This window comes from Pyxicephalus adspersus, chromosome 7 (assembly GCF_032062135.1).
Source record: "Pyxicephalus adspersus chromosome 7, UCB_Pads_2.0, whole genome shotgun sequence".
NCBI lineage: Eukaryota > Metazoa > Chordata > Amphibia > Anura > Pyxicephalidae > Pyxicephalus > Pyxicephalus adspersus.
The window spans coordinates 52,454,047-52,517,058 of record NC_092864.1 but is presented as its reverse complement, the minus strand read 5'-3'; the positions used below and the strand labels follow the sequence as shown (position 1 = coordinate 52,517,058).

At 37.8% G+C, this 63,012-nt stretch overlaps 3 protein-coding genes across 6 annotated transcripts in view; 1 reads left to right on the top strand and 2 right to left on the bottom strand.

Moving 5' to 3' along the window:
* Window positions 1–33,548: 33,548 nt before the first annotated feature.
* NUP35 (nucleoporin 35) lies at window positions 33,549–46,238 on the bottom strand. 2 transcript variants are annotated; one of them, XM_072418430.1, is made up of 9 exons: window positions 46,115–46,238; window positions 42,730–42,885; window positions 40,483–40,610; window positions 40,141–40,201; window positions 36,614–36,755; window positions 35,833–35,902; window positions 35,617–35,745; window positions 34,674–34,835; window positions 33,549–34,384 (listed from the first exon to the last, which is right to left on the bottom strand). In XM_072418430.1, exons 1-9 carry the CDS (start codon window positions 46,179–46,181, stop codon window positions 34,307–34,309), a joined length of 993 nt encoding a protein of 330 aa, XP_072274531.1. In that variant the 5' UTR covers window positions 46,182–46,238; the 3' UTR covers window positions 33,549–34,306. The 2 variants fall into 2 exon arrangements, with proteins under 2 accessions (XP_072274531.1, XP_072274532.1); XM_072418431.1 differs by lacking the exon at window positions 46,115–46,238 and adding an exon at window positions 45,766–45,844.
* Window positions 46,239–47,935: 1,697 nt separating this feature from the next.
* DUSP19 (dual specificity phosphatase 19) lies at window positions 47,936–58,858 on the bottom strand. Its single transcript, XM_072418429.1, has 4 exons — window positions 56,368–58,858; window positions 54,350–54,396; window positions 51,057–51,209; window positions 47,936–49,403 (listed from the first exon to the last, which is right to left on the bottom strand). Exons 1-4 carry the CDS (start codon window positions 56,591–56,593, stop codon window positions 49,179–49,181), a joined length of 651 nt encoding a protein of 216 aa, XP_072274530.1. The 5' UTR covers window positions 56,594–58,858; the 3' UTR covers window positions 47,936–49,178.
* A 3,612-nt stretch (window positions 58,859–62,470) lies between these two features.
* The window catches only part of NCKAP1 (NCK associated protein 1), a 73,413-nt gene continuing 72,871 nt past the window's right edge, over window positions 62,471–63,012 (top strand). For 2 of the 3 annotated variants that reach the window (XM_072418427.1, XM_072418425.1), the window contains exon 1: window positions 62,471–62,783. In XM_072418427.1, coding sequence (XP_072274528.1) covers window positions 62,676–62,783 — 108 coding nt within the window. In that variant the 5' untranslated portion in view covers window positions 62,471–62,675. The remainder of the gene's footprint in view (window positions 62,784–63,012) is intronic. The other variant, XM_072418426.1, reaches the window with a different exon arrangement.

Here is a 63,012-nt window from a genome sequence, read left to right as displayed (position 1 = left end):
GGAAAATGAAGGGCACAAAAGATCATGGCTTTGTGGATATCTGCACAGACACAGGCAGTCAAAACTACACAATAGGTTTTTGAATTTGTAAAGTGCAGTTCCAAAGTTAAGATCTATAATTTACACTATTATTTAATTTGTAAAAATTTCCTACATGCAATTTATCAACACATGCCACCTCCCAACGTGAATAAACACTTTAGTATTTCAAGCAATATATGTATATATGGGACTTTAAAGGCATATAGATTCAACAATTCTCAATGCTCACATTCATTTTTATGTACATTATTTGATTTTGGTATATGTAATGAATTTGATGTGACAAAAAAAAATATATATATTCTAATAGTCTTTAATAAAAACACAACGGCATATATATAAACATGCATGCTCTCTTTAGCATGCTACTAACGGAGACATACTATCCTCGACGCGTTTCGTGGAATGCGTCCACTTCTTCAGGAGGAGAGAACAGACTATAATAAAAACAAACAATACATGGCCTATTGTAAATATATCAATACATAATTGCAATATGAATTCACATCATCCAATAATTTATTACTCAGATACCGTACATTGAACCATGAAACCAGGGTTGACACAAACAATGTGAGGGATAAACACATAATTTAACTGCAGATCCACCTACAAAGTAATTACGAAGGTATGTATATATCTCTACATATGTAATTATCGGATCGCATATATATACAATACTTGTGTGCATAACAAAATGTGATACATATAGCACTATCACAAATGATGCGTCTATAATTTACACTAATAAGCATGCTTGCTTTGAGAAATTGGGTTTATTTGGGCTTTAATTAAACCCACCAGCCTCTACATAGAAGAGTGGAATAACATTTGGTTGGATTTACTCTTCAAGCCTACATATTGGACAACTGAGCTGCATGTAATACAATTGGGTTAGGAAAATCTCCTTCACCCAACAGCCCATAGGAGTTGTACTGCACATAGTGTACAGGATGTTTAAATATAATTAAAAAAACATGCAGTGTATCTCTGCAAATGCACAATTTCCCATATATTGGGCTTTCCAAATAGGAATATAGGAAATATCCTACAACCTTACCAAAAAGATGCTTTTGTGCTGAACAATAACTTTATTCTAGCTGTGGACTAATACATTGAGAAAAGGAAAGCAGTGTTTCCTAGCAATTACATTTCACAATGGTTTATACCAGAGAATTGACTTAAGCTATCCTCAGATGGCCGTGAGTTTTTGGTGCAGTTACTGCTTCCCCATATCAGTGGCTGTGTCAGTGAATATGCTACATGTAGTGTCTACTCACAACAGCTTATTAGAAAATAAATAAGGCTGACAGTAAGCAGTACTGTCAAATGTGTAAATGATGATGAAACAGCATTGTGGTGCCAGTGGCTGGCCAGACGCTGATCCAGCTGCAAGTCCGAACCTTCCCCTAAGTTTGCATTAACAAAGTTTAAAAAGTACAAGTCAGTAATTTTTAACTTTCAGCTTCTATTCCTAACTATTCACAGTCACAAATATTTAATGAATGGTTGCAATTGGCACTTATTTGTTCAGAAAGCTAAAGCAAAATTGAAGAATCCTATACACAACCATGCTGGAGTACATGGTGGCACCGGAGCAACAGCTTGGCTGTTCATTAGCCAGTAATTGTGCTCCACTGTGACTATGGTAAGTAAATATCTACTACCATCATACATGCTCTAGTCAGATAAAAAGAAAAACATAAATTAGGCAATTGATACTAAAGGTTCAAACAGGTATGGAAGGTCAGTGAGGAGTCGATAGATGATTTCGGAACCCAAGGCAAAGCCCCTGAGCATGTTCTGTTCTTGAATAAACTTAAAGTTAAACTTTTAATTTTTTGTGAGAACATACTTCCTGAGGTTCAAGAGTAGAAAACAAAAAATAAACATTGCAAGTTTATAAAAAAAACCTACACGTTGAAACAATATAGAGTTATAAACTCCTCCAATATAGAGAATAAACTCCCCTGTTTGATTGCATTTGTTGTTTTGATTGTATAATGAACAAAAATGTGCTTGCTCCCCTATGTAAGCGCCTAAATCCACATTGACTCATGTGCTCCTGATGTGGAGGATCATATAGTGACCAGAGCACTTTTTAAATGTTAAACTTTTCTGATGTAACATTTTTCAGTTCCAAACAAACTTTTCCTTAAAATATAAAATAAAAAAAAAGATTCCTTAATATATGTAAAAATACAAATATAAAAAAACGTTTTCTTTAAAATATAAATAAAAAATATAAAAGAATAAAAAATTCTATAAAAATGTAAAAACAATTTGTTGACAGGTGATTACACGGTTACAAGGATGCTTTTTTTGTTTTAATACAAGGCTTACAGCAAGCAGACCGTTCTCCTGTTGTGTTTATCAATCTCTGTGGTTATCAAAGCATTACTAATTGCTTTACATGGAAAATAAGCAAGCCCTCAACTTATATCAACAAATTGTGGTGTACTGCTCCTGCAAGCAGAAAATGAAGCCATGGTAAATGAATATATTGGAGCTGTCATAATCACAGGATTATTATGTATTTAATGTATATCTATTGCAAATGTTGAGCTTAGCCCCAGTTCATTCTTAGACTACAATTGTTTTTTAATGTTATGGGTGGCCTCATTAGGCAATGGAAGCTTCAGGAGAGAGAAGGAGCGGGAATGTAATTTTAGCTGCCTATATCTCTATTGATCTTTTTATCATGCAGTTTTCACTGCAGGTAAAATCTGCTTATGCATGCTTAATTTTATGACCAGTTTGAATAACACGAGTTCCTAGCAGTTATTTTAAGCATCGCATGCAGCATTATATTAAATGATATTATGAATTTATCTATGGTTACTGTGCAAGTTCCTTCCAGCTGCTGTGTGGAGTATTTATTGTACATTTGGGAATGATTGCAGGCAAAACATTTGTGGCATTTGTACTATCTGTTTTAAAGTTGAATGGAGGATTTATATACATTTATGCAGCCATGAATGCAGACAGCACCATAGGTGTGCCCACATGTCAATTTTTTTATGCAGGTTACATTGCAAGAGCGACCTTCTATCTGAAAAGTGTTTGACAGCTTGGTACCCCTTTGGGTGCTTTTTGTGACAAGGGCTGGTCTTAAAATGAGGCTTGCAAACAGAATGCAGACTTCAATCACAAATACATTGTCACAATGGTATTTATGAGTTTATGTCAGAATTTTCTGGGGTATCACATGATTAGTGTGTTGAGCTGATAAGCTTTGTGGGGAAACAATGTTCTTTTGGGGAGTGAAGTGTAGCAGGGATGGTGAGGCTTTCTGATTATTCTACTAGAGAGCCTAAGAGTTAAGAGTTAACCTAACACCTAAGAGTTAATCTTTTTTAGCAAGTCAAATACAAAAACATGGAATACTGAATACACGTATTGTGGATGTACAGGTGGATTTGTGTATACTGTCTGGTCTGTGCCATTGTGATCATCTTGTGTTCTCCTTCCTACACTTGTTGGGGTCGGAGTGACCTGATAAGAAAGGTATGGCTGTTATGCCTCGATAGGTCATGAGAAAGAAAGGAGCAGGTAATATACAAAATATAATCTCAGATTATTTTCACATTATAATGTAACAAGGAGGTTTGGTCAAAATGAACTAGCAATGGTCATGTAACAATTTGTTAGGTTGTGTTATGTGTATAATTGTTAACTCCAGATATCAAAGAATTGAGTGCTGACGCTGACATTCTAGATACCCCGAGGAAATGCCATCTTCTCCCTGCCAGACTCTTCCCAGTTAGATGATATGAAAATGGGCCCTCCCTGGGGTAACGGAGTCATGCGATCTTGCTGATGGAACAGTTGCTGTTTTGGACCATTGTACACATCCAATAAATATAAGTACTAACTATTAATTAAGCAATGCCTCAGTGTTTTGTGTTATTCTTTAACCCTTCCTGACACTTGCAGTCCCACAAATACTTTCGATTTGTTACATGAGGTTTGCTATTAGAAAATGAGATTAAAAAACACAAGGATCACCATTAGTCATGAGATTACACAGAGTTTCCCACAGTGCACACCTGGACTAATAGAATGTAATAACACAAATTCTGGAGAGATACCTTCCAAGAGTTTTCTGCACATTCAAATTCTGTCCCAGCAATCAGCTGTCCTTATTTCTCAATGATCTTCTATTGAGAAGTAAGAAGTAAAGATCTGGGCCCAAAAGCATTTTACCAGGATGGGGGCAAAACATATTTGCTGCCTGTGACTGAATGCTAGGTGCCTTATACGCTCTTCTTGCTAACACCCTCTTCATGACATTGGAGCGGCTAAAGTACCCATTACCCTTCAGGATTTGGCACCAGTGCTTTGGGAGTGGGCTTCTTTATATTTGGATCGAAAGCTTCCTTGAATTACTCTCCAGAGATCTAGCTGCATGCTCACTGCCCCCTTACTATGCTATCAGCTCATTGTAATGGAGTGATTTTTAGTTACTTAATTTATTTTTATTAGTTTATTTATTTAATTTAGTTTGTTTATTTAATTATTATTAATATTATTTGTTATTGTCACTATAACCAACCCATATTGACATCAGTATCAGCTGTGGAACCAGTGTTCTGTATATGCTATTTTTCTTTATTTCTCTTTTTCCTATACTTTTTCAGCCCTTCTACCTTTGTCACTATGTGCGTCTATTAGCTAGTATCGCAGCCCAGGCATTAGGTGATGACTGGATGGTGCCTGAACAATATTGTATTTGTCACTTGAAACAGAAAGAAGGTTCATTTTTAAGGTAATGAGTAATCTGATCTGATTATTATATTACAAATTTTACATTTATACAATATAATGCATGCACTTAGCAAAAAAAAAAATATATATATATCTGGTTCTAGATTTACTTTAAATAATATACATCTAGAACTTCTGGATCGAGCGATCCTATGATAGCACCTTTCCAGCCACTCGGTGACTAACACCACATCGCTGATTCTTAAAGGCCCAGCCTCTTCACATGTGACGGCTGGCTGCAGTTAGCGGTATCAGTACCACCCTTTATTTTCTATGGAGCTACCGCGGGAAGACGGAACACGTAGCATCTTCCCAGAGGCAGTGCTAGGCCTTACATGAGAAAGTGGTAAACACACCGCAACCTCATGGCCAAAGTTATCTGCTTTCTTCATAGAACTACAAGTCCCAGCAACTATCAGCTGATATAAGTAATGTTGCTTTCTTTGGAACATTTTTTAAAAACTAAATGAAAGGAACATGCGAGTATTTAGTTGGATGCTTACGAAGAGTTGATTATAATGTTGAGCACGTATTTTCCTTTCAACGGCATCCACTTTCAAATAAAGACATCAGTAATTTTACATGATTACAGTATAATTATTCAAATGGATTTAATTGTATGCTCAGAACTAATTTCCATATTTGTTGTTATCATTAAAAGAAATTGTTACAGATAATGCACCTAAAAAAAAAAATACTTAATTGAAAAAAGTAATTCTCAAACAATAACAGATAACATAATAACAATAACCCAATATAAAAGCTGTGTTGGTGGCATGACTATAATAACCTTATACTTCTGCCACAGAATCAAGACACTGTAATTGCCATTACAGCTATAGCACATTGATGTGTGTACGGGCATGCCTTATTATATTAAATTATTGTATTTAGGTTCTTCATTTATTTCCTTATGTAAACAAGCTCACTATGAGCTGCTATGCTCTCTTTTAGAAGCTTACAATGTATGTATAAAGCCAAGCACTTAGAAGCTTCCATAGCTTTTATTTAAATAGGCAAAGAGCAATGTGCAAATTAGAAAGATCCATAGAAATCAGAAAGTTTCACTAATCTGACCAATGCACAGCTAAAAGTGATTGGTAATTAGAGAGTATCTAATCCTTTTTGGTTTTTTTACAAGTTTAAAAAGTTTGGTTTTACATATTTCTTTTCATGATCTTTCAAATTGTTTTTTTAAATACATACATAAAGCAAGGTTCTTCCATAATATTTTGGTTTCAGCCCATGTAGGGCTTTCTAAAAAGAAAACCCAGCACTAGCTCTGCACTTCCTTGTTGCAGATAAAAAAATAAACTTTGATGGGTATATATATTTTTAGCTATAAAGGGTATGTTATGTTACTCAGGCATATTGAAAAGACAGACTATTCACAACTTACACCATGTCAGAGAAGGGATGGGTGCTTCTGTTGCTTTATGAATATCATCTCCTTGCATGAGGAGTCCAAGCTTCATCAAATATTTACTATATCATACAGAAAGCCAATTGATAAGACAAATACAGTATCTAGGTGTACATTATTTAGCCAGTTTTCATGCTGATTTCTTTCAAACAGAAGACAACATATTCTTAGATTTCTTTGAATTATACCACCAACAGAGAGCCTGGAGCATATTTTAGCATTCCTATTACTCCTTATCTAAAGGAGCTTATTACATAGCTTTTTGTTATGTGATATGCCAGGCAAATAGTAAAATTTAAAGTTGAAATATGAGGGGGTGCTGAGCAGTTCCTGGCTTTGCCCCCTTCCAGATGAAATAGAAAAATGAGTGTGGGGGCATATGACAGCCTAATATCTTAGTATGTAACTGTGCAAATATCAGGTCTTTGCAATTCTTAAAACTGTTTTTTCTTTTAGTGAGAAGCTGTGATGGCAGAGGCATAAGCAAGTTTCACATCGTTGGAGTTACGGACCGTCATGAAGATTTTGTTTCTCCAGGGAAAGTCAGTAAAGGACATTCACACTGAGATATCACAAACACTGGGGGAGAAGTGTCCTTCCTACAGCACTGTCAAAACCTGAATATCTAGTTTTAGGACTGGGCATTTCAGCGTTGAAGATGAGCCCCGCAGTGGGCGCCCCCAACCTCAACTGACCCGCCAACCTGCAATGCTGTCCATAAACTGATTACGGAGGACCGGCGAATATCGGCAAAAAATATAGCCCAGATACTTGACATCTCACAGGAACGTGTTGGGTTTATCACCACTATCCTAAACGTGCGCAAACTTTCAGCGAAGTGGGTGCTGAAATGTTTGAACAGTGATCAGAAGAAGGAACGAGTTGAAGCAATTAAAGCCGTTTTGGCCCATTTTGAAGCTGCACAGGACTATTTGGCTAGGTTAGTGACTGGGGATGAAACCTGGCTCCACATCTATGATCCTGAAACCAGAGAACAGTCAAAGGAATGGCGCCACAGCGGGTCTCCGTGGCTGAAGAAGTTCTGAACTCGGAAAACAGCCAAAAAAGTCATGGCGTCCGTTTTCTGGGACAAAGACGTTATTCTGTTGGTGGACTACCTACCTCAGGGCTCTAGTATCACTGGACAGTGTTAACTTTTCCCGAATTTGAAGAAACACCTGAAGAGGCAACTTTTTGAGGACATTTCTGACGTCAAAGATGCTGCTGAGAGCTGGTTTGCGGCCCAACCAAAGGACTTTTATTTGAACGGTCTAGAAAAGCTGCAATTACGCTGTACCAAGTGCATCAGTCTCAGGGGGGAATATGTTGAATAAATGTGTTATTTCATAACTCTGGCTCTCTTCTTTCTGGGCAAAGCCAGGAACCTCTTAGCACCCCCTTGTATATATCTGTTTAATGTGTTACCTTTCACAGCCAGTCTTGAGATATACATACATTTTTACAGTGCACAGCCAGACATGTGATTTGTGGAGCTTCTGTTTAGTAAGTCATCCTTTTCCTTTAGCAGTTCTACTTGCTATTTCAATTCACTGCCTCCAGCTTCCTTACTAGATTGTGAATCAGCATAATCACCTCTAACCAAGGAGAAAGAAGCAGATGCATGAAACAATATTACTGATTCCTGTGGTTGCACAGTTGAGGCACTAACAGAGATTCAAGTTTTGCAAGAATGACTATCCAAAGTTGATTTACTGAAACATTTCCTGGTGGAGAATCTTCCTGGACTATGTTTTTCAATGGCAATAATTAATTTCTCACCTGGTTTTAGGAATGTCACATTTATAATGTAACCTAAATAGACCCAGATGTACATGTATTTTTACGTTTCATTTAGTTGTATACCAGGATTCTTTTTGAATTTAATGACGTTTATTAATCAAGTAGGTATATAAAAAAAGTATAACCATGTTTATTATTCCTTATTCCTAAGAAAAATTATATGTTCCAGGTTGTATTAAGTTTCTCAAACGAATACCAAAAAAAATATTGGCAGAGTATCTGTAGGAAATGAAAGAAGATGAAAAATTAAGAAACTTATGATACAGTTCAGTAAATTACAGCCCCTAGTTTATTCATTTTCACAGAAGAAGAGAAGACTTTTCAACCCTTATCTAAACCCTGCTAGGTTGGACTGGTTGTAAAAGATGATTCTGCTATATAAACATGTTAAGTTCTATCATGTATGTCAGGTATCTCCCCAAGTAACAAGCACCCTGACCACAGATAAAGGTTTTGTCACAGCTCTACAAGGCCAAGTATTCAACCTACTGTGTCACCAACCCTGTGGGTGGATACGTGCACAGAGCGCAGGATCTAAGCAGTAGCTTGGTCTTCTCCAGAGCCTCTAGAGGTGAGGATGTTGTGCGGCAAGCTACTGCCAGGTTGCAGCCCGCGTGCCCACAAAGGCAGGTGACTGCTAACAAGCAGGAACCAAAACATAGTGCAAAAGTGAAATCCAAGAGAGTAGTCAGATGAGCCAAAAGGTTAGGGCAGGCAGCAAACAAGGGTTGTCAGGAAACAGGCAGGAGGTCAGGGCAGGCAGCGAACAAGAGTGGTCAGGAAACAACCCAGGGTCAGTACAACAAGAATCTGGAGCTGGAGAAACAAACAACAAGAACCTGGAAGCAGAGCCAAAGGAACTTCTAATTCAGGCAACTTCCTGTTGCCACGTCACTTCGTTAACAGGGGAATGTCAGGTGATGAGCGTGGATCAGGTGAGCCACAGAGATCAATCCCACCAGCAGAGGGAGTGCTGTTGCTGAGATAATCTCAGGTGTTATTCAGAGGGAGTTTGCCAGCAGAGGGAGTGCGTCTGCAAGGGAGGAGCTGACATAGAATCACCTGACTTGGAACAGGAAGTATGCAGAGTGTTGGATCCAGAGGCAGAGATGGTGCTGGCAGCAGGGGGCTGCAAAGAGGGTGAGCAAGAAATAGGCACAGATGACCTGGACCTGCGGGGATCTGTTACAGGTTTACACTTTAAATGAGAAACTATCGTTAGTGCTCAGTGAAGGTTTAAGTTGTTTTAGATATTTATCTGGAATGTCTGCTTGCAGAAGTATTACAGCATTATAGTATATCTATCTTCTTCATTCAGCTATGACTACTTTGAAAAGCCCAGCAAAGGAGAAAGATTGTCCTTTTTAGAAAAACCTCTCTGTGATACTGAAATGTGGGTAGGGACTTCTGATAATGTGACCACTGGCCCTTCACTAATTACATCATAAATATGATGATGTTGGGAGGAGGGATGGTGAAAAGATTAGTTATAGACTGGCAAGCGTGTTTCTCTTTCTGAGTGACTTAAAGCAGTTTACCATAAAATAAGTTGTGGGACCACCATTACAGGTCCCCTCCTAGAAATGCTAGATGCCTGGTTGTGCCTGATGACTGACCAAAGCAGTTGAAGAATTAGAATAGAGAGTTCAGTAATGACCTACATAAATCTTTTATGACAGTGTCCCTTTATAGCAGAACTAAACCTGTCTTGATGGGAGTGAGCTTTTGCTATATTCAGGAAGTACGCACAGCATATTTGTCAATTATGGCACACTGAAGGCTCCCCACCCAATGCCACCATTTTCACTGGCAAGTCTTCTGGGTTCTTCTTTGGCCATTGGACAGTTACTGATGATACAACTAGTTACATTGTCCCCGGCATCCATGTCTTTACCTGACACTGCCAGGAATAGAACCAGGCTCTACCTGTAAGGGTATTGCAGGTAATATTTAAATATAGCTTATTTATCTCATGCAAGTAGATGACATTCATAAAGGAACAAAAGCACCTATCCCATGCATGGCACATGTAGTGTCATCAAGAAAACATAAAGTCACCAAAAAGTGGGGGAGAAAGGTTTTTTGGCCAAAGAGACTATTCACATAGCACCCAGTCTTTGTACCAAGCCCCAATGTCATGTATTTCCATAATATTACAATCATCCATATTAACAAAGATGTTATTCCATCAGTTTAAAAAACAATAACTATACTTACCTGGATTGCACTTTTTGTCTTTGCATTCTCATATGCAATGACTTTAATTCTATTCCCAGTGGTCTTGTATAATTGCTTGCTCCAGAGGTTTAGGTCAGCTAAAGGTTTACTTAATCCTCTTCTTTTGATTTTAGCTTGGCTGTGATTTCATAGTCCTCATTTACGGTTGGTTAGTATGCAAACACATGCACAGCAACACAGGCCAAGGGAGATGGCAGAATCTTAGTAAGCGCAGTATGCTGAAATAGCACAATGTAGCATAGCATAACTTTCCATAAAGCTGTCACAGTTTGATATGTATGGAACACCAATATGTATTGTCATCACTTTGATGTGATAGGCATTTATAAAACTCTACATTTGCTGGACCATGTGTTTTCAGAAAGATAACTTTTGTCACAAGTTATTTAAGTGAAGAATGGTTTCGGCTTAATGGCACATAAAGGGTCATCAAACCGAAAATTAGTCTGGCATAAGTCAGATCATGCATCTGATGTATTAAATTGATCCAAAGACAGCAAGTTTAATGAAACTGATCATTCAGGATGAACATTATTTTGAAGCTCTTTTGGGCAATCTCCAATAATTCAGAAAAACTCTGGTCTTTTGAACCAGCTCGGTGCACTTTATATGAGTTGTGTCTTGCTGTTCTTTGCCAGACTGAATACATCATAGGAGAAAGTAGCAGAGTCAGCATTAGATCAGGATAAATGGGATCTGTAGAACAAGCAGTTCTTATTTAGTAGCTATTAATCTGAAGTCCACTAAAACTGTGCCAATCATGTCACGTAACATTTATTTTCAATATTTAAATGATCAATTATTGTGATGTTGCTATATTCCGTGCAATGGTATTTAAAGTATATTTAAACACATATTATAGAAAAATGCAGCTTTTAATAAAATTAGGAGGGGGCTGGAAATGTTTGGCATGGGAGGCATACACAACCAAATGGCCATTTAATGTAGACCGCAGATAAAGTTTGCTGCAGTACTGCAGTGGCTGCTGGCCATGGTAAAAGGTGGGTGTTGTAGAAAAAGAAAACTGGGAGAATATGGAAGAAATTGCCATTAACCAATGCAAAAAGTAAACTAAACTAAACTATCTGCAATAACCCACAGGCCCCACAAATAACCCCTAGCTTGACCCCAGATCATTTAGCAAAAAAACCCATCAGACCAGGAATAAATCATTTTCGATATTACAGATATTATTTCTTAAAGCATAGTAACACATTATAGTTTTACCATCTATGCTTAGTCTTTCTGTTCCAACACTGCCTGTCCTTCTTCCTGGTGGGAAAACTGTAATTTCTCACTCAGCCTGCTCTACTCATGACACCTCTTTTGGAGTAAGGGGCCTAGATCCCTCCAGAAGTCAATGGTTTGGTTTGGTACTTTTTAAAAGTTCAATTATTATTATTGAGTATGGATTGTTAGGGGGTCCAGACAGCAGCCCCCTGCATTGAAGAGAGGGTCTATATTATCATTGAGCTTAAGACAACTCCTCATTTGCCATATCCTTCAGGCACCCCTGGAGGTAAACTACTGTTCTTTCTAAAAAAAGATAAAAATAAAAGACCATTACCCTAGAAAATCCATAAAAGAATTCCTTTTACTGGCATCGGTTTCTATAGCTAAATTTGTTCCTACATATTCCCCATCGTGCTTACGTTGCTGTTCTGGGGATAGTACTTTGTGTCATATATGGTGGTCATGTCCCAGGGTAGTGAAAGTTTGGAACAGAGTCTAATTTGATCTGCATTATTCTTCACATTGATCTATAGAAAAAAACCCTGGGTAAGCCAATACCTACTGTTTCCAGACCAATGCAAAAACGTATTGGCTCTACCTTCAGTGCTATCATACAGACGATTGTTCACTCCTGGAAGATGCCTTCCATTAGCTACCAGGCCTTTTTTCACAGTTTGAATAGTATTATGGTTAACAAAAAATTGACTTCTATTATTCTTGATAAGCATGATAAGTTTTTAACCATTTGGCCTCTAAGAATTGACCATTTTTTACCAGGATTTAAGTCTCTGGTCCTTTGATCTTTTGATTTCTTAATTTCTTGACGTTTCTCCTAATATTATATCTTTAGATGTTTTATGTGTTCCCATGTGCTGTAGCTTGATTAGTTTCATACCATTATATATTTGGGTTCTAGATAGTGCGCGTTGTAAGACTCTTTTAACCTGGTACTTTTATACAGTCTGTTGAAGTTACTTGGGTGTTTCATGCAATATTGAACTCACTGTGTAGTTTGGTATATTTTTAGGCTCCCTTGGAGCCCTCTCAGGGATTTATTTTCTCAGGTTTAGAAGTACCCTGTTTTTATGCTTGACATGCTGTTATCTCCACTCGCTATCCAATATATGAACTAAATGTTGTATGTATAAGTAACCTTTGTACCTTGCTACTGTACAGTAACTTTATTTTACAATTTTTTTAATTCTTCGCATTTTAATAAAAATTTAAAGCAGTTTAGCAGATAGTCCAACTGTAAAACAATGAGCGGTACTTCAAACTAATTGAAAACCTCCATTTCCCTCATGTTTTCCTAATATAAAACTAAATTCCAGGTGAACAGCTGAATATACAGATAAAATACATGTAAGGGTGATGTTTATCTGCCATACAGAATTGTTCAAACAATATCTTATTAATTTAAAATGTAAAAGCCGAACTGTATTAAAAAAACTAACAAGATAAAAAGCATGAACAATTTAAAAATCAAATAAAAACAAATATTTTGCTTCAATATTTTGTGCTTAACTCCACAGTACATTTTCTGCAGCTAGATGTCCTTAGACTGATGGCCAACAGTAACAAATCCATTTTCTCTGATCCCATGTCTCCTTGTCTTGCTTTAGCCTGTGAGACTGTGACAAGCTCATTCCTTGTTCTTTCTGCTTTCTCTTCCTATCAACATTCAACTTGTCAACTAATTGGCTTCTTGTGCTGCTTCTTCCTTACTACACACGGACTGCAAGTATATCTAAAGCCAAAATTTTTTTTTGTAATAGGGAGAGAGACTGGAGATGTCAAACTATTTAACATTCACCCTCTCTATATATTCTCAGAAAATCATTGCAGATTTCTTGGAAGGTTCTATAAAATATATTGCCATCTGAAAAGTATTTTTGATTTAAAAACTGAATTATTTAGTCTTCCCAGCTTATAAAGTGCATGGTTTGGAGATGGTGAAGATGTATTTTTTCACCTGTTCTGCTCACTATAGTTTCTTAATGGGATATATGGTTGCCAGTGCTGCCTTCTTAAACCAACCTCACCTGTTCTCAAAACACATCTTGAACCAACTGTGCAAGATAGGAACATATAATGATGACAAAGCCCACATGTCATGTTTACTGCAATTATTTTGAATTCATCCAATGACAGCGATATATATGAGTTTAAACTTTAAATACCATCCCCCCTGTTTTATGTCTTCTTCCTTATAATATTTATTTCACATGATATTACATAATTATATTACGTATTACCTATTACACATTACATAATCTTATTTCACACATATCAGGCATCATTGGATTGACATTAAAGTGTTCTAAAAATTAACTCTTATATAATTATAAAATTAACACTATATATATAATGTTGTCTTTTTTTTATATACCTATTGGTATTTCTTTATGTATCAGTCCCATTTACAAGTTTTACTCTCCCTAGAGGCAGCCTACTAGGCGAAAGTGAAGTTATACTCCAGTGAAGTGAAGTTATACTCCAGTGATTTTAGCCTTTGGACAAAGGCTGGACTTTTAGGTATCCTTTCTTTATGGTATCTCTATGTATAGCACCTAAGTCCAATACCCTAAACGGAAATAAGGATTGGACAATCTGCTAAAATTTTATTTAGTCAAAATATGTATCTAATTTTGAATACATCTTTGCCAATCAAAAACTCCTGCTGCTATTTTTGTTTTTCTTTCACTTGTTTATTATATTATTCTCTCCACTAACATACATGATGTGTAGGGAATACATGATCATCATAGGTGATTACTACATAAACCTTTTGCTGAAGTTGCTTTTCAGATAGCAGGATGTTTGACAGATGAGGTCATAGAAACACACAATAAATTTGTATTACATATCTTTTATAGTATCTCCCAATCCTTTCTTCAAATTCATACATTCTACTTTCCCAACATGTGCAGTATCATAGGTGATAAATGTTGCCGTGTTGAATTATTTCACTTTTGCTAAGGAATGTCCTTCACACCCTGTCTATGTAACCCCTTGTACATACAAAGAAATCCTTCCTGACAAGACATTTCAGAAGAAGCATCAGCATAGCCCAGGTATTCATGCTAAGGCAAAACATTCAAAGACAATATTTTCCTCTGCTATTTTATGATGTTAGAAGCTGACAGTATTGTTTATTTCAAATATTCTGCTGGAAATACTATTTGTCAAGAAAATAGTTGAGATAAAATGATAGTCTTATTAGTCACGACAACTTGCCTTTTGAAGCTCCATTTTCTCAACAAATGTATCACCTACAGTTTGTCAGATTTGGTTCAGAAGGCTTAGGTAGCAAGAAGCAACCTTATTTGAGTCTAGAAAAAATTCTCCTAGAAGGCTTGAATTTGCTGTTTTTTAATCTATAGTGAAAGATGAGAATCAACACCTGAAAAGGGTCAGATACAATATTAGAAAATGAAAAATGGGAAAGGAATGAACTTATTTGACTTAGAGGCGTTCTAAATTTTTAGGGTCAACTAGTTTGTTTTGAAATATGGAACTGGGGATCTATAATTTATTAATGGAATCATTTTTAAAGTGTAAACTTTAAGCTGCACTCCGGCTAGCAGGTACATTTACTGCAACAGAATGTCTTAAACAAGTATGCAATACAAGCTAAGGACAATGAAGGTGTACATCACATTGACCAGTTCTTGCCTCTCTCTGTATATTCATTGTTACCACATGTGCACGCAGCAAGACCTGATTGGCTTAGAATGTTGTCTCTCCCTTTTTTGGATTAAATAGGGCTTTACAGAAAGATAATGTCAGAACAAATCCATAAATTCTAAAATAATTGTAACGATTTAGGCTTATGCATAATTCACTGTAACCTAGTTGTATGCTCTCATGTGCATTTCTTTCTGTACTGACATAATGGATCTATTTTGATCAGACTAAGAAAAAGCTGGCATAGACATTTTATTGTATTATGTTAGCCCTGGGGTGAGATTGTGCTCCCAGGTAAACCATGAATAATGGCTCAACAGGCATTGAGTTCTATCATATATACATATACACATAAAAAATGCAATTTCTGCTGGGAGAGGACATCCAGCGTAGCGATACCTTCTTCTTGCAGCCTTCCAAGCCCATACTCAGGCATTAGAGTGCCCAACTCTCTGTACTTTACTCTGTCATGGACAGGACCTCACTAGACCAAGACTTATCACCCCTCTGCTAGGATCTCTTCTGTAAGAATGGCAGATTACCCATCTTACTCTCTCTAGGTCTCCTTTGGGGCAAATTCTGATCCCAATGCAAATGTGTTTTTGTCTTATTTTTGGTACATTTCCTAAATTTTGCAATAATTTTCTAGGAAGATAAAGTACTTTCTCTAACAAGAGTTTAAAAAAAAAACAGGGTTTTGTTTTCCCTCTGGACAACTATGTCTATAAGGTTTTTATCCAGGATGTGTTTATTTCTCTAGTGGTTTAACTTGATGGACTTATGTCATTTTTTAACTTAACTGACTGTGTAACTATGTAACTTTGAGGTTTTCATAAGTTTTGCATTCATTTCAATGGAAGATGCTGATGTAAACAGCAGCATTCACTATGCTAGTGTAAACAGGATCTATAGCAGAATAAGAGTTTTTTTTTCTATCCAAATCAGTTGCATGCAAGCATTACAGAGCTGTACAAAAATCAAACTACATATCTATTTATTTTTATTGTACCTACAAAGAATAGGATCTAAGAAAAAGTAAAAACCAATCAAAAGAGGGCCTTTGGCTATGTTTTAACCTAAAGTTTATCACACACCAAATGTTCCAAACCAATACTATATGTATTATATTCCTATATATGGCCTGGGTTAAAAAGCAATAGAAAGGGATAACAATTGCAACTTTGTAGGCTACAATACATAACTAATTAAATATGTGAAAGGTATGTTAAAATTAACATAATTATCCTTTAACTTTTGTCTAACAAATGTATGATACAGACAATACAACACAATGCCATCATAATACCATACTTCTTACACCTAGTCAGGAGAATGAAATTTATGCCTATTGTCTGTTTCTAAAGCTACTTTCTATTTCAGCTGTTTCAATTAGCTTTTGTTTCATTGTCTGCAAAAGTTCTGTCTTGTTTAAGAGATTTAATTCATCACAGCATATATTTTACCAACTTTTTACTTGCAGTTTAAAATAACAGGTAGGGGGAAAAAATCTGTAAAAGTGCCAATTCGCACAGGTAGCAAAGTGGTTTGACTTAAAATGATAGATAAAATACAGCTTGTACCCATGAAAAAAGCACATTGTAAGCTGACTTAGTGTGAAAGAATGTATGATTTTTCAACCTCATGGATTTTGCTGGAAAGTAGAATTTCACTATTGCTATTACCCCAGGATGGGCTGCTGTTATATTGCTTAAATGAGGTGTAACTATATAGTGTTAAAAGACAGAGTCTCTAAAAGCTTTGCTTTCCATGTGAAACTACACAGCCCACCTTCCATCGCTCTTCCTTGTAGCACAAAAGGTGTACGCTCCATATCAACAGGGAACATATTTTCTTCTTTTAATGGTAGCTTCTAATGTAGAATAATAACAGTACCGGAGCACTTGTCGGTAGCTTGAAAATGTTTTGCCTTATCCTAGCCCAAAATATGTTTTTTTAAGGGAATTTTGACTCTTTGCAAACAGGAAGACCTTAAGTATACAAACAATATAAGAAAACTGAGACGAACATTTAAAAGAATAGGGCCATTGCTTTATTAAAAGGGTATTAGAAAGGACATAATGTGGAAGTCATATGGGCTCCTTGTATTTTATTTTTTCCCTGAATTGATTCACTAATCCATATTCTGCATTGTGTTTCTGTGTGGAGGAAGCCATCATGGTAGAAAAGTTTTGCTTCCTCATTTTAGAAGCACTTGTCCACAGAATGCAGGTCAGGTTAACTCAAAGCCCTAACTCTAATTCCCCGCCACACTCACACCACCACCACCGCCCCTGCAGATGCAGAGAAGACCAATAGGCAGCACATCACCAAATCTCATCCCAAATCTCAATAAAAGAGCAATCAGTGGGCAGGTTGATGTTCTCATAATGCAAACATGCAGCAGTAATGCTCACAAACAGGAGTACCTATGCAGCATCACATGTCAGGAAGGCGTCCATGAGGAGTTCAAGGGAAGGCGGTTTTAGGCTACTGCTTACATATATTTATTCTTTCCAGATGATCCCTCGATCCCGCCATAGATTGGGTACCTTAATGGGTCCTGTAGATTTTATTAATATTAAACAGGATTTATATAGAGCCAACATATTATGCAGCGCTAATATGTTGGCGCTATATGGGGATCCATCTTTCTCCATATTCTGGCTATGTCACCTGATCTTGCACTGCACATGTGTGAGATCAGTTTTTTTTGCCTCAATGTGGAAAAAAGCTCTGAGATAGGGCATGTGCGAAAAGGAGCAACCAGGAGCCTCCTGCAATGTGTGACGTGGGTATCCCCAGAGGCTCTGCACTCCTATTCTGAAGGGGAAGAGCTTTACTCTTTTTTTTTTTTTTTTTTTTTTTTAATATAGTTTTTACTTTACATAAAAGGGTTATCTACCCTTTTAACTAAAGTAAAAATGTAAGTGATAGGTTGACTTTAAATTAAATTTTTCTATTTATTCAACAGTGGAAAAAATAAAGAAATAAAATAGAAAAAACATAAGTTACATATCAGTTTCAAAATATGTAACTCTAAAAGAAATTTAAATGCAATAATCCGAAACCCAATAATGTTTCCCTTTATTAATTATTTTTTGAAAACTGATGACAAGAATTTGCAAAATGCTAAAATTAATAGTGGAAATAATAAAGATCACTGTCTAAAAAAAGCATCTTTTTCTTCAACTTGTTATACAAAACGTTTTCTATTGTTAACACAGAATTATCACTTTATACTAAACTTATCAATTGCCCCTTGATAAGTGTATCAATTTTTAAAGCAAAAGAACATCTTTTCTATCCTCTCTGTTTTCTAATGATATTTGATGAGTTTTAATAACTCAAGAAAGCTGCATGGAAGGCACAGCATGAAACATACCATACATTACCTCTTCAGATGTTAGTATATAGGTTGGGAAATTGTATATTTATTTAAATGGTACAACAGTCTTTTAGGCAAAGACAAGACCACTTGCTAGTTACACTTTAATAATAGGCTGCCAAAATCATGTAGTGTTAATTGCCATGCAGTCTGATGAAAAGGTGTCTGATGAATAGGTGTCAGTTATACACAGGCATTCCAAATACAACTCTTGGCATGCGGGGACAAAATATATCTTCATTCTGAGTATTTTAGGACACACCAGGGCTAATGAAACCTTAAAGTGAAAATATACCTTGAACTGAACCTTTCTTTAGAAATTTGACTACATGGTAAAATTAGACGGTTTGGTATGTGATCAGTTTTTAAGGGATAGCATTCATGGCTACTTAAGTAGTGTTGCCGAGCCAAAATAATGATAGATAAAGAAAGGGTGAGAAGAAAAGTGGCTCTTTAAGGTAGTATTTTAATAAAATTGATTAAAATCTTTTATTTATATTCAATAAAAATAAATGTATTAACATACACACATATATGGTTTTAATACTCTGCCATTATGAATCTAGATACATTACATTGGGTTGGTAATAATGTACACCAACCCCATTAAAGTGGGGGTCAATATAGGTAATTATCTTACTAATGGTCTGGCCCGACGCGTTTCGCCCTCCTGGGCTTCCTCAGGGGAATTGAGACCTTGGTATATTGACCAGGTAACGATATAAGGTAATAAGATAGAAGACCAGTAATTGAACTTGTACCCAAATGCCACAATAGTGCAAAAGTGAGATAGTGGTCGGAATGCATTTTGGACTGTATCCTAATTGGATATTGTGGATTAATTGTTATGGAATCCCATTGTTTCTCCAGAGTCTGCCAAGGGTTCATCAAACCATTGCTGACTGAGTTCCTTGTTGATAATGCCTGCATAGTTCTGGATCCAATATTACAAGAGCTAGTTGCATGGTTTTAATGATGTTTTAGTTGTCTATAAAGGTGGGTATTCTACTACCACTGTAGGGGGCTTTCATTCAACTGGCTAGTGTTAGAAGGGTTCCCAAAGATTTGAAAATTATGTAAGGGTTCCTCAGGGGTAAACATTGAACAAGGTTGGAATATGCAATAAATATATATTAGTACAGGTGCGTATTATCGTCTGTCTGAAGCTTCATTTAATAAATTTGCTTTCATTTTTTGTCCAAGTGATAATGTTGTCAACTCAGCAGAAAGTTATAGAAAAACCATACCAGCCTAGAAAGTTTTAAAACCAATGGGTCAGCATAATGCTTTGGATACCAATGAAAACAGTTTTATATTGCATACATACATGGGAACATTCACATACATTTCTAAATTATCTTCATAGCTACTTTACATAAAAGTAAATTGTATTTTAAAGTGACTGTTAATTTTAGACAGAAAAAAATATATCTGCAATAGCTTTTGTGATCATTCTGTAATTTTTTTATTTCAAATGTTTTATTGGGTTTCACAGGGATTTTACAACACATATGGGGATATGGGGGGGGGGGGTCAACAATTTACAAAACTTTAAGTTGAATATTTACAGATAGATCAGACACATAGTTAGTATTAAAAAAAACACTTTGTCCCTTTAAAGTCAAGGTAAGGAATCAGGGATTTAACATTATACCATAAATTGAGGAAAATTTTGGAAATTTGGAAGTTTGGAAAATTAAATACACCTCTAATTGACACTATTTAAACCCAACAATGTCTTCAAGATTAAAAATCTGTGTGCCCTTATCTTTCTGTAATATTTATGTTAGTTGTCCTATAATCTTTCACTATCCTGGGAATAAACAAAAAATAAAAAATAAAATCAAGAGGAAAATCTCTGTTCACATAAAAATGTCACAATGACACCCATACAAGCTGTAATATTTAATTACCATGGAATTTCACTTTTGAATATTTGTGTCCTGAGAATGGGTTGCTTTTCACAGAAACACAGATTTCACAGTAATAAAGACCTTTGAAGTGATAAAACTAGATAAAACTGAAATTTCACAGGGCTGAAATCAAGTTGACGTATTTTACGAAAACAGTACAAAGACCAAAAACTTAAAGCAACCAATCAGAAATCAGTTTTAGCAGATTTAGCTACAGTAAACGGAACTCTGATTGAAGTGCAGCTGTTCCAGGACTATAGACATTAAGCTATTTTCATATTCTTAACAGGCTGTAAAAATGCCTAAAAACAAGCCATCCCTGACCTTTGCTATTACCGAACAAGAGCTAGATTTAAAGTACACTTTGGGCTTGATTTATTAAAGCTCTCCAAGGCTGGAGAGGATACTCTTTGCACAGTGAAGCAGGTTTATCCAGCAAACCTGGAATGGATTTCTTAAAAGTCATTTGCTATTTGTTAGCAATTGTTTTCAATCCTGTACCAGATCGATTTCAGCTTTTCTGGATCACCCAGCTTCACTGAAGAAAGTGTATCTTTTCCAGCCTTGGAGAGCTTTAATAAATCAGCCCCTTTAACTTCTAACTAATCAATTCACTCTACATGGAGACAAAGAAAAGTCAGTTAGCAGCCTCCATCCTTTAGGTATCCATCTAAACAAGCCCTTGATTAGGTTACTACTTTACATAGGTCATACCAAGGTCTCCAGTGTCTGGTGTCAGTCAATTTTTACCAGTTTAGAACCATCTGGTGAATCTGATTGGTGGTCTCAATCTTGAAACTGAACTTCTTTGTGATTCTTATAAATACAGAGATGAATAGGAGCTTGTTTTTATTTGCTTTATTTGCTGATTCAAAATATATCATCCCTTGAGTGAGCATAATAAGGGCATAACGGCAAAGGTTTGTATAAAATTAGGCTTTAAAATTATTTTCATAAAATCAATGCCTTATAGGTCCTGAGCAGAATGAATAATTATGTCTGAATGAGCTGAAAGAATGACTAGGCCTTTACACTTTAGCAACAATATAAGGTCTATTTTATCTATATGATAACTAAAAGGAGAAAAGTGTTCTGGAGAGGAATGATCAAGGTGCCTACAGCAATACCTGGTATAATGCACTTCTCATGGTAGGAGTCAAACCCAAACATGAAGTTGTAAGACCAATAACACTAACCATCATGTTTTGGAGAATCGGTGTCTGCTTTGACATAATCCTTGGTGTTGAGTTACCTGTATGTCAATAAAAGGTGGGGAATGTTCCAGACATTCATTAGAACTAAGGAAGGCACCTTAATAAGTAGGGAAACATCTTCAACATTAGAGAACAATTCCATGTGAGTAATGTGACTATGGCTCACTCTTCAATCATGTACAAATCTACTCACAAGCTGAACACACCACACAAGCTGAACACACCACACAAGCTGAACACACCACACAAGCTGAACACACCACAGAAGCTGAACACAGCACTTGATTCATTATTGTGTTTTAGTTAAAACCATAAAGCATTAGGCAAGAGTATAGAAGTGACAATTCAATGATTAGAAATAGTCCAGCAGGCAATGTATTTTAATGATTTAATTGCCAATCAGTTTACCATAAAATAACTGAAATTACTTAAAATGCTATCTAAGGAGCAGGTGGTTTTTGCTGAGCCCTTATTTATTGAAGGCGATCTATAGCTTGCGTTTATATAAGTCGGAGTCTACAAAAGTCTTGTCATGAAAACTATCATTAGGCACATAAACAGCAAGCCAAAAAAATTACACAATTAGAATTACTGCCCTTAGTATTCCATACATTTCCTTAATAAGCCCATTCTTGAGAGACAGTTTGTTAAGTGCTTGGCTGTTAAACAAAATTGTGTTTTATCTGAGAATATTTTAGAAATAAAAGAGTTTTGTTTCTGGCAAACATCCCAGGAAACATTTATGCGGGAAGCTGCTTTTTTCAAGACTCATTGCACATCGTATCTATAAAACACTCTGCATAAAATGAAAATAAAATCTAAACTCTAAAAAAAGATTGGAAATGCAAAAGCCTCATTGTATACATGCCAGGAGAAAACTTCTTTGTTACAAAAAGATAAAATATATTTATTACAGCAGAATGTATTTCACAGCGTGTTTCAATGCCTTTCTCAAACGGAAAGTTTTTGTAAGTTTTGTGAATTTCCTACTGTTAAATGTATGTTGTTAGTGTATATTTTGAGAAAGTATTTTTACTGTTAATTTTTTCAGTAAGCATTTATTATTCAATCTATTCAATCTATTATTCAATCTATGTCGACATCCTTAACCCATTACCTTTGGTCACCATTACTTATGGTAAACAAAAATACCTTCTGGGTGTAATATTATATATATGTATATAGTGGCTTCAGAAAGTATTCAGACCCCCTTCAGGGAAAACTCTGAGTGTCCTAGAGCAGCCCAGCCAGGGCCCTGAACTCTATAACGCTAACTTGAACCCTATCAAACATTTCTGGAGGGACTTTAAAATGGCTGTTTACCAACAGCCCCATCCAACCTGACGGAGCTTGAGATGATTTGCATAGAGGAATGGCTGAAAATCCTAGTCTAGATGTGCAAAGCTTGTTGAATCATACCCAACATGAAGCTGTAATTGCTGCCAAAGGTTCTTCAAGTACTATTAAAAGGGTCTCAATACTTATGTAAATGTGATATTTCAGTTTTTTCCTTTTAATACATTTTCAAAATTGTGTAAAATTCTGTTTTCATTAAGTCATTATGGAAAATGAAAAAAAAAAAATCAGGCTGCAACACAACAAATTTTAAAAAAGTGAATACAGAATGCTTTCTGAAGCCACATATATCTGTACCCATACGGTTTCCTGGCAGAATTTGTAAGATGTGCACCATACTTTAAGGAAATCATAAATGATCAGACAAAACACAATTGATTTTCTTTTAATGGAATCCAAAATAAAGGATAAGGAATCACAGTATAGCACAACTATTTACCATAATATAGCAATTAAGAAAATAATGAGATGGTCTGCGCTAAAAAAAATTTAATTCCCCTAATTCTTCACTCTGTGTATTTCCCCACTTTAGCACTATACATGACATGTAGACTATTATGATTGTGGATAAGGCCCTTGATTTTATCAGGCTATAAAGATGCCCATTTTTCTTGACAAAAAGCCTTCAGCTCCCAGAAATACTTGGGCTGTCTTGCATGTGTAAGATTTTTTCAAAGTGGTTCAACGATATTGTGGTCAGGGGGTAGCCACTCCAGCAACTTCACTTTTTCTGCTGTAGCCTCTAAAGCAGTGGTCCCCAACCTTTTGCAGTTCGTGGACTACTGAATCTACGGACTCTGGACCGAACATGAGTAACGTCATAATGGCAGAACCCGCCCACTCTCCCATCGCAGGTTGTGTCAAGAGACATAAACCATCCACTGCCCTGAGCCTACGATTGGTGCGGGAAACATGGTCCATGGCCCATGGTCCATGACCCCCGAGAAGGGTCTTTATCCTGACCCCACTGGGGGGTGCACTGGCCAGAGCCACTGACCACCACTGGTCTCTGTGCTCTCGCAGCCCACCTATCAGATGGCTGTGGCCCACTAGTAGGCCGCGGATCGGGGGTTGGGGACCACTGCACTAAAGGGTAGACTTGGTCTAATGTTTTGGATGATTATGTTCGATAACCCAAGTGTGTCCCATGTTAAGCTTCCAGACTGACGAATATGTTAAGCTTCCTCCAATTTTTTCTAGTAACATACTACATTCTTTTTGCCATCAATTTTTACAAGTTTCCTGGGCTGATGTCACTCACAGACCCCCAGAACCTTAGAGATCCTCATCCATGCTTCACATTAGTGATAGTGTATTTTTTTTAGTCATGGACCTTGTTGTGTCCTCTTCAAACAAAGCATTTATAGTTGTGATGCAAAATTTCAATTTGAGTTTATTCAGAAACTAAAATATTTTTTCCAGAATTTTTCAGGCTTGTCTAGATGATGTTTGGCATGTTGAAGTTGAGACAATTAAGTTATTTGTCCTGCCTGTGTGGATATCAATTCTGGCGAATTTTTGGACACTCATTAAAACTGGAAAAGTGGCTTGGACAAGTTACTACATATCCTCAACATTAGGAAAACAAATTCAGTTGAATATGACAAACTAGTACTTGGATAAATGAAAGCCTTCACAGGCTGACCAACAAATGTTCCAAATCATACACGTTGACCATGAAACACTCCGGCAAAAAAACACTCCCATAAAATACCAGTCCATCTCTAGTACCATAAACTGGCTTTGGTTGGTTTAGATGGAGGATGACTTATTTAATAAAACATGATAATGATAACATCGAAAGTGTTTTAACACAGATAATTAGACTTAGATAAAGGGAAATCAAACCAGCAAAAACTCAAATCTGAGTTTTTGCTATAGGTATAGTTTTTGTATATAGGTAACTTATTGATACAATTGCACAGAAAATAAAACAATATAGTATAATATATAGACATAGAAAAGGTTTAAACTTTGCATTTTGTTTGTGGTCACCCTGAATGGCATATCAGACTTTGGCCTACTAACGCGTAGTAAAGATCCAACTTGACTACACCATGACATGCACCATGATTAAACAATAGTCAGGCACAAGAAGTGGGAATGGACCAAAACCTGATACCAGGGAAAACTTATTGCTGTTTTCATAGGGAACATTCCGGAGTTATACAAGGATTTGAAGCTGTCAAACTGAATCAGCTAGTGTTAGTTTACATCCTTATATGTTTTCAGTAGGTGTTTTCAAATAAAGGGCTTTCACGTATTAGTTTGGGTTGCAGGAGATTAAGAAAAACCATGTAGACATTTATATTCTAGTTTTCCCTAGAAGGTTTGATGAGATTTGAGGGAAACCTTGCAATGCATAGTAAGCCAATTATTTTTATTACCTTTTATTTATAAATTAGCAACATATTACTCAGCACTTTACAAAATCCATAGTCATGTCACTAACTGTCCCACAAAGAGGCTCACAATCTGATATTTTACCATAGACAAATCTCATTAACATAGACATATCTCATTAATCCTAATAACATGTTCAGGGCCAGTTTGTTGATGAAAAGCCAATAAGACTAACTAGATGTTTGTGGGTTGTTGGAGGCAACTAATGCAAATACTGGGAGAACATACAATCTCTGTGCAGATACTGCCTTGCCCAAGATTCAAACTTTGGGATGCCAGTGCTACAAAAGCAAGAGTGCTTGCCACTGTGACAACCGTATAAAGATAAGCTACAGAGAGACTAAATACCAGTAATTGGTCTTTGCTTTCTGCATGCCCTATTTGGGATTATCTTCTAGAATTAAGTTCCTCTAAATTTTGAAGGTACAGAATCTAGGTCTCTTTAAAGAACACTTCAATTTGTATTCAACATACTGAAATAAAACCTGTACATGAATTTAGGAATCATATAAGCCTAACCTCAGAAGAAGAATGTAGAAGTGCTTTCTGTATGTCTATGGCAAATAAAAAAATATGGTTGTTGTTACAGGCTGTTTACAAGCTCAGCATAACTGGATATTCCACATTCTTCTGGACATTGAAAGTGATAGAATCTTCAAAATTGCTGCTAGTAACTTTCATACATCTCTTACCCTCATAAATAAAAATCGTCCTATGTTTCCAGTCACAATTCAATTACAAAGGAAGACAATACGCAGCCTAGATCAATAGACTATTACACTAGCAATGTGCAGTGTAATTTCAATTTGGGTTCATTCTCTGAAATATGTGATTGAATTTGTTGGCCTGACAAAATTATTTGAGATAAAATATAAAACGCTGTACATCACCATTTCATCTAAAGAGTTTGTTTTTATAGTTACTGATTTACTTAGTGTTTAATCGGTCGCAAGGGAGCATCAACTAATAAGTTCAGCCCCGACAAACTATTGTTTTATACGTAGCATAAAAAAAATGAAAGCTCCCATTTTGCTTCTTTATCATGGTTTGAAAGGCGGCCAGCTAACTTTACTTTTAGCACCAATTCAATACAGCAAATACATCTTCATATCAGAGCGTTGACAAATCATTAATTAAGGATATCTATACTGCATAGACACAAAGTACAATTTGATATAACTGGCTAGCCAAAAAAAAAGAGAACAGTCTTTGGATGACAAAAGTGGTGCCAATGTGATATTAATTGAAATTTATTTATTCATTGAGGCATAAGGATGTAACTACGTCTAAGAATATACACTTGGATGGGGCCTGAATGCTTGGAAATTCAACAAGTCTGTGCACATTACTTGTGTGTTTGTGTAAGTTTCTGATGACCAACTGCAAGAAGCATCAAAAGGTTCCCAAGCACAGCTACTTGGGGGGTTGCTTTCACTGGGAATGTGAGTTTATTAAGTTTCATCTGTGATTGTCACTTTTGCATTGAAATACAGTGTCACTGGGAATTGAGAATTGAGAAGCAGTTTAGATAGAACAAAACAACTGGAGCTTTGCTCATCAGAATTTAATATGGAAAGTAGGATGCCTTATAATGTTAGAAGCTGATAAACAGTCATAAAAGGTCTCATCTAAAAACAAAATAAATGGTTATGTTGTTTACGTATAAAGCACCTGCTCAAAACTAAAAACCTGTACTGAGAAAGTATGTGGTCTGTCATTGCTGACCTTCTTCATAAATGCTATTTACCCTGGCTGTACACAGCAACTACAGTACATTGTCCTTTATGGACCCTTGGTCTGCATACTAGGTGCAGCCATTAAGATGGGCCAACTGCATTGGATTTTTACATTATTTTATTTTTAGGTAGACTACATACAACAGGTGGAGAGGGAACACTCCAAATGCCAAAATGAACAGAAGTAGATTCCAAAACCATGATAAGGAGGTGCCACAAATTAAAAGACACAATACATGGTTGCACAATTATGTGACCCTATGTAGGCTAGGTTTATCCTTTGTACAGTAATTGTTAAGTTGGAGTGTCCGCTGGTGTCCGATGACCTGTAGAAAATCATTGTGGTCAGGTAAATTAGTCATGCTAAGTGTGTAAATGTTTTGGTTGGCCCTTGATCACTGTGAGTGGTACACCAAATTTTAGGTGAAGAACCCCAACAAAATATGGAGGAAGGCAAAACATGCCTTAAAAGAACCAGTTACAAATTGTAAAGTTCAATTGTAATACATAGTTTACAGCACGTAGCAATGTATCCTTTGCTCTGGCATAAAAAAAAAACATTTAAAATAATTAAAAGTTAAAAATAATTTCACTTTCTAGTAAGGATTGATGCATAAGGCCTAAACCTCTTTTATTCCACTATGCGCCAGGCAATAGGAAAAGAGCCTTTAAAACCCATTCAGGTTACCGTATATACCACCAACTGATACTTAGATGGGAATGTATTGAAAATATAGAAATGTCTTTAAATCTTTTTTGTTAAAATGTTGCTGAGCCTTCATTTATTAATCTTTGTGTTGTATTTGACTCCTCCTTCGTTTCTGTTTCTTAGTTATCAGTTATAAAACATCAGTGAAAATATCATATTACTTGTGCTTTATACAGTTGTCTGACAGTTTTGATCAGCAAGTGACCTGAAAGTATTTCTTCCTAAATCGGCAGTTTAATTGGCTTTAAGGGATTTTTTGTAACATTATATCTCACCCCTTGCATCACTCAAGGTGTGCTATTACCAGAACTATGAATTCTGATGAAAATGGCAAAAATGTCACCACAACTTTCTATTCTAGCCACTTAGGAACACATGAAATCTTCTAATGTGAAAGGAATCCATATAGCACATTTAGTCTTCAGTCTAACTCTCAGTGCTTCCAACAGTGAAGACCGCAGGCTGTCTGCTGGAAAGTGCATCTCAAGAAGGGCCATAACAGCACACTATTAGCAGTACCTTACATGTCTGATCACTTACAACCCAAGTTACAATTCTTTACATTCTGCACCATTATCACATATACTGGGTGTTCCAAATCCCCTAAACTTTAAAAAGTACACCTGGTAATACCTTAAGCTTTCTATACCGATAGCTTGATTGTAAAGTGTCATCTAGAGGTCCCTGTAAATATCTTTTAAGCTTTTGAATCCCAGTCACTTAGGTATACAAAAAAACTAATTAAAGAGGAACTAAAGTTTTGCATAAGGCAAGGCAGGGATAGGCAATGTCTATCATTCCTCTGCACTATTTAATGGTCTATTACAATTCAGATCCAATCTCAAAATTGCAAAAATGAACAGGATCTCAATTGACTTAAAAGGTACTGTATATTAACAGCTTCCTTTTGCTTTTCTGATTGCATGGATATGGATAGATCAAACATGTTGGTAGACAATAAAAAGATGTTTACAGAGGAAGAATATTGTACATGTGTGCAGTGTTTTGCCACTTCCAAGCGATGAACTAATTATCAACAAGTTGATTTAATCAGTGGGTCGAGTGCAAAATTGGCAACAGATTTGATTGTGAGTACCAGGCCTAAAGCTGGCCATAGCATTAGCGACCAACAGTAATGTTGTGGGCATGCCAGGACTACAGTAGATGTAGGAAATGTACTCTCTCTTTTTTGCAAAGTTAAGCATTTAACCTTCCTGGGTGCATCAACAAATCTATAAGGCGCTTTTTGGTGTCTACTTTAGATTCTTGCCATAGGTTTTTAAAAGATTCTTTTCATAACATGTATACTTTACTTTTATTCTCTTTTAAAAGTGAGTACTTATATACAAATATATGCAAACAGAAATGACCTGATTTTACTGCCAGTCACAACCACTGCAGCTTACAATAAACACATCTCGGTAATAACTAAGAAGGCCAAAGATATTTTTTTAAATGAATGCTACTTTTACCAAATACCAGAAGAGAGATATTGCAGATATATAAAAAAAGTTTCAAGCAGCAAGCCTAATAATATGGCCCTATAGCCACAAAACAAATATGACCCCAGTGGTAGAAGTGCCTTAGCAACATTTGCTGTCAATGGGAAAAATGTCCCCCTTACATTGATCAGTGAAAGTGTACCTATTTATATTGGTTGTCAGCAGAAGGTCCCTCATTAAATTGGAGGTCATTTGGAAAAGTGTGCCTGTTACACTGGTGGATAGTAAAAAAGTGCCCCATTAAATTAGTGATTAGTAAAGAAATTGCCCTATTGCATTATAGTCCAGTGGAGGTGTGTGTCTGCTACAGTGTTGTTCACTAGGAGAAGTTGATGATCATAGTGCAAAAATATATATAATATTGGTGTAAGTGGTTAGTTACCGGAGATAAGAGGCTTCATTACTATTGTGCCTCTGGCTCTGCCAAGTGAGATTGGATATTAATGTGCTCAGGACAGAATGCAAGTTGATTGCACAATTATTATCTGCAGACAACGCATCCACTATATTGTCTGCACCTGGGGCAGCCCATTCCTATCCAATCTTGGGTCACCACCGATATAGCACATTTATTTCAATGAATATTGCTTACATATGCACATTAGTATTTTGGACATCTCATCCAAGAATTACCTGCTATGGGTGAGCCATGGTAAGATAAACAGGAGACGTTACTAGCACTTACATGGATTAAATTATTCAGAATGTATTTACTTGTCAATTTAGTTATCGTTTGAAGAAAGCTAGGCATAGACAGCCAATTATTCTGTAGAGATGGGTAGGTGGTCTGCTAATTTGCATGTTTCACCTCCCAGCAAATCTGACATTTTATATTATACGAGAAGTTTTGTGCAAATTTTTATTGGGTTTAGTATTTAGTTGCAGTAAATAGAGATCAAAGTTTTACAGGGAGAGAGTGCCATCTGCAGGCTACAATTCAGTACTACAGTCAAAGAAAGAATTGTCAATTAGGTAATAAAATAATCAAATTAAAATTGTCAAAAAGGTCCCAAGGTTACATATCTATTACATAATGATAAATTAAACCACATTCTGAGATCAAACCAAACAATCCACGCATATAACATTTGATACAGAATATCAACACGAAATTCTGTAAATTCATAAAACAAACCATGGCAATCAGATCTGAAAATGTTGCTAGGTCACCTCTCTCCATGGAACTAGAGATCACTATATATTTCCTAGGTTTGCACACCAGCTGCAGCTATTAGGATGAGCCTTACTCCGGAACACCTGACTGGACATGTTCCAGGTTTGTCCCCTACAGCTTTTGAAAAATGCTTATATGAGGGGTATATTTGCTCAAGATAAGCCTAGTTTTGGGCTGCAAGCCCTTTACATTTACATTCTGCTTTGCACTGAGCAAGTTCCTTACAGATATAAATAGAGGACATGGTTGGAAAGCTCATAACTGGACATTCATTAAGACTATTGGAAAGAAGCCCCATCTCCCAACCATCAGTGACATTTTTTCATCATCTCCTAGCACAGTGCTAAGATTTTTATTTACATGCTTGTAAGTATGTAAGAGATTCAACTGCAGGTCTGGGGGGTTGAAAGACATCAAAACTTTTTTCCTCTTTTTGTTCCAGAGACAACTCTAGAGCACAGGTGTAAAATTTAAGTGTTGCAAAGTTATACTGCCCAAAAGTGTCTTGCTGATTTATGACCATGCCATGCCTGCCAACACTTCAACTGAAGCGGATATTAAGTGATTGGGAATCTATATTACCACACTCTTCCTATTCGCCTGATCAGGCAAATAGCACAAAGTTACACAAATAGACACACATTACTAAAAAATGATACCTTAACAAGCAGCAGTCAGGTGGGTAGCACCCCAAAAACTTTCATTGGGCAATATGGATGTGGGGGAAAAAAAAGTTCTTCCAGGTGTAATAGGAAAAATGGGCTTAATTGTAACCCAGGTACTAAAACATTAATGACAACCTGATTTTTGCAAGCCCAGGATGGCTTAGGCTAGGGGTCGGCAACCTTTACTATCAAAAGAGCCATTTTGCCCCCCCTTCCACTAAAGAAAAATAGTCTGGAGCCACAAAACATAACACAGGTAATAAACATTTAAAAGTTTTTTACCTGTTACAACAACTAAATACAACAAACACAAGTGCAGTGTACATGTGTAGGCCTACTTTGAAATAAATTAAACACTGAACTATGCCTCCAGCTTCTAACATATCATCCTGTTATGTTAGACGCCGGAGGCTTCTAACATAACAGGGTAGATTTACTTAATGGGCAGAGTTCTTTATGTTCTGACAATGGCCTAATGATTAAATTTTAGGGGGTGTTCATCACAGGTGTCCCCCACTTGCACCTACATTTTTGGTTCTGTACATCTCCCTGTTAGAGAAATTACTTACTTTTAAAACAGCAACCCTGATGTTGAATTTTAACATTTTTTTTATAATTATGACCCCTTTACCATATTTTGAAAGTTGTTTAAGGTGGGGAGATGAAATTTGGTTCTGCCAGCTATGAGGGTCCCCCGTGTACCCTGAAAATATCAGGTTGGTATGACATACTATTTAGAATATATGGAACTTTGCACTGGGAGAGATGAAAGGCTGCAGTCCATGATACGCAGCATTCATACACAAACACAGCTGTGAAACTTTCCTGACGATGACGTCTTTGTACATGGCCACTTGTCAAAACACCAGAAGGGGAATCCCCCCTCCTCCGCAGTGTCTACGGGAGAAATGGGATCCCCCCATCAGGCATCTCGTGTCGGCAGCCCATGGGAGGCACAAGGAGGTTGAAGAGCCGCGGGTTGCCGACCCCTGGCCTAGACTTACCTAGTTGGCTGCAACAAAAGAACAACCAGGGTGTTTGAAGGTAGAAGAAAAAAAAAAAAAAAAGCATTAAGCAGTGTGTTTTTTTCCCCCTTCCTTAACCGCTAACTGGCATTAACAATATGGGTGGAAATCTACTCTATATGAAACATCAAAAAAGAGACTTTTAGTCAGGAGGCAAATGTCATTTATTAGTGTCCCAAACTGTTACTATTTATGCGATAAAATGAAAAGAAACAAAAAGTTATACTAAATGGTGAGAAATTTGGCTTGAATTTTGCTCTACAACAAATGAAAATGTCTCTATTTTTGGGAAATGGGACCTAAACAACAAAGACCATGGTTTTTTCCTTGTCAGTAGTGGTACTCTACAAATGTCACCAGTGACTAAAGGAAGGTTGAAAACTGTGTTCTTACTCTAGACAAAGATATAGTGGAAAGGGATATAGGAGAGGTGAGAATGAGAAGGTATTTGTTAAAGTCATAAAATGAGATTTAGGCGGTTTGACTGTGATATTGGCAGATCCCCCAATAAGCCACATCACTGCTTCTAACAACTGCTTTTTCACTCCATGCAGGAACCATTCAGAAGGAAAGCAATACAAGTTCCAAACTTCTATAAAGTATACAACCCGCTACCTCAGGTGCTGTGTAGGGTGTGGCTAAAAAAGCAAACTCACTTTCTTTAAAGAGAAAAAAAAAAGCCTTTTCCAGTATGGTTGTCTCAGTACCTCATACACACAAATGTACCAACATCTACACTTCCTGGTACTAGTCAGCTTTAGTTATCACAGATCTGGCTCTTTTCCATCCATTCTTGGCCTTTATTATTAAACAGGATTTATATTGCGTCAATATATTACACAGCGCAGTACATTAAACAGGGGTTGCAAATGACAGATACAATGACACAGGAGGAGAGGACCATGCCCAGTTAGTGATATCACTACTAGCACCATAGACCAAACAGAGCAAGTCTGTGTATAATTCAATGATATTTCCTACAGAAAGGAGTGGCAAGAATACCATTTGCAATTTTCCCTCTGTTATTTCACAGGAATGATGCTGCTGGTAATAGGGGCCCCATTTGTGCTGTAAGTGGTAATGTGTAGGTGGTGAATATTCTAACAGACCTATACCCCATTGAAAATTGTTCCTAGTCTCACAGGTAAAATTATTTACATTTGTTATACAGTATATCTTTTCATACAGTATACCTTTTCATTCAAAATAAAGTGACTTATTAGCAACTTAATTGCTTCAGCACAGAATATCTTGGAAAAAAAAACCCATAGGAGCATTGCATGATAAAACTTGCTGTTCACAGATTTATTAGAAAAGGGTAAAATAGTTCCACAGTAAAGCAATAAACTTTTCATGGAAAAAGATTTAGGCATTCTTAAAATCATTGATGGTATAAAACAATAACAAAGACATGGACACAATAAGTAGAGCTCCAAGAAGACTACATTTTGGAAGAGATTGTGTACGGGTTGGAGTCTCCATCAATGGAACAGAAAGTGACCTTCTCCAATGGGGGACACAGGCAGCAAAAAAAAAAAAAAAAAAAAAACAAAAAATGTTTAAAGTTTCTGTATGCCTCCCCACTAACACTTTCTTTTTCCGGTCATGACACCGGGGAAGAAAGTAGTGAAAAAAAAACGGCTTAAAATGGGGTACGTCCCCCAAATTAACCAAAATTCATTTAGCTGGAGATCCACTTTCACAAGTTGATTTAGTAGTGCATTGTGTGCATTTGTTTGCATGCATTCATATTCATAGGACAGACAGAAGATGTGATTTTGAGATACAAATTGTCCATCAGAATTAACAAGTAATATTTTGGTTGATCCCCAGTGGAGATCACATTCATTAGGTAGATGGCAGAGCGGCAAAAATTGCTGAATTCTTTATTCAGGTTTTCCCTTTCTGTACATGTTGAATAAAATAAAAAAAAGGCAGGTCCGGTGTATATTTCAACTGCCAAATATGGTTATAGAACTAACCAAGAACCTTAGCAGTGAATATATTGGGTGTACTGTATTTGTTGAAAAACTGCTACCATCCAAACACATACTCCATGGCTTTAGAGACTAGACCTTCATCTTTTCTAGGGGTTTGTCTGTCAGAGACCACCTGAAAAAAAAAAAAGTTATACAAAATACATTAAATACAAGTATTAATTCAAACAGCCTTGTTAACAAATTAAACAGCAGTGGTGAAATGTTTGGGGTAGAGGAAACCATTTGACTTTGGTAAAGTGCAAGAAAACAGATCCTCCCCTACAGCAGAATGCCAACCACTAAAACCGGGTATAACTAGCATATACATCACATATTCATTAGTGTAAAAACAGTTGCATACCAAGGCTTCTACAGTCTCACAACTGACCTAAGACTCCCACCAATTCAAAAAAAAAAATTACCTGATAATCACTAGTTGAGGCTTTATAGGCTGCTGCAAGAGGTCTCATTGATGATCTTGGAGTAGACACTGGTTGGGTAGGGGTACCTAAAGTTTTAATCGGTGGTGTGAAGATAGAATTGACTGAAGATGTTGAGGTCTTTTCACTGCTTTCCATTATGCTCTAAAATGTGAAAATACACATATAAGACAATAATACAAGACATATAAGGCCAATGATAAACTGCACTTTTTTTTCAATTACAGAATGCAAAATGTATTACCACTGGGGTTTCCTAGTAATCAGAACTTGTGTGGCAGCAAGAGAAAACTACTAATATACACACAGCATTTGTAATTCTTAGGCAGCTCTTTAAATAGTTCCACAAAATAATCAGTTGTGAGCTTGCTGGCTCATCACAAGATATGTTGGCGACTAGGGATAAGGAAAGGCAAATCTATCAAACATTTAGCTTTATGTAGGTAAAAAAAAATAAATAAAATTGGTGGAACTCAAGTCAAGATTTTAATGTCGCAGACTCAAAAAAAACAATAGGTCCAAATGTTTAACAGACCAACCAACTAAAGGTGAATAAAGCACCTGGATAAGATGTATTCCATTCACATGTGTTAGACTCTATTGTTTAACAGCCATGGTTTCATATTTGTAGGCACAAAAATTTACAAGAGAGCGGCTATGACTATAGCATACTTGGATTCTACAAAAGCAGACAGACTGTAAATGTGCAAATTAAGGTCTATAGGCTCAGTATATTATATTTGTAAATATATAAAATTACAAATTATAATCCATCCCCAGGTTTAGTGTTTGTATCCTTGCTTATTAAACAATTTTTAAATTATATAAAGTTTGAAATTAAAATGATAATTTCTGTTTTATCATCACATCCTAAAGACATTTGCACATAAAAAGCTACATTTGAAAACTTTAGGCGTAGTCTTACCTTATCTATGCAAGGTTTCACACCAATCATGATGCAGTCACCAAATATCTTGCCATCTTTACTTAAAGCCTTCCTGGCTTGTAACTTAGACTGATATTGCACATGCATCCAGTTTCCAGTATTGGACATCTGTAAAAGGAGGAATTACTTTTAACATATATAACGCATTATAAACCACCCATATGAAAGATGGTCAGAGGACAAAAACACACTTACCACATGTTTTAATATATTCCCATACTGAGCAAACTGCAACAGAATATACGATGCTGAGGCCTGAGGAAACCTGAAAGTGAAATATTTCACATTAAAGATTTGTTTCATTAAAATACTAGACAATTTGAGAATCAGATTTCAATTTTTAACAGCTGGCTGCCCTACTCACTGCACCCCATGACTGATCAAATCTGTATTTTTCAAAGCATTCATGTAAAGCCAAAGAAAACAGATTTCTGCATCCACTTGTTCAGAGTAGCACTTTCTCATGTTGTCATGTGATCTGTTACTGTGCAATCTCCCAGATTCAGTTCCGTCCAGCACCGAAATGCCCACAATTGGATGCAACAGATTATAATAAAACTGATAGGCACATAAAAATGTAGGCAAATTCAAAAACCTTGTTTTATTTATGAAGTTTGTATATATATACACACACACACACACGTACAGGAGGCAGCCAATTTTGCATTACATATGCAAGATCTGCTTCCTGCTTTGCACTTCTGCACAATGGTTGTGCTTTACTGCTTTTTTACACAGTCAAGTTGGCCAATTCATTGCAGACAACGCAGTGATTGCAGGTCCTTCACAAGGCTAGTCTAAAACTTCTTGTAGCAAAATACAAGAAGAGGAAAAAGCAAAGAATGTCAAAATGACAACGACATTGAAAAGGAATGAGAAATTCTTCTTTGTGCGATCAATAGAGCATATTTAAAGACAAAAGCACAAAGTAGTATGAGAACCTGGAATTCCCCATGGGTAGATACCAATGACTCACCCAAACACAGTCACCCAAGTATCATCCAGCTGATCTTCAGATGTCAGTGCATCGCCTTGTGTATAAAACGGATCCAGCTGAGCAGGTGACAATGTCGCTTTTCTACTCTGATTAATAGTTGCTGGGCTAAAGACGCTTGGAGCTGTTAAAAGCAAAGAAACAGTTTACATACAAGCAATATTTTTCAACTGCAACAATTTCAGTGTGATTGCTAATATATACATTTAATATGGAAATATAACACTTTAATAATTATTTAAAGCAATACATCTGATCCCATCAGGGATATAAGGAAGCAAACATTTAATGTTAATCAAGGGAATGCACGCACTCACTGAAAGAGGTATATAAAGTTCTAATAAAGATTTCACTTTTATTATGTAGAAACTAGGTATATCATCCAAAAAAGATCATATGCCAATTCTGCGTTTATGATCCACCAGGGTCCTCGGAATCCCATTAGACTGGTGTTCTTGAAGGTAAGAGGAAATGGAGTATAGTAGCCGCTATGTTGGAGCCAGAGGGAGTGCTGTATGAATCGTAAATTCCATATATGCATATACACAGAAATGGCTGATGTGGACGATTTATGTAATTTCAAAAAGCATGTATAGATATTTCTTGGGACAATATACTTAGAATTTATAAAACAGTTTGAAAATCCTTCATGTTTGCACTTGGTATGACTTGATATGTCTGGCAAAAGTTAAAAAGAGTCTGCCCGATTTCTTCAGGGGGTATGCATTCGACATGTTTTGTACAACGAATGGTACAGTGAATGCCCTGCTCCCTGACCTCATCAGCTACCAATTATTTTCTGCCTTAGCTTCACAATAATACAGCAAGTCATCAAAAGGGTTAGCTTCAATTAGCTGGACAGCAGAATGCAGGTAGACTGCCTCTCATTATCACCAGGTTCATGGTGCAATAGGCAACACAAGCAGCCAACAGTAAATAAAAAACTCAAATGATTGAGGAACACTAAATCATGTAAACATGTCAATTACAACAGTCAATATATTTCAAGTCTTCGGGGGGTCTGAGAAGATTCTCTTTGTTGTATGGTACTTCTGCCAAATTGTAATGTTTACATGGAGTTTGTTAAATGTCTTTGGGCCATGATTGAAAACGCGTATTGAGCAGATTTTTTCTTCTTCTTGTTTATTATGGTTTGAGATTATTTTATGCTCTGTATGTTTTACTGTGAAAGTGTATATAAAAATCAAAATATAATGTTTAAAAAAAACAGTCAATATTTATCAAAAAAAGGAGACACTTAAATAGTCATTCTGTGAAAGCTGTCCTTTAACTAAATGCCACTTTAAATGTATCTAGTTTGCAAATCCTATAAAACCATGTTAACCCAAAGCTTTTTCAGAACACTGACATTATTGTCACAACTGCATGCTCATGCTTTTGTTAAAATGCTACTGCTGACTTTAACAGTACAATTATAGTCAAATGAATGAATAGGGACAAGCTTCACAATTGCAGAACTGAATTCTGTATCACAAGTGTTTACTCTATAAAGTCCTAAATACTATTGATGTAATTATGACAATCCTGTATATGATACACAGAATACATGTTCTATATTGTTTATTATTAGATCTCGGACGATTCATTCAACATATAACAAAGCTTTGAGATGTTTTATTAAACTAAAATGTTCAAAGCACAGGAATATATACAGTGTTCTAAACCCCAGACCCTTTTAGCTGGGTGCACTGCACTTTTCAATAACCACCTGTCTGTTTTTGAGTGGTTACCGAAGAGTTAGGTCACAGTACAGAGGCCAGCTTCTTCCCACCCAGCTTAAAAAAAAAAAAAAAAAAAAAATATGGGGAGAGTACTAATATATAAAAATCAAATCAATATTAAGTATCTTTTTTCCTTGGCTTTCAAGTCCAATTTTTTTTGTACAGCAGAGAGCTGCCTGGCTACCTGTAAGGGAAAGGATCTATAATAGTCAATTTCTGATATTGAACTTCCACCTCCCCACTCTCCAACACATACTTAGACGAGGTGCTCATAAAATGCAGAGCAATGATAATGCCTCAATAGTGATTAGTGCGTGGCACAGCATGGTGTGGTGGAAGCACAATATCAGAGTTTGTGTTGTTTATAATTGCTGCTCCAATATAGATGAGAACCAAAACTGTGGCTGCTAAAATACGTATCAGGAACGCTTACTTAGGCTTGGAGAGTTTCTGAAACGTCAGGGACATTATCCAGTGCATGATTACAAACAATTTAACCAGACAAATGGTTTTAAGATAAAAGAGTTACCATTTAGGTAAAAACAGTTGTATAAGAGGAATGAAATTGGGTGAGGAAAAGCCATGCCCTACTATTACGTTAAAGTCACTGAAGACAGTGTAAACTGTTTTACTCACTGCAAAACTAAGCACAGCAATAAAACACAAGGCCTTTCTTTCAGAAATGGCACCAATCAATGGTATGAAGAAGCCTTGTTGGAAGTGGTTTCCTGAAACACCTGGGGCTAAAAAGGCATTCTATCAATGTAAAGACAAGGTCAAATGAACTTGCCTGTGCTAGTAAACAAATTGGTGTGTCAAAAAATGTCAGCATATGCTCTGGACTAAGTCCAAATGTAAAAGCTTTGGCTGAGACGGAAGGCAGTTTGCTGAAGGCATGGAGAGTGGTACAAAGAGGAGGCCCTGCAGGTAAAAGTGAAACATGGGGGAAGATTCTTGAAGATTTGGGCCTACATTTCTGTACACGAAGTTGAGGATTTAGGTAAAATGTATAGTAAAAAGACTAATCCATCATGCAATACAATTAGCAAGGCATCCGATTTCTCCCAAATTTACTCTGCAGCAGATCAATGACCCAGTACAGCCAACTAGAACTGTCTTCATTATCCAAGCAGACTTGTAACAAAAAAAACAAAAAAAAAACAAACAAAAACATTATGACCTCTCTGACAATATTGAATCTCAATCTTGCAAAAACAAAAAGAATAAAAGCCTAAATATATAGTACTGTGATTACCCCTGCTAGATGTTTGGAACCACCTGACTGTCCAGTTCCTTAAAAACAAAAAGTGACTGCCTACGAGAACTGATTTTGTTTTAAAGGTAAGAGGGGAATATCTCTCTAATATACCCTTGTAAAAAAACAACTATCCTCTGAGGCCTTCCCATTGTCTGGTTTCTGGCTTTATATTATGGCAGGACTTCACAAAAAGATGGGGTGAAGCTTTATCTCATCTCAAATTAAAAGGCTCTGTGTACAGTTATAGTACCATTACAGTGTTTAACCCAGACTTTAAGCTGGGCAGGAAAAAATTGTAGGTAGGTGGCAGCCCCTGTATTGTGACCCAACTCCTCAGTAATCAACCAAAAACAGCCAGGTGGTTACTGAAGAGTGCCGGGTGGTGTGCCCGGCTAAATGGGGCTGGGGAGAACACTGTATTACCCTAAAAGTTCTACAAGCATTGATTTGAAAAATACACTGAACCAATTTCTGCTTTCATTATTACATTATTTATCCAAACAACTTACTTGCACCTGGAGTTGATGGCAAGACACCAGATAGAGGAGTCTGCATTGTAGAAAAGCTGGGCTGTTGGTGATAAAGGGAAAAAAGGTTTAAAGTTGACAAGTATTACTAACACGCTTCGTAATGTAGGGATAGTGGTTCACAACATTCTATTGTTAAAACCCATGTGTTCCTTTGTAAGATATTTATGTTTTAACATATTATCACCCAGTCCTTATCCTGATTAACACAGTTAATAGATGGAATGTTTTTTTTAATTATTCTCAATATGAGGAAACCACAGCACAGTGCTCAATTCAGTACTAGTCAAATGAACAGAAATATAAATATAGTAGTAAACATACCATTTTTCTGGAATTAAGAGGTGTTGACCCAAGGCCTGGACTTGAAATGTTATCATAGAGGCTTTTAACTGGAGGAGCACCACTCTTATCTTTATGAGATGGTACTACAGGATGAGGTGGGGAGCCACCTAAAGAAGAAAAAGCAGAGAACATTAAATTCACACAGTAACTAGCAATTGCTACTAAAAATGGGTCAGGGACTCCCTACTTGCTCCTGCCAACCAGGAACACCATTCACTACTGTATATCCATACACGCAAGTACTACAAAGAGGATAAAGTGTTGGAGGCGCAAGACAAGTCACACAATCTGTTGCTTTGCCTTCCATTACCCCAGACCCAATTCAATTAAATTTAAATACAAAGTGCAATGCCAAAAGTAACTTTTCATACAGAAATGGAGGTCTTGTATTTCATTAATAATAATATTTTATCCAAATAAGGGTCTAAAATACAGGTTAATATCTATGATTACATTTGTACAATGTTAGAAAGCAAGTACCTAATATACTACATTAATTACACTTTTGCACATAGAAAATGTAATGTGTTAAATAGTTGATAACATACACTTGACATCCCCTAGGAAAATGCTGAACTGTTTCAGGCTTTTCAGGCAGATGGTTTACATACGGATTTGGTGTCACCAAGGAGAGCTAAACAAGTGAAGAAAGGCTGCATCATTAGCACAAGTGACCTTATGACAGTCAATGTTTATTTTAGGATCCATGGATAACTAAGCTAAGAATGGTACTGGAGAACAGCTGGAAACTCAGAAATATCTAAACCAGCTTTAGCTAAAACTGCACCCACTACAGTTCTACAGCACCACAAATTCATTCATGTGCTCACATTATATGAAATAAAGCAGGAACTAGAACCTGTGAGACAATGTATTGCTTCTATTGTTGGCAAAAAAAAAAAAAAAGTTCCATCCACTGCCGAATCATTCCCCACAATTAAGTTGCAGTCATGTGCTATAATAAACATATGTAAGAACAAGCCATCAGCATATACCTCTCATTCCTATAGCAGAGCTCCTCTGCCCCTTTTTCTACTTCCAGTTTGTGATACTACATATCCTCTGCCAAAACCCACATTACAATGTCCGGCTGCTCAACAAACAAACTAATACTGAGTATGAATGTTCTCCTACACTGAAGGGAGTGTCTATAGTAATGCACAGAGGGAAAGTCTGTAGTGGTATACCCACTTTATGACAGCTCCAGACACTACTAATTTATCAGCTCATGCAATGTGCCGGCAGCTTATGCTGTATCTTGGTACATCTTGTGCAATTAGGGTAAGTACACATGTGCAATAATTATCAATGGAAACGAATGATTAACGACTGAACGGCCGATAATCATTAACAAAATAAATGCACAACCACTGGTCGGTGACGACGAACGAGGATTGTCGCTGAAAACGAACGACCGTCCCAGCGGATGTGATTGGGCGATGATCATTCGCTAGCTATTTTGTGTGCAGTCGGTTGTTCAGTGATCGTGGATTGTTCTGTGATACACTTTCTCCTTTACATGTCACTTCCTTCATCGTTGAAACGATCGTATCCAGCGTGTGTACATTATTGGTGGACGAACGATAACGACTGATTATTGTTGATGATCGTATTGTGTATATTTGAACGATCATATCGTTTCAGCATGTACAAAATTGTGCACAATACGATCATTCACAATAATCGTCAATAATTGTTGATCGGTCGTTAATCGTTCGTTTTCTAACGACAATTATTGCACATGTGTACTTAGTGCTTCCTTCTGTGTGCAGCAAGGATCCTTGGAGGGGACGTTTGAATGACTTGCAGAAGAACTCTTTTGCTAAACATAGCGGAGACTGAGCTTTACTGCAAGCTCTTGTAACTCTTAATGACCAAGACAAACTCTGCAGTTGTTTCTTTTTGCATATCAAAGCACAGCTTACTCCAGAGGTTAATGAATGTCTAGGCTCCATAAAGATTTTTTTTTGTTACATTGTGTGTGATTACCTCACAGTGATGATTTTATACAATACCTGACACCATGCTGCCTAATATTATGTTGGGACAAACATCTGTCCTAAATGTATTTATTAAAATAATGTACCTGTTCTAACATATATACAAATTCAAGTTAAGAACAAACCTTTAGAGTCCCTATCTTGCATGTAACCCAGGGACTACTTGTACAGTGATTAAATGCATAAAGTACAAGAATAAAAATTATGAAAAGGATTGTTCTTTTACCTCCAATCATAGGGGACCGTAGCTCCATAACTCCCATTGATGGCCGTGGCTGAGGAGTTACTGGTGTTGGTATATCTCCCATTAGGAAACCTGGCAAAAACTGGGCGCCAGCTCCAGGTTTTGGAGATGTTGGGGATCCCAGCGTCATTGGTTCAGCTGCAGAAAGACCAAATTTAAAGTTAAAGACTATTTTTCAGTCAAGTAGCCCCACCATCAATCTCTTCTATCTTTTTCTCTCTCTACCAGAGTATTTATTCTAGGATAAGCTACAAATAATCTCGTCCGATAATTGGCTCAGGGCTAATATTGGATGAGAATCTTGCGTGCGTGTACAATGCTCATCATCCAAACGACTGTCCTAGTGGATCCAAAGACAATGGTCGAGGAACAATCATAATGCAAGTAAAGGTAAGTGAGCGTAGTGGGGTGCTGCTCCGTCATGCTCCCCCTCCCCATACAGCAGAACGGTGCTGTATGTACAGCACTCATTCATGCATTGTGTAGTCGTTTGTCATTGGAAAAGATCTTTCACAATCCTTTTATTGCATGAGTGTTCTTAGCTAAAGCTGCGTACACACGGCAAATTTTTCTCGCCCGATAATCCGTATCGGCCAATTATCGGGCGAAAATCTGCCGTGTGTACAGTCGGTCGTCGACCGTCCTGGCGTCCGACGACCGTCCTGGCGGATCCATGGACGATGGACGACGACCGATCCTAATGAAAGGGAAGGGGAGAGCGCGCAGCAGGGTGCCGCTCCGTCGCTCTCCCCCTCCCCTCTCCATAGAGCATGAACGGTGCTGTATGTACAGCATCGTTCATGCATTGTGCAGTCTTTTCTCGTTGGAAAGGATCGTGAAAGATCCTTTCCAACGAGAAAAATTGCAGGTGTGTATGCAGCTTAAGCCTTAGAAGCCTCAAAGGCTGGGGCATCATAACAAGCCTTCTGATGTTTTATCTACTGTTTACATTCCAGCATGTCCTACAGCTGGACAGCTACACTTTGCTGAGGCCTTTGTTCTCACCAGCACCCTGCAGTACAGGCATTCCTTACCTAATAACTTACCTGCTTACTGACAGCTTTCTGATTAGAACAATATACAAGAACTGTACAGTAACTTTGCCAAATGTCATGTGTTCAGCTACATGATCTGTGTAAAGGGCAGGTACACACCTGCCTCTACATTCCGTGCACTTCCATGCGGCTGGTACCTTGCCAGCCACTCAAACCCTTTTCATTTGCTATAGGATGCCGTAGGGAGGGACAGCACTTGGTATAAAAAAGGTAAATGCACTAGAACCTCACTGCCAAAGTGACTTCAGCTGAAGGTTAACTATACACAATACAACGTGACCACAGAATCTCTGGACATTCAGCTTTCAACTGGGCTTTGTACCCACTATAATAAAGTGTATTGCTATTGATTATACCGCAACCTTCACAGCTGTCTGTTGTGCTCTGCATTGCAAAACCGGACAGAAATGCCGTGCAGCAGTGAATTGTAAAACACACTGCAATTCAACATGTGAGTGAGAACATCAGACATTGTTTTCAATGCAATATCTGATGTCCTTGTGTATCACAAACTGTGTGAGTGGGCCATAGTGAAGGGTTTCAATTATCTAGATGGTGGTATAGCTAGTACTAGCTACATTCGCTGTTCATACGTCCCATTGACACCTGGCTCTAGCAGGAAAACAATGAGTTAAGATGCATTTCAGAAAGACAAGCTGCATTACTTTTAGAGTTCAGCTCATTTCTTCTCAAGTAAAACATTGTGAACAAGACATGGTGTTAATTTTCTAAAGGAGTTTAGGGTAACAGAGATAATTTTCTTAAAGCGGAAGTAAACCCAAAACAATAAAATCACACTTTATCACACGCTTCAATCCGGCAGATCAGTACATCCATCGGGAGGTTTCTTCCATCGGGTCACTTGTCGAGCCGGTACCTGTCTTTGGCCTAGAACAGAAGGAGCGCCAGGCGCTGCCATTTTCTCCACTCTTCTGCCTGCCTCACCCAATCTTGCACTGCTTAGGCGTGAGATCGAGTGAGGTAGATTGAGAAAAAACTTGCCAATCTCACTGCACATGCCTGAGATTGGCATTTTTTTCCCTATTGATGAAAGGGCATCTCAGACATGCGCAGAAGGAGCAGCCAAGGGGGTCCCGGGATGCATGACGAAGGTATCCCAGGAGGCTTTGCGCTCCCATTCATTATTGATTGCCTAACTGATCCAAGAATTCAGGGGGCGGGGCTGCACCCCTTTTTTAATAAAGGGTATTGCACTTAAAGAGCAAGTAAACTGAAAAGTGCCCAAAACAAAAAAAAATACTTTTACCTTTAATCCCAGGGAGCAGTCCATCAGTCCAGAGGTCTCTTCCATCGGGTCCTGTGTCATCCCGGTATCCGCCTCCCGGCCGCCACCATCTTCTCCTCTTCTTCAGGGTTCTTCTTCTATGACACCCCAAACAGGCGTGAGATCAGGTGACATAGTTTGGAAAAAAAAAATTTGCTGATCTCTCAAGATCAGCTTATTTTTCCCCTTTGACGAAAGGGCTCCTTCTGCGCATGCGCAGAAGGAGCAGTCAAGAGCCTCCTAGGGTGTGTGACGTAGGTATCCCGGGAGGCTCTGCGCTCCCATTCATTCTTGATCGCCTAGGCCATCCAGAATTAAGGAGGCCGTGTCCTCTCATATTTTTGTTTGTTTTTTTTTTTTATCCCAAATCACACATTATATGCATTGCAAAGTCATTCTTTGTCAATGGCACCCCAATGCGACAATGGCACCCCAATGCATGAGAGTTTCACTGCACCACAGAGCACCATATAGTTGTTGCATCATGAAAAAACAACACAAGTCCAACTATGTCTGATCTGGTGCATTAGCATCCAATGCATTTAGATATGTTCCCTTAATCAGGCAGGTCATTATTGCAGGAAGGGACAGGCGACAGAATACATGGTGACATGCAGGCGTATACAGAACACACCAGCTGTAAGTGGCCAATTATCACACAAAATTGAGGATATTTACCACTCGCTCAGATGAGAACTTCAAACACATGTGTAGAATGTAATGTGGCATTTATAGCCGCACCTTCCTGCAGTCACCCTGATGTCTAGGAAGATGCTGATTGCCTGGAGCAATGGCTGATGGGAAAAAAATGAGAACTGGCTGGAAGGATTTATAATGAAGGGTTGCTGATTTACATACAGAGCTATGGGATGCTGGGAATGTGGATTATAATACTTATCTCACATTGATAATGAATATTGGTCAGCCCTCCATATCCCCACCATACACCGGCCTGTCTTCCAGCACGTGTCACTGACAGCAGACCGCCCCCATGCTGCCGCTGCCAGCTCCGAGTGTCACTACTCACCCTGCGGGTCTAACGTGAAAGCGGCCATGCCTCTGTCTGCTGGGAGCACCGGCTCACCCCAAGACATTCAAATACACCGACTAGGAGGGAGAAACAGCTGAGCGCCGGGAAGTCCCGAACTTACGTCACTTCCGGGGCCCACAGCACACGTTTAAATGATGCGAGGCTAGCGCCAACTAGCGGCCATAATGAGGAGTGTACATGGTACTGGGAGTCATTTAGGTGAAGGGAGGAGATGTGTGCTGCATTTATTTTCAAAATACAATGAAAAGAGCAAAAACAGAGCATTGTTCTCAACCAGGAATCCTAGAGGTCCTCCAGAGGTATCTGTCTCCCTGAAAAATACCCACTGACACCAATTACTGTGTTAGGTAATAGCTATTGGTGAGGGGACCTTCTACCCCTGACCCCCAAAAAGGTGACCGATCTCCACAAATATGTCTATCCCCTCTGACCACTGATTTAACAAAAATGTTCCCCAATGTATGGAGGCCCTTCACCCCTTGTTCACCAATGTAAGGAGACCTCTTACTCATTTTCCAGTAATGTAGTGGGGATGTTCTTTCCTTGTCCCCCAATGAAAGAAAGCCCTTTCCCCCCAATCACTAAGAGGCCCATCTTCGTTGACTACCAATGTAGGAAGGCCCTTCTCCATCTAACCTTTACTCTAAGGAGGCCCTCCTCAACTGACTACCAATGAAAAAGTGGTGGCTGGGCTTCTTGACCAACCACAAATGTGGGACTTTTTATACTGGCTACTAATAAAAGGGGGCTTGTTTACTGACCACCAATCCAAGAAGGTCCTTCTACCACTTACAGGTAAAATAAGGGGAACCTTTCTCACTGACCAACAATGTAAAGAGGCCCTTTTTTACTGATTACTAATGTGAAATGCACCATGAGTTTCTGAGTATTAATTAGTAGGGATTGTTTGAGACCTAAGGGAATTTAAAAGGTTCTATGTTTAACCAATCATTTTACAAATAACTATTTGTGATGTGCATACCAGGAGACGTGGCAGGAACTGTATTCAACCACCAACAATGTCCATGGAAATCTTGAAATGATGAACACTAAGGGTGGTACAGAAGGTTGCAGGCATGTTTGAATATTATTGGTGATTGCGATGAAATTCAGCATAACACAAGTTTGATTATCAAGCTTTCCAAATATTAAAGAGAAAGAGGATCTAGCAGTGTATATTCAGAAACATACTGGTAAGCAATTGGGATGCCTAGCTTATCAGATCAGGAGTGGAGGAGGGCTAATTCACTTCAACAATATCTGAGTGAATTACTAAAGCTACAGGCAGGTAGCCTGTGCTCACTTGTCAATGAGGCAGTACTTGCAGCCCACTCACATAGTACTGATCCACCAGGATGTGAACCTATAGGTATGTATTTCTGTTCTGACTAGTGTACCCTTAAAGCGGAACTAAAGTTCCACTTTTAAGAATCCACAATCAGGCAGGTCATTATTGTAGAAAGGGACAGACAATGTCCCTTCTGCAAAAATCTCTCCTACCTGCCTGATTCCCCTGGTTATCTGGCAAAAAGCTGAGCTGCACAAGCACTTTGCCAGCTTTGGTTGCCAGAATACCCAATAATCCCGTGCTTTTCCCTGTGCTTGTCAGGAATGAATGAGTTAAGGTCAACCATGATGGCCAATGATCCTCTACAGGAAGGTTGGTGAGCCCTGCAAGGGAACAGGGCCAGGTGAGTATAGCAGATTTAGTTCTGCTTTAATATGTTGTTTCTATTATTTTATTTACCTTCTCTGCATCTATGTAATCATAGCGCAACTACCAGGAATAAATAACACTTTACTCATCAAGAAGATTTTATTCAAATATAAAAGACATACATTTATAAATATTAAGCAGGACAAACAAGAGCATGTGTGCTCTATCTTTAAGATTAGGAAATGCATTGATATCATTTCAATTAGATAAATATTCAGATTCATAATATAATGATAATTTCTGAACAACGTAAATGACACATCCTCTGTCCTTCAGATATGTAAGAATTATGCATAGCCTATGTTTCATATTTTTTTTGTTTGAAGACAAAATATAAGTTTGCTGGAAATCATTTCTAACTTTTTGGGAAAGTTCAAACCTGCTTTGGGATTGCTCGATCCTGCATGGCTCCCTGCGGTTGACAAGTTGTCATCGTACCAGTGTCTGCACATTTGACAGCTGGCGGCAGTGAGTGAGGGGCTCACTGCCCCTATTTATTACCTATAGAATTGATGCCTGGAGAAGCTACCATGTAGTTTCTCCTGAGAGGCAGCAGTTCCTGGCATGAAAAAGATGTAAACGCTCCAGTACTCATCACCAGTGTGAACCTAGCCTTTGTTAGAGGCATGGTTGTGCTTTTTTGATAAATGCATTGCAAGTACGCTTCCTTGAGACTTTTGAATGTTAAAATATAGGCTATTTATTTGCATATTTTTTTATTTGACCTTTCTCATCAGTTTATTTAATTAATCCTAAACGGTTTAAATAATGTAAATAGAAAGGAAATTGTGCATGGCAAGATGATAATTTAGCATGAAAAATAATAGTATTGGGACTATTTATAAAGCAATTACATTCATTAAAACATTCCCTGGTGAAGAATCAAATACTGCCACTGAAACACATGGACCTGGAAGATTCTCCACCAGATAATATTTCTGTGAATGTCAAATTTTATAGACCCCTATAGGTACAGAAACAAATGTTTTCTTTTTTGAATGTGTACTGAAACTATTGTTTAATTAACATTGGAAATCAGAGGTTTGGGTACTTTTTATTCATATATTACCAATACCTATATTACCAATACCAGACAACAGCCAGCATAGACGTTTCCTGGAGATAGATCTCTCATCATGGCGGTTATAGAGTATTTAATGTTATTATCTTACTGTCAGCTAAACGTTACATAAAGTAGACTGAATGCCTTATTGGACCATTTTTGTTCAGACAAAAAAAAACACTGCATTCCAGAGTACAGAATCTCATTATAAAAAAGTTTAACCACTGATAATAAATAGGAGAAAAAAGAACACAGTTTTGTCAGTCTGTCTTTTCATGTGTGATATCGAACTGTCTTCTTACACTGTCTTGATACTTGTGGAGTTGTTCCATAAATCCAGGGTTTGGGCAGACTGCAGGTCTGGCATTTTTTACGACTGAAAAAGCTCTGGCAAAATTCAGTTTTTCATTGTACATCAAATAACCAATAATTATTGATGGAGCACGAGACACGCCTGCATTACAGTGGACAAGCACCACACCATCCTGCCAAAAATAAAATGTAAAGTTATAAATTACATGTATGAAAGTTTACTTTAGCATATCAAAAAGTAGAACCATGGGCAACCAATAAAAAATATTTTTTATTATATTATTATAATATAGGATAATATTATATTTAGGTATTATTGGAAGTTATATGTTTCTATGAATAAAATAGAAGGTATAGATAAGCATTAGGATCTGTTATCAGTGACCAAATAATGAAAATAAGCTTTTAATGAAAATAAGCATCAATGGAATAAACTAGACATTTAAATATGAATGTCTTGTACACTTAACAACATCAAGCTTCCATGAATGAAGAATTAACAAACCAGGTCTATTATATAGCTGTGTTGGCGGATACAATTACTCAAAGCTTTTCATTAGGTTCATACATGTATACAAAACGGAAAACTTCTACGTGTTAACAGCTCTATGTAACCTGAGCGAAGTCATTATGCAAAGCAGGATTCAGATAGCCTGTAAATTATTCTTCACCTGGCAAGACAATACCACACATAACAAAGAGTGGAGCAATCTAATCTTCCAAGATGTTAATCTATGATAAATAATCCACTCTGAATCTAGTGAGATGTTAATCCCCAATAAAGTTCGGCACTTTGCCCACAACGCTTGCTAATAACGAGATAATTATTAAGGTTTTTAGGGGTTACAGCAAAGGGTCAATTATTATATAGTATTAGGTATGTACAGAGCATGGCATGTAGAGATATATAGCTGATTACATGCAACAAAAGTATAACTTTAGGTTTGTAGGAAATGTGGGCATAAAAAAAGAAAAAAAAAACAGGACTAAGTGCATACATGGAGAATAAAAGGTAATTTCAGCGCAGAGCCAGATCACCTGCAAGGCAACGTACACTGGAGCCTAAGACTTGGTGAATCTCCAGCTGGCCCAGATACAACCTTTATGCACCTGCAGTGAACTCTGTAAATGGATCCATGCACCTGACCATTACTTTATAAGGGAAGATGCACATGTAAGAGTAAGGCCATACCAGTACAAGCAATGTTAATTTGGCTGTATTTTTTTGCTTACTGCAATCCTTATTAATATCAGTAAAGGAACTGGGGGGGATATAATTGATACCTTGCTTAGTATCACCACCACACCTACAAATTCACAACTGGATCCCATTACGACTTCTCTCTGTTAAAGCCCTACGTATTTCCAGATATTGGAGAGTCAGTTATATCTTGTCAACAATTACATTTGTCAACAAAGCACATCTTAAATGCTATTGCAGCTTGATAAAACTGGGTCTGTTCATTTAAAATATTTCTACACTAAAACACCAGAAAATCTAAATCTAGGGGCCAAGAATGTATATTAATTATTTGTGTAAAAGTGTTTGGATTGTTGTACTAACTGACATACAGGAATAATGCTTCGATTATAGAAAAAAGCATTTTTATGTATTAAATGAGTGTTACTGCTCCTTTTTGCTACAAACATTCTGATGTAACTTTTAGCAACTTCCAGAACAAAAAGCTAAACAAAAAGCAACAGAACAAAAGCCAAATTTCAGGAAATACCAGTATATGTAAAGCTAACCATTAATACATTTCTGCTTTAAAATAAAGAATGCTTGCATTTATTCTGACAACATAAACGGGATGAGAAATTCTTACTTCCTGTTTTGCTTGGTCTATGAAATCAAAGCACTCTGGGAAATAGGAAGTGATGTCAGTCTCGGGTAAATCAAGGATAGAAAGCTTTCTGTAGGTGAATTCATTAGGAAATACATTTTCCACACCATAGGCCACATTCAGAATATGTGTTACCTATATAAGAGGAACAAACATTTTAGAGGTGATAAAACCATGAAAATGGGAAAGGATTACATTTTAATGTTTATCTGTAATGCAAACATACAACACTAAAACCAATATAGATGATCCAAACTTTACATCAGCAAAATGTATTCCAGGTGCATTCAAACAACAAAAACAGATATTTCTTTTAAGAAAGCACTGCCATTGTAAGAGAGGAACACTGTCCTCTCCAGCTTTGCTGTAGGTTAGCACTCTGGTTTTTGCAGCGCTAGGTCCCAGGTTCGTATCTCAGCCAGGGTACTATCTGCATGGAGTTAGCAGGTTCACCCTGTGTTTGTGTGGTTTCCTCCGGGTACTTCCGTTTCCTCCTATATTCCAAAAACATGCAGTTAGGTTAATTGGCTTCCCCCTAAACTTGACCTTAGACTGTAAAAAAACATATGACTGAGGTAGGCACATTAGATTGTGAGCCTCTTGGAGGGACAGCTATTGATATGACTATGGACTTTGTAAAGCACTGCATAATATGTCTGCACTATATATATACTGTGTAATAATAATAATAATATTCTGTAGAGAAGAATACTTTGCGTGTGTAAGCAGTGCTCTCTCTGCTAAGATCCAATACTGTTCCTTCTAAGTCCAAGCCTAGGACTCCCCAATCAGCAGGGAACATGTGATTTGCTAAATGCAGAAGCACAGATGTGACCCAGCAGGGGGTGTTTCGGTCCTCTGCAGACATCAAAGGTCTTTATCTGGTTGTTCTGGCATCTCACAATAAGAGAGCTATAACTTTCATTCAGTGCTGCACAGTGTCATTTTCATGCCACTGTATTTCCTTGGCCAATCAAACAGCATTTTATATTCTGTGATAATAATACACAATACAAGGAGTTCTGTGATTGGACAAGGAGGGGGTGTAAATATGACAGAGTGCAGAACTAAATAATATGATAACATAATAATGTGCTAATATCCATGGCCACCTAGACCAAGCTGTGTTTGAATTAGGAACAAATACATAACTAACAAAAAAAAGGAATTTTACTTTAAATTAAATTTGTTTGAAGCTAAAGCTACTAATGTTCAGCATTAAACATATCAGCTGAGTCAATCAGTATTATCTTTAACCGTGGCTGGTATGAAAGTCACATTCAGAGTAGTCAGAGTGTTTGTCTTACAGGTGACGGCTGTTACATTACCAGGTAAAGGAATGTGTGGAATTTATAAGTTAATAGACTGAACAGAATGATACTTATTCAGAAAGCTGTTTTTTTTCTTTCTGAGGTGCAACTTAAAGGAAACCTATCATGAGAAAAAAGGAGACCTTCTTTTCAAAAAGCTGGCTGTTGGCAATAGTTCCTGTTTCACCAACCTGGAGCCAAAATGCAACCAATAAAGTCAGAGTAAAATTATTTTTGTTCTCTCTTCTGTTGTCAGTTTCTCCTAGGAGCCATCTATATGAGTTTTAGAATAAATCTAGCTCCCTGCTATTACCTAGAAGATATTAATGATCCTATAGGGCACATTTACTAATCCAACGCAATCCAATCCAACTACTAAAGCAAATTTAAGGCTTTTATTGCAACCTGTTGTCCTACTGGAAAAAAACTCCAGAGTTTCTGTCCTGTAACAAGAAAGAAAAAGAAACAGCGGCTAATTTAGGGTTAGGTTCCAACCCTTCCCAAGCCTTTCCAAAACTAGATGTATAAAGTCACTACTGCTTTATTACTGCTAGGATATTTTAACCATAAGAATATTTTTAATTTGCCTAAAGAAAAATTTACCAACGGGGTTGTATATTATGGATACCCCCAGGTTCTCAACTGTAGCAAAGTATACATAATGCGGAAAGGTTCAATATCCTGTGACTCTCGAAGTGGTAATTGATGATAGGAAAATCACCCTATAATAACATGAATGTGCCTGCTGAAAAAAGGCTCAGTCTGTACCCCAAAATTCAGTAAACTGATATACACTTTCAGGTTTAATATGGAGAACAGAAGTGTACAAGTGGCAATATCAAGTAGCTAACTTTAGTGCAGCACCGCCCCCTAATTCTCAATCGCCTAGGCGATCAAGAATGAATTGGTGCGTGAAGCCTCCTGGGATAACTACATCAGGCATCCCGGTAGGCTCTTGGGTGCTCCTTCTGCGCATGAATGGGCATTTCGTGGGGAATAGCCTTTTCGTGGGGAAAAAAAAATTTGCAGATCTTACTACGCATGCATTTCTTTTCATTCTACGTCACCTGATCTCCCGCCTGGGTCCAGTGACATAGGATAAAGAACCCGGAAAAAGAGAAAGGGATGCCTGGACGACGCGGAACCAGCTGCAAGACACCCCAGAGGGATCTGCAGGAATGAAGGTGTGTATTTTTTTGGCAGATTTTAGTTTAGTTCCTCTTTTAACCATGCCCAAACCCAAAAACATAAATGTAATATCCTGGAGATTACCAATCCTTAGATGTAGTAGTTCCATTTTTCTTTTTTTTTTACCTTGGTGATCCTTGGTTACAGAACCATATCTATGCAGGACTATCTTTGTCAAATTATGAAGATTTCCAGATTTGGGCTGCAAACATCTTTCTAATATTTGTAACAAGATAGGAAACATGACAATAATTATTAATAACATATTATGTGTTCACTTTCCAAAGTATATATATTGTAATAGGTATGGCACTGAATAAAATTAATCTGTTATTGGAACCTTCAATATACTCTACTAACCAAGAGAAATATGATCATCTTTCAATTCAGTTGAAATCTATCCGATTAACAGTTGATTGCAGCAGTTTCCACATCTGCAATCTCTTTCCTGCAATCAGCTGATAATACCAGATGTCTTTGATATGTATACAGCCTCTGAATTGTCATCACTCCAATCTTTTCCCTGCTTTCCCTGACATATAATCCTTTTTATTTAGGAGGAAGTTCTGCCTAGCTCTGAGGGATACTGGGACACATAGCAGGCACTGGGCCATTTCCTGCTATACCATGGCTGCAACTCCACTAGCAGAGAGGAAATGAAGGGTTTGCTGTCATATGACAGCACATAAATTATTAAATGACGGTACAATGACAAAGCATTATGGCATAAGTCATCGGGTTGCTTGTGAGACCTAGAAAATCAACTTTATTGTTTACCTTATATTTTTTCAGAACATCCAGGTCCTGTGCAACATCTTGTGAACCTGAAATTAAAAATAAAATGCAGAAATCCTTTTTATAAAGGTTATTTCCACAAATGATACAAAAATGCTCAATTCACTAAGCATTTTTCTAGAAATATGAAATGTGAAATGTTGCTGTGAAAATTTAAATGTGAAATTTTTTTAGATATGTCTGCTTTTAAAACTTAGAGGTTCATAATAGGACTAAATTACATACATCATTACCATACATACATACATTATCATACAAACGTTTAAAGGTGTACCCTAACTATCCAGATATTCTGGAATCTGCTGCTCCAAAGTTTAGTGGCACTTTAGTGGAGAATACACATGCACTGGTGATTGAAGATACTGAAATGATGCTTCCTGGTATAGAAAATGAGCTTTGTGCATCAGAAAATACAGGCATGCCAAAAAGTTTTTGTGTGCAGTAAAAAAATTGTCTAAAAAACAAAGCCCAGCAGATTTCCAGTATAATAACAATAGCTTTGTTTGACAGAATATTTGACAAAAAATCATTACTTCTTCGGATCAATATCTTAGGTCTATGAGTAAATTATTCAAAGTACAAGTCTTTTTCATAGCAGAAGCTCAAATTGCAGCTTGCTAAGTAGTATTTTGGTGATATTAAGGACTATACTGAGAAAATTTGTCAGTGTATAGAAAATAAAAACATACCTACTGAGCCGCATTATCTTCATAATTACCATCTAGAGGTAATGGCAGCATTTACCTGCATTGCTGTCAGATGTCTTTGATAGCCAAGGTTTGATTTGTCCTTAGTCTACAAATTTACATTTCTACATGCTACCTTCTAGACTAATTGTGTATTAATGGTTTCTGAAACCTAATATTTGTTAGGAGAGAGCATTCCGGATAAGAAAACAAATATTTCTACTCAAGCTTTAATTAAAAGAAAAGATAGTACCTTAAGGTCCACTAAGACCAAACCCCAGAAAAAAACAGTAAAGATAACTTTTTAATACTTTCCTACAAATGCTATTTTCCCGACTTTTGTTTCAATCCCCTAAATTATTGAACAAGTATCTAGGTAAGGACTTTTCTTAGATTTCCTGATCCGCACATCTGTTTTGGGTCAGTTGTTTAGAATGTAAAAAAACTGGAGGTCGACAAGCAACAGGATCTGGCACTTTATCTTCAGATATTCGGTCATCCAAGGTGACAGATACAACTTCCCATATCATTTCAAGAACATGAGGACTGATGCTCACACACCAATTTGGTTCTCAAACAAATACTTCTTACAGCTCGTCTGAAGATTAACCAAATGCAAAAATATAAAGTGGGAAAGAGGAGTGAAGAGCTTTTTTGTTTTCCATGTTTATGAAAGTGAAGATCTTATTTTGTTTGAATGTTTATGTGTAGCTTCAGGCATTCTTTTATAGCACCAAAAACACTCTGGAAATGATTTAAAAAATGTAGACAATGGAATTGTACACATATTGGAATCTGTCAATGGGCTACATGAATATGTGGCTTAATCTGAAAAGTTTATCATTATTGCTGGGAAGCTTGGTGGTGCAACTAAACCTTATATTTCAACTATTGGTACCTACTAGAGATAAATTACATGACCAATGCTGAGAAAGTAAACAAAGAACTATAAGCATCTTATATTCTTTGGAGACCGTATTGTGGAGATATCTTTGTACTGGTGATCCTGAATCTACATGTGATGTGGCTATCATGATAGGGGTCACATTCCCTCTCTTGGACTCTCCCTAATTTTTCACTGGGACAATTCCACAGAAGATGCTGAAACATAGAAAGGTGGACAAGAAACAGAGGTGGGTAATATGGGAATTCCTACTACAGAAGCACTAGTGACAAATAGGTGTTGGATTGATTTAAATTGGTTTTACTAATTAAAATATACATTTTGGACAGGGTGGCCCTTAGACATTACAATTGTTTACATTTAGGCTTCTTTGAAAAGATAATAATCGATATCCACAATCTCACACTTACCCAACAATAGCCAGGGCTTGATGACCCCCATCTGCAGGTCCTGGCTAAGGTCCTGCACATATCCACAGGTTGGTCCATCTGGTTGGTCTGGATCATCCACCACATGCACCAGTGAACCTTTCCATGTCTCTATGATTCTCTTTCCTGATAATGTTGTAACTCGAGTGCATTGTTTCTTGAGTCTGTTTTTCGAGAATCCTTTGATCTCATCACCAAGTGAGTGCATCACATGAGCATTCGCTTTACAATGTACAGCAGACTGTGTACTGACAGCAGACTCTGCACAGTAATGCCAAGCTTATATGTGAACCCCTCCTAGCCCTGGGTGCTCATTCAAGCGTTCCTGAAAGACATAACAGAAGCCCTAACATTGGTTATTCTGTGTACAGCTCTGATTGGTTGCTTATAGGAAGTCACAAAGTGAAAGCTGCAGCTGCAGATCTGGTTTCATGAATGCATTCTCTCTGTGTGACAAGCTCATCCATCTCTGTTGGTATTGTGCAATGTTTTCACATGCTATTTACATATAAAAACAGAATAAAACCAAATAAAATGTATACTTATTACAAATACAATACAACACATCCTTCATGCAAAACAAAATCACAGCACTGATGAATTCTAGGCAGATTAAAGATAATGTAATCCATGCTCCAGATTTTTTTTACAATGAATCAAAGTAAATTGGCAGCCAAAACATTTTTTTCTTTTTTAGAGCTGAGGAGGATTTGAAGAATCTCTTGAAATTTTGAGATCTCTTTACACCCTGTTCCGGGGACAATGGTTTGGACAAGAGGAAATCTGCAACACTATATAAAGGAGATTGCAGACTTAACTTCGTGGGTAAAGAGATTTTTTTGTGTATACAGAGCCAAACCCCACTCACGTCTGTGTAAGTTACTGAAATTCTAACTATTAGAGATATAAGAGAAAAAAAAGAGCAGAAAAATGGCAAAAAGGTTCATATTATTATCATAATATATCATTGATGTAGACAGTGCTTGGTAAATTATACAAGAACACACTGTCACACTTACCTCTTCCTCACCAAAGCGCAGGCGCCTCTTTCCTGCGCATGCGGGCAGTTCTGACTCTGGGTGTGCCTACGCCCCAAGCTTTATCAATTTTGCCCATCCTGCGGGCCAATCAGGAAATAGCCTTTTAACCATCCCTGGCTATTTAGCTATCTCAGACACAGCACTCAGCGTTTGTGCAACGTGTCTCCACTAGTGCCGAGCCCTCTAGCTCCGTTGAGCTAGTTCCTGTACTCTTGTTGGTTAATTCAGTGTTTCCTCTGTCCAGCTCCTGTGTTACCCCCTTGTTGCCCAGTCTTTTGTTTCCAGCCAATTCCCTGTGCTGTTCCAGTGTTCCCCTCAGTCTGTGGATATTACTGTCACCTGGGTTGCTTCCAGTGTCTCCTGTGTTCCCTGTGTCCACAGTGGCCCTGTGTCACTGGTGTCTATTTCCTGGATCCTTGGTATTTAACCCCTGGCTTGTGACCTGACCTGTCTTGCTTTCTGCTTGCCTTGACAATTCTTCTGCTCAATGATTTGGTACCGCGCATCATCCTGCCCATCCTGGTGTGCCCAAGGACTGCATCCTGGCAGTAACCAGCAGTGCAACATCCTCACCACTACTAGAGGCTCTGGAGAAGACCTGGTTGCTGCTTAGACTCTGCGTCTTGGCCCTTCTAAGGGGGTTACACCATTTCTTTGCAAGCCGTACCACCCCCTAATGGCACTGTCTCCCCAAGCGTGACATGCTCAGGGTTCCACGTAGGGAAACAATGGTAAGAAGTCTGCCCCATAAATACATTGGAGATAATGACCACAATACTAGGCATATAACCTCCTAATTCAGCATTTAAAGAGAACAGCCAAATGTATCTTCACCCGACGCGTTTCGCCTATCAGGCTTCCTCAGGGGTATTTACAGAGAAAACACTCAGCTGATATTGAAGATGGTAGAGTTCCTTCATAAAAGGAGATTTCAAAATAGGGAATCCAATTAGTAAAGGAGTAGGCACTACATGTCCACTATAATGAATGGTCACTGCTGAGTGTAAAATAATTTTTCTTCTGAACTTTTTTGGTGGATTAGGTTGTAATATGTTGAGAAACTCATTAATGAAGAAAAATTGGTAACTTATTGTAATAAGGCTTCTTATAGTAAAGATGTCTTGGTGGGGAGAGATGTAGACAGCATTGAGGATTTGAAGTATCTCTTGAAATATTTCTACTGTGGGGTTCCATTACTGAGATGGCTCCTTACTTCCAGTTCCAGGGACAACGGTTTGACTGGAAAAGAGGAAAACAACAACACTGACAAAACTAAAAATAATGTAGGGGAAGGCTAGAATCCAAGACAAACATTTTACTAATATTTCCATTATCCCTGTTGCAGATTTTCCCTGAAACACACACATAATTGTTTTCCAAGGTGAATGTGATCATCCCAGTTAAAGATCTAGCATCTGTTCAGCGGATCCCCTGTGGCATTTGGAGATCTGCAATGGCAAATCACTAAATGTCTAATTGGGAACAACTGCTATTTCCTATGATTTCCTCCTGCCTATTCTCCCTCCTCCCTTCTCCATAGAACAGCACTGTCTGTACAGCACTTGCTAGTTCTGCTGTCACTGGAAACAATCACAAAAGTTTGGTTCCAGCTACCCAAATTTACTGTCTGTACAAGGAGTTACCAGGACAGTATGTGATAGGAAATTACTGATAGAATTCTTCCTGACAATACATTTTGGCAGGAGAATTGAATTCTTATCCGTGCTATTAAAACAAATAAAAGTTTTAGTTTGGAATAAACTTTTAATGTACTGTAAATACAATTAGTATATGGAGTTCGGATGATGGGAAAGTAAGAAAAGAGCTTCAAAGACTTCCGTCCTGCTAGTGGGTGCAAGGGTACAACTGTTCACTTCTGATGCAGATACAGATATATATGCATATCACGGTGCATGAACAAGATTGGCATTACCTTCCTGACCTGGTAAAAAAAATACTCCCCTGGCTGCTCGCTTCGCTCCTCCGATGACCTACTAATGACTTCCTCACTCATAACCTCATCACACACACAGATACAAGACTACAAGAGCACTCAAAACCCATTTTTCAAACTTGATTACCCGTCTTCTTCTGTCTAGTCACTACTTCTCACCACTACATATCTCCCTTCCTATTGTGTGTTAATTCCCCCACCTCCTTGATTGTAAGCTCTTCGGGGCGAGGTCCTCTCCTCCTCCTGTGTCACTGTCTGTATCTGCCATTTTCAACCCCTATTTATTGTACAGTGCTGCATAATATGTTGGCGCTATATAAATCCTGTTTAATAATAATTCCCCCCACTGAAGAAAAGGCTCCTTCTGCACGAGCCCAAGACCGGGCATGTGCACAACCAGCAGCCAGAAGCCTTCTGTGATGTGTGACGTATGTGGTGATCAAGACAGGGGGAGAGGCTTTGTTAAAAAAAGGGTTTTAAATCCCTTGCCCCAAAAGATAATATTTACCTTTTACAAAAGGATTGTCTACCCCTTTATGTAAAGTAAAATTTTAATTTAGGTCCGCTTTAAGTTTTACTGAAGCTGAATATTTAAAAACAAATTCTGATTATTATGAGATTATTCAACTGTACAAAATGCTTTGTTGGCCTTAATTTTACACCCAAATGACCACTTAGCCCCAATGTTGTAAAAATCTTTTAGGGCCAGCCTTAAGATAGCTTTACACTAAGAGATCTTTGTATTAAACAGTGAATTTGGCATTCACTGAAACATTCCTCAGAGGAGAATCAATTACTACCATTGAAACATAGACCTGGAAATTTCTCCACCAGGCAATGTTTGAGGGAATGTCAAATTTCCTGTTTTATAAATGAAGCCCTATGTAATAGTTATGATAATAAGACATTTGATTTGACAAAAAAGTGGACTTATTCACAAATAAAACAAAATGATCGTACTTACAACTGATTTCCTGGCAGGGACAGGCGATATCCTCAATGCAATAATATAAGCCTGACTGCAATTTTTGAATTACATTCACCTATCCGCGTTCTGTCCCCAGCACCACCATCTATACCTGGTCCTCTTCAGTCTTTAGGATATTTGGACATGGCTAGAATGATGAAACTCCTGCACATACACATGGGGAGTTCATTTATTTCTAGTAGTCAGGTAAGAACATGTGCAGCACAATATACATGCAGAAGTTTCTTTTATTGCAGAAGGAACATCGCCTGTCCATTTCACCTGCTTACAATTTTTGTTTTTTTACATTTATTTACATTTTACCATCATAAGAAAATCGAAATCCTTTTTTCGTGCGCTATAATATTTCAAATAGATAAAATGGTGAAAAGGAATATAATACTGATCAAGTTATCAAACAAGTAGCTGGTGCATTGATCATCGATTTTAATTTTTTGTAATTATGATTGTAACGGCAAACAAAAATGCCAGTCACATTCATGATATTGTCTCTGATAAGAATTTGTCTGAATCGCCACATCAGTGTATTGTGCAATTTGTGCATCTCAGGTCATATTAGGGGGAAACAAATGATCTTTTTGGCTATTTGTAAGGGTGATATTCTTCCCACTGGGCAGGAATGTAAGAGGAATTTTTCCTAATATCACACTATTGAGCTGTGGATATAGTAAATATAGGAGGGGTTCCCTGAAGACCTGAAACTTATTGCAAGGGTTCCTCCGTGTTTAAAAGGTCCAGAAACCCTGCACTAGAATATGCAGGGAGAGCCCTGGGCAGCTTTGTATGTGGTGCACCCTCGCTGCAAAAGGTAAGTTGTCAGTGATACCAGCAGGTAAGTGTCCTCCTGGTGTCTCCATAGCAACCTTACATTTTGTATTTCTATGTGTAGAATGAATCCTTTACCAATGCTCTTATTCTGAAAAAAATGAGGTAAAATGTAAATGTCATTAATTGTGTAAAAGATGAGCATATAGAGCACTAAGGGTAATCAATAACTGGGATAGAATAACAAGGGCAGCATGATGGCTCAGTGGTTAGCACTAGTATTTGCAGCACTAAGTCCCAGGTTCGAATCTAAGCCAGGACACTATCTGCATGGAGTTTGTGTGGGTTTCCCCCCACATTACAATAAAACATGCAGAAAAGTTAATTGGTTACCCCACAATTGACCTTAGATTGTGTAAATGACTATAGTAGGGACTTTAGATTGTGAGCCCCTTAGTGACATAACAGGACTTTGTACAACACTGCATAATGATGGAGCTATATAAATATTTATAATATTCATAATGAATCCCCCCTCCTCTTAGATTGTAAGCTCTTCAGGGCAGGGTCCTCTGTTACTTTACATAAAAGGGTGGTCAACCTACGTCAGGCATCCCAGGAGGCTCTTGGGGAGCCTTTTTGTGAAAAGAGAAATATCTCTCTTCAACCTACGTCACTGGATCTCACGCCTGGGTCGGGTGATGTAGTAGGAAGAACCCGGAAGAAGAGAAGATGGCGGTGCCTGGGTTGAAGATGTATGCTGGGACAACGTGGGACACCTCTGGACCGCGATTGTCTGCCCTGCGGGATTGAAGGTAAGTGGATATTTTTTTTGTTTTACGCATTTTTGAGTTTAGTTCCTCTAATATACAGCGCTGTGTAATATGTTGGCACTATAAATACTAAATAATAATAACATAACTCACAGGGGTATTAGCTTTCCATATGTATACAAATTAAACAAGATATTTGCCCTGGCAACATGTCTGCAAGAAATTAATATAGCGTAATATAATAAATTGTAATGTAATGTAATATATTATAATACAGTATAATATAATGTAATGTAATGTAATATAATATAATGTAATGTTTCCTGGGTTCCTGCCCCTACAATGCTCTGTGAGGAGAAGCTGCGCACTCAGCCATCTCCAGTCTCGCCTTCATCTACAGACACCACACAAACCAATCAAAACGCAGCACAGAATAGGTGACGTCACCACGGTCCTGCGCGTTCGCGGCCAGGCGGACCGGGGACGCGCATTTCCCTGATCCCTTGGGAAAGGGAGAGAGGGGCGGTGCCGACCGTGGACGATCCCACATCTCGGCAGGAAGGGAGGGGCTGTCGGCGGTGCTAGGCAGGCGAGTCATCGCGTTAAACTGCGGAGCATGGGAGCTGTATGAGTTGCCCCCCCTTTCCCTCCCCCCATAACAACAAACCCCCCTCCTCCCGGGCCGTCGGGATTCCAGCTGTATCGCCTCAGCGCCGCTCTCCTCCCGGTGAGGCCCGCCGCTCCGGCCTGTAGTGTGGAGGACAGGCAGCATGTCGCGCTCCGTGCTGCAGCCCAGTCAGCAGAAGCTGGCCGAGAAGCTGACCATCCTCAATGATCGGGGCATCGGCATGCTCACCCGCCTCTACAACATCAAGAAGGTAACACGGGGGCCCCATACCCGGGCCGCCTACATACATGGGCAGGGTACAGCTCCATTCTGTGCTGGGGGTGATGGAGGAGAGCTGGCAGGGCGGTGCAGGATGAGGGATCCCAGCTGCAGGGAGTGGGAGGAGGAAATCATCCATGTTACTGACACAAATCACTGCTCATACACTGCTTATACACTTCTCATACAGCACAACATCCAGGGACACATACATGGCATAA

Excerpts from the sequence above, each read along its gene's own strand:
- NUP35 (XM_072418430.1), bottom strand. The coding sequence starts at position 46,181 with ATGTCTTGGGGTGAGCCGGTGCTCCCAGCAGACAGAGGCATGGCCGCT. Across the intron at positions 35,903-36,613 it reads ACTTGGGTGACTGTGTTTGG|GTTTCCTCAGGCCTCAGCAT; the intron begins GTGAGTCATTGG and ends TTTCACTTTCAG. Across the intron at positions 34,385-34,673 it reads CCTCAACTAGTGATTATCAG|GTGGTCTCTGACAGACAAAC; the intron begins GTAATTTTTTTT and ends TTTTTTTTTCAG.
- DUSP19 (XM_072418429.1), bottom strand. The coding sequence starts at position 56,593 with ATGCACTCACTTGGTGATGAGATCAAAGGATTCTCGAAAAACAGACTC. Across the intron at positions 54,397-56,367 it reads CAAGCCCTGGCTATTGTTGG|GTTCACAAGATGTTGCACAG; the intron begins GTAAGTGTGAGA and ends TTTTAATTTCAG. Across the intron at positions 51,210-54,349 it reads ATGTTCTGAAAAAATATAAG|GTAACACATATTCTGAATGT; the intron begins GTAAACAATAAA and ends CCTCTTATATAG.